Raw genomic sequence first — 72,089 nt, 5'->3', positions numbered from 1 at the left:
GATCGACATCCTTAACTAATAATTTTATTTTAAGGATAGAAGAAAATATCTCATTTCCTTCCCTAAAAATTTTAAAGTGACAATTATTTAGGAATAGAAAGAACCAATAAATTTGCAATTTCATTGGAATATAAATTGTGTGGGTGTTATCCCACTTTTTGGACTCACGACATAACTGCTTTGACGTTTGATCATGTCGTGTCTTCCAGGTATTGTCGTGTCACATGTAGCATCCTACCAAGCGAACGTGTCGAGTGTGACGACAGACGACAAGGTTCAGGCGACACAAGACTATGGACGAAGTATTGGCGACAAAGGAGTAACGACGATCGACAGGAGAATAAGCGAAGATAGGTCAAGATTTAAGCCCAAAGCCCAAAGATAGGCTGCGCCGTCACATAAGTAGAAGGAGTCCAGGAAATTACCAAGCAGCACGGAAGTTGTTGTAGACTGGAAAAGATCATGGGCAACGGTCAGTAGAAAATCCCTATCTTGCAGGGATTCTTCTAACCAACGAAGCCAGGGTTCTCTACGTATAAAAGCTCATCGGCAATATATCAGAAGACACAAGTTAACAAAAGCTCTCAATACTCAAGCATTATTTACATTCATACTTGAAAGGAATTCCTTGTATTAGTTATTTTGATTAGGCATAAACGTTCATAAAAATTACAGAAGATACTTAGTGGATTGATAGCCTCATAGTTATCCGCGGTTTTTTACCTTATTCATGGGTTTTCCGCGTCAACACTTCTCTGTGTCATGTCTCTTTTACTTGCTTTATTCGTTCATTGCTTAGTTAGTGTCGACCCTAGCCGAAAGTCGCCCCTAGACGAAATTTAGCATAAACAGTTTGGCGCCGTCTGTGGGGACATTAACTAGGTTTCACACAAAATCGCCCTTCACACCATGTCTACTGAAGAGATGACGCTCGGAGAGATGAAAGCAGCTTACGAAAAGGCCCAAGCAGAGCTGGCCCAAGAAAGGGCATCCATTGAAAACCTCCAGAAGGAGCTCGACTCTGTGAAAAGTACCAAGTACCAGTCACGTTACAAGCCAGGTGCAAAACCGAAGAAATTGATATTCGAAATGACTGATGACTCCGAAGATCTGTCCGACGGCGAAGAGCCACATGGAGAAGAAGATGAAGCAACACCGGACCCCGTAATCAAGCACCTGAACAAAATGGAAACCCACATGAAGAAGCAATGCTCGCTGATGCTGAAGCTGATGACCAAGCTGCCAGGGGCACCCACACCTGTGGAGACGGAACCGACCGACGGGTATGCCGCCATTCTGTGAGGCGATCGCCAGGGTGACGGTCCCACACCAGCTCCGACTCCCTACCCGGACCACCCTGTATGACGAAACGTCCGACCCATACAGACACGTCAACGTCTACAAACAGAGAATGTGGCAGATCGGCATCCCCTATGACCTGGTCGAACCCGTCATGTGCAAATCGTTCGGAGGAACCCTCGACGGAGCAGCTCTGGAATGGCTCATGAACATCACACCTGGATCCATCTACTGCCTGCCCGACCTCATCAACGCCTTCAACCAGCAATTCGCCAGCAGTCGCCAGTTGGAGAAACAAACGAGTGACCTCTATCGGTTGGTCCAAGGACCAACCGAGTCGGTACGCGATTACTTTAACCGTTTTAATTGTGAAAAAATTAGTATAAAAAACTGTGATGTCAGGACAGCCATTGAAGCATTCAAAAGAGGTCTCATCCCCAACTCAGAGTTGTACCGGGAGATAACCAAATATCCTTGCGCAACCTTCAAGGAGGTCAGATAGAGAGCCACTTCCCAGATGCGGATTGAAGACGAAGAGATTACGCGGATTGCTTCTCAGCGACCAGCAGGCGGCAGCAGCGACAGGTGGTTGTACACCCCAAGGAACAACAACTGGCGACACCAGCCGTACAACCGCCAGAACCAGGTACAAAATGTCAATCAATATGATGATACTAACAATGTTTACAGGAATGAACGGGCCGATCACCCCAACATCTCCGAATACGGCTTCAACGTCGACATCAGAGGCGTAGTGAACGCCCTTCAAAATGTAGGTGGAACAGTCAGGTGGCCCCGAAAAAGTGACAGACCAGATTCCATGAAAGACATGAGCAAATGGTGCGATTTCCACCGCGACAAAGGTCACAAAACCGAGGAGTGCATCTCCCTCAAAAAGGAGGTCGCATTCCTCCTAAAACGGGGGCATTTGAAGGAGCTGCTGAGCGACAAAGGGAAGGAGACATTCAACAAGGAACAGACCGCCCAACCCGACCAGACAACGAGCAGCGACCGACCGAACCCACCTACGTTCAACAAAGTGGTAAATGTTATTTCTGGTGGATCAGATATTTGTGGACTAACCTCTTCTGCAGCTAAAAAAATCAACAGAGGAGAATCAGGAGCCGTTGAAGAGGGGCAGACAGAGGATGAAATCGTATCAAACAAGTCCATGACAGCAATGGCTATCACCTTCGACGACTCAGATTCAATAGATACACAACGAGAGCACCACGACGGACTGGTAATATCACTCCAATAGGCAACGCCCTGATCAAAAGGATATTGGTCGACAACGGAAGTTCAGCAAACGTGCTATTCTTGGAGGCACTGCAGGAAAAGGGACTCGAGGAAAAGAACATCATTAAGAGATCAACAGTCTTGGTAGGGTTCAGCGGAGAATCATTGCGAACTGTTGGAGAAATATCATTGCCCACCTATGTAGAAGGAGTCAATGTAATGACGAAATTCAACGTCGTCGATTGCCCGTCAGCATACAATGTCATCTTGGGACGACCATGGATCCACATAATGAAAGTAGTACCCTCGACGTACCACCAGTCAATCAAATTCCCGACCAAATGGGGGGGTTATGGAAATCAAAGGGCAGCAAAGAGATGCAAAGAAATGCTACGAAACTGCACTGAAACCATCAAAATCCTCCATCTAGCAATTACAGCCCGGGTCGACCACATATGAGCCAGACGATCAACAGATCGACGAGGTAGCGTTAGACCCGACGAAACCAGACCAAGTCGTAAGGATCGGAGCATCACTGCCTGACAACATCAGAAGTCAGCTGGTGTCGTTCCTAAGAGAAAACTTGGACTGCTTCGCCTGGTCGCACGAAGACATGACAGGAATTAGCCCGGACGTCATCACCCATAAGCTCAACGTCGACCCCAACTTTAAACCAGTAAAACAGAAACGACGAAAATTCGCACCAGAAAGGAATAAAATCATAGATGAAGAAGTTCAAAAATTGATAGACTCGGGGAAGATCAGAGAGGTCAAATATCCAGATTGGTTAGCAAACGTCGTCGTCGTTGGGAAAAAGAACGGCAAATGGAGAGTGTGCATCGACTTCACCGACATCAACAAAGCATGCCCCAAGGATCCATTCCCACTACCACATATAGACGCCATGGTCGACGCCACCGCCGGTCACGAGTTACTCACCTTCATGGACGACTATTCAGGATACAACCAGATACTTATGCACCCAGAGGACCAAGAAAAAACTTCTTTTGTAACAGATAGAGGAATTTATTGCTATAAAGTTATGCCTTTTGGTCTTAAAAATGCAGGTGCGACGTACCAACGACTGGTCAATAGGATGTTCAAAGATCAGCTCGGAGACACGATGGAGGTGTACATCGACGACATGCTAGTGAAATCAAAGAAGGCGAACGACCACGTGGAACATCTGCGACAGTCGTTCAAAATTTTAAGGAAATACGGTATGAAACTTAACCCAACTAAATGTTCTTTTGGAGTGTCGGCAGGTAAATTTCTAGGCTACATCGTCACCCAACGAGGAATCGAGGCCAGCCCCGACCAGATACGAGCAATCATCAACATCCAATCCCCCAGGAACATAAAAGAGGTACAACGCTTGACAGGACGGGTGGCGGCATTAAATTGTTTTATATCTCGGTCGTCGGACAAATGCTGTCTATTCTATGACGTCCTACGCAAAAACAAAGGCTTCAGTTGGACCGACGACCATGAAACAGCTTTGCAAAACTTAAAGAAATATTTGATGACGCCACCCCTCCTATCCAAACCCAAAGAAGGCGAAGTCCTGCAACTCTACCTCGCCGTCAGCACGACAGCAGTCAGTGCGGTATTAGCCCGAGAAGACGAAAAACAACAACTACCCATTTACTACATTAGTAAGTCCTTATTGGAAGCAGAAACCAGGTATTCCTCCCTCGAAAAACTTGTTTTAGAACTAGTCACTGCCGCCAAAAAATTAAGGCATTACTTTGAAACTCACCAAATAGTGGTGATGACTAACTATCCAATCAAGTCTGTGATGCGTAGGCCAGAACTAACAGGTCGAATGGAGAAATGGACAATGGAACTCGGAGGATTCGACATCAAATACCAACCAAGGACAACTGTGAAGTCGCAAGCCCTTGCAGATTTTGTGGTAGACTTCAGCCCCGACTTGGAGAAGATAGCAGACGACGAAGTCAAACTCATCAACAACATAGAGGAAACATGGACACTCTTCGTCGACGGCTCGTCTAACTTTCGTGGTGGAGGTCTAGGTGTCGTGCTGAAATCACCACAAGGAGACATGATAGCACAAGCAATATGCTGCGACTTCAAAGCGACAAATAACGAAGTAGAATACGAGGCACTAATCGCCGGGATGACGTTAGTTGGGGAGTTGGGAGCAAGCGGACTCAACATCTTCAGCGACTCACAACTAATCGTCAACCAAATCAACGGCGACTACGAAGCCAAATACTTGAAAATGACCTTATATCTCGAGAAAGCAAAAAAGTTAACCTCCAAATTTAAAACCTTCTCCATCAAACAAGTACCAAGAGACCTAAACACACAAGCCGACGCCCTCGCTAACCTAGGATCCGCACTCAGAAAATCACCTTTCTCAACCATACCACTAGTCCACCTACTGTCGCCCGCCATCGAAAAATACATACCCCATAATGCTAGCCTCGTCATGTCAACCACAAACACGGATAGCTGGACCAAACCCATCCTTGATTACCTAACACACGAAACCCTACCCGACGACAAGCTCGAAGCCAGGAAGATACTTTTCAAAGCTTCACGATATATTATTTTGCAGTACGTGTTATTTAAACGACCGGCAAACGGAATGTTGATGCGATGCGCGGAAAAAGTCGAATGGGAAGGATTACTGAAACAATACCACGAAGGAGAATGCGCGGACACGAAGGAGGACGAAGCTTGTCAACCAGAATCAAAAGGAAGGGGTACTATTGGCCAGCTATGCTTAAAGACGCCATGAGGTACGTAACTAAGTGCGACAAGTGCCAACGACACGCAGGTATGACACATAAACCATCTGAATTCTTACATCCCACTTTGACTCCGTGGCCTTTCATGAAATGGGGAATGGACATCGTCGGTAAACTACTCGTCGCCCCAGGACAAAAGGTCTTCATGTTAGCACTAACAGATTACTTTTCTAAATGGATAGAAGCAGGCGCGTTCCAACAAGTAAGAGATAAAGAAGTATGTTCGTTTATATGGACTAACATAATATGCAGGTTCGGAATACCGCCAGAAATTATATGCGACAACGGGTCACAGTTCATCAGCGACAAGACCAGGGCTTTCTGCAAGACATGGAACATCGAGCTAAAGACGTCGACGCCAAGATACCCCCAAGCCAACGGACAGGCGGAATCCAGTAACAAGACAATCATCGCATCACGGAAAAAGCGCCTGGACGGCAAGAAAGGACGATGGGCAGAAGAGCTGACATCCATCCTATGGGCCAATAGGACGACGCCTAGGACGGAGACGGGACAGACTCCCTTCTCACTCGTCTACGGGTGCGAGGCAGTACTGCCCTCTGAAGTGACGTTGCCCAGTGCACGATATTGACTCATGACACCAGAGCAAAACGACGTGGAACTTGGCGAAAACCTCGACAACACCTAAGACTTCAGGGAAGCAGCGTTGATAAGGATGGCGTCGCAGCAACAGATCGTGGCAAAGTGTTTCAACAAAAATGTGAAAGTAAAAATGTTCAAGGAAGGTGACTGGGTGCTGCGCAAAGTATTTCAAAACACGAAGGAACTAAACGCAGGTAAACTCGCACCAGCTTGGGAAGGACCGTACTTGATCGATAAAATCGTTGGAAAGGGAGCATACATACTCGTCGTCAAAGACGGCAAGTCGGTCCCCCGAAGCTGGAACGCCACCCACCTTAAACTTTATCACTTTTGATCACTCGTCGTGCCCAATTTTATCAGTCGTCATCCTATCGTTTCTATCTTTTATTTATTTTTTATCGCTTTATTTTCATTCAGAATCATTACTGACTTAAGCATCGGAGGGCCGTTGGCATCCCCAACGGCCAATCTTCCTAGCAACCCATGTTTTCCTTTTGCAGAATGCACGACGAATAGCGAACTCCAACCAAAAGCGACGATATTGAACACAAAGTAAACCAGAAGCAACGACAAATAAACAAAGTAACACAACTACTGCTTTACATACACGCAATTCCGTCGATTCATTATCTACCATTTGTAAACGCCAGTTACGTCGCACGCAACAAAGAACCCAGAACACTATAAGAAAATCGCAAGAGAAAACACGATTGAAACACAAAACATACTTATCATACGATAAACAAACTGCGCAACCTCTAAGGCCACGACTTTCAAAGTACAAACCAAACACACACAAACACAAATTATCCAAAGCACCTCGTCGTCGCCATCGACGACGAGTAAAGACATTCAAAAACAAAACACAAAAACCAACAGAAAATATCCAAACTACTAACTATTACATGAAAGGTCCCAACCAACCAGCCATTACACTTGTTCTTCTTGGGCAGGAACCGGAATCTCTTGCTCCTGAAGTGGGGGCACGACGACGTCATCCGTAACCGTCGCATCTGCCAAAACCGCCCCTTGAGGAGCGACGACAGGAACATCCCCCTCGCATTGCTCCATAAGAACCTCCCTCCCTTGATCTGCAGAAGGAACGTCCTCAACCAGAGGAGTGACATCGACGTTGGCCACGCTTGTACCAGCAGTGTCAGCCTCCATCGCCAGCTTGTCCACATCCACCACCGGCACCGACAGCTCGTCGAGGGTACCACCGTTGGCCAAGTAGTCATCCACTTCCTTTTGGCATGGCCAAACACTGGTTTCCCCTTTAAGCATGAGAACATCATCTGTGCTCTCGTCCTCCACACGGCCAACGCCTCACAATCCTTGAACTCCTCTTGCAAAGAATCATATAAACTCCTTAGCCCTTCCATCTCCTCCACAGTCGAGGCCAATTCCCCCTTTACTTTCTCTAACTCCTTCGTTGCATCAGCAATCTGCGCGTCCTTGCCCTTCAGCTGTTCATTCTTTGACTTGACCACCATAGCGAGGTCGGTCGACTTCTTCTCGGAAGCCTACCACTTAGTTTCCCAAGAAGCCGCCGCCTTCTTCGCCACCGCCGCCTGATTCACAGAGTTGGTGAGCTCGTCACACAGCAGAAAACACTGCCTATGCACGGCTAGGGCAGCCTGAGACGCCTGCAAAAAGAAACATGTCACAAGGCAACAAATGACACACGACCAACGTACACATATCATGAACTAAATAAAATAACACACGACGACCCAAAGCAAAAAAACTTACCGGCAGACTAAGTGCAACAGCGTCCGACGCGACAGAGAGAGAGGCACGACCTCGTGATAGCGCTGATACGTCGAAGGCAAAATCAATCGATCCGCATACGGCCAAACGACGGCACCTTCGCCATCACCCAAGACGTTCGGGGGCAGAGTGACAACTGTATCCCCAACAAAGCTCTTGACAGCAGGACACTTCTTGGCCGACGCAGCAGGAGGCCTAGTAGCGGCGACAGCAGTCGACGACACCTTAAACGGCTTCGGAGGCGACGACGACGCAAGAGGATGAAAACCTTCACCCCCTATGACAACAGGCATCTCAGGCGACGCACCTATCTGAAAATAACGAGGCACAAGAGACATCGCCTGGCTACCAGACGCAGCCGACGAACCTTGCCCACCAACAGCATTGTTCGATCTCAACCGTTTCCTCGCCCGCTCCATCATCTCGCTTTGCGACATCCTCGCCACCGGCTTGGACGAAAGCGTATGTTCTTCGACAAACAAAAGATGAAACCATTAGGAACCTATCCCAAACACCGATACCAAAAATAAAACAAACAAAATACCTGAAGTGTCAGCCATGTCACCCTCTTCCTCCTCCACAGACGACGAATTCGCGACTACCTCCTTAAATAAATCCAACTTCCTTCGGCGACCAACTAAGCAAACTGTCTCTTCCTCAGCCCCTTCCTCGTCAACGTCACCAGCCTGACGCCCCTCCTGACTTTCCAAGCGACCTCCGTCACGACTAAACGACCTATCCTCGACAGGGCAACCCAAAAACCTCAAATACTTGTCGTGAGAATCCGAGTTCAAACCAGCCAACGATGTGTCAACAACTGCAAAACAAAGCCAAGTAAGACAACGTTCAGTAAAATATCAGGAGCCGAGAATAAGAAAACATAAATTACCTTCCGTCGTCCACCCTTCAACTAAGAAATTCCCTACTTCTCCCAAAGACGCCTTGCTAACATAAACAGAACGACTCTGCCAGCCTCTATCATTCACAGCCAACCCGATACCCAAGTTCTTTTTCCCTTTCTTTGTCACCAAAGTATAGCGACTACAATCCTTCAACGATAAATAGTAAGTATGCATCAGATCGGCCAAATCAAACGGCACTCGCCAACCCGAAGTAACCTTATGCACCACAGTGAAAATACGCCAGATCTGAGGCATCAATTGACCTGGACTCAAATGGAACACCTCGACAAAAGACCTAGCTAAAGGCGTAAAAGGAAACAAAAACCCCAGTGTAAACGGGTACTTGTACATAAGTACATAGCCTTTTGGGCAATTCAAGGCCTAGTCTTCCTGGCCGGGAACTCTTACTTCGGCCGACGGCGGCAGACCGGCAAGAGTGATGAAAGCCATCGGATCTTCAACAGTAGAGTAGATCGGGTTGAGCGATTTAACCCGACTAACTCCAGCATCTCCCTTATCTTTAACCGCAACTGACTTTGCTTTGACCATCGTTCTATTAATTTCTACAAGAAAATCAAAGAAAGTAATCGGAATTTACCTGGGTTCGGCTAACTCGAAGCAAAGGAAACGATTCCTCTCCTTTTTTCTCTCTCTTATGCTCTAGATCTGAAAATTTTCTTTTGAAAATTCTTATGGAAATTTATTGCATGTCTCTAACTTCTATTTATTGCCTTTAGATTCCGCAGCGGTTTCCCACGATCGAGGTGGTTGCAGTCAGTTTATGTTTTGAATTTAAATTGTTTCTTTTGCTCTGTGCCACTCCGCAAACTCACAATTGGGGGCAAACTATTATCCCACTTTTTGGACTCACGACATAACTACTTTGACGTTTGATCATGTCGTGTCTTCAAGGCATTGTCGTGTCACAGGTAGCATCGTGCCAAGCGAACGTGTCGAGTGTGACGACAGACGACAAGGTTCAGGCGACACAAGACTAGCGACGAAGTATTGGCGACAAAGGAGTAACGACGATCGACAGGAGGATAAGCGAAGATAGGTCAAGATTTAAGCCCAAAGCCCAAAGATAGGCTGCGCCATCACATAAGTAGAAGGAGTCCAGGAAATTACCAAGAAGCACGGAAGTTGTTGGAGACTGAAAAAGATCATGGGCAACGGTCAGTAGAAAATCCCTATCTTGTAGGGATTCTTCTAACCAACGAAGCCAGGGTTCTCTACGTATAAAAGCTCATCGGCAATATATCAGAAGACACAAGTTAACAAAATCTCTCAATACTCAGCATTATTTACTTTCATACTTGAAAGGAATTCCTTGTATTAGTTATTTTGATTAGGCATAAACGTTCATAAAAATTACAGAAGATACTTAGTGGATTGATAGCCTCATAGCTATCCGTGGTTTTTTACCTTATTCCTGGGTTATCCGCGTCAATACTTCTCTGTGTCGTGTCTCTTTTACTTGCTTTATTCGTTCATTGCTTAGTTAGTGTCGACCCTAGCCGAAAGTCGCCCCTAGACAAAGTATGGCATACACAGTGGGAAAAGAGTTGTTCCCACGTTTGGGGTTCCTACGTTGTTACACTACATGTTCTACTGGGAAGTGGGCTACAGTGTTGGGTCGTTTGGCAATGATCATTTGGGCACTTTGACTGTATAGCAGATTGAGATTCGAGAGTTTTACATATATGTCATACTTTCTCCATTCGTTTTTGGATGACATAATTATTTTAATCATGGTTGTTAATGTTATATTTCAATTATTAGTATCTTTTATTATTAATGGATAAAAATTATATAAAGTTCAAGTCGATTATAACAAGATTTCACATGACTATATTATAAATTTATATAATGAGTCGATTATAAAAAGACTTCACATGACTATATTTATTCTTAATCGGAGTATAAATTACAATTAATAGTTAAAATAAATTATATAAATAATTGCAAAAAGTCAAATTACGTCATCTAAAAATAACGGAAGAAGTATATTCATATGCCTTCTTGTACTATCCATGGGTTGTCCAGGTATTCTGCATGTAGACTTTAATACTTTATGCATGTGTGAAATGAAATATATTAACCAAATATTGTATTAATATTAATGTGAACAAAAAATTTACCTATTCTCCAATAGCCCAGTTAACAAGAGGTTGGATGTTGATTATACTCCCTGCGTTTCTTAATGCAAATATTGACGGTGAATTGGAAAATTTGAAATTAACAACATTGTAATAAGTAATACTGGTAAAAAGTAATACTGGTAAAAGTAAGCGTTCTGATCAAATCTTATTTGGTTTGGTCTTAGCTGAAATATATTTTTTTTTTCATCGGATTTGAACTTGTCTTTTCTAATCTGATTACATTTGAAATAAGTAATAAGGTCGTAATTGCTTTTGAATTAAAATGAACGAAACATAGTTTGAACCGTAGACGAAACTAGATGACACTACAGCTAACACAAAACGAAGTCGACTTGGCCCAACCTTAATCAAATTTATCTAAAATCGACTTGTTTTCCACAATAAGTTTATTTTCATTATTAGACGTAAAGTTTACCTGATTTAAATGGACGCGATTTTTTTATAAGGTAAGAAGAATGACCATATTGAACCATCATCTATCTCAAATTAGTCAGCCTGACTACGTAGGTAATGTTTGAACCACTCTGAAGCATAATGTAGTTGATAGACTCAAACTTGTTACCTCCAAATAACAAGGTGAGTATATCATAACCAAAACCAACCTTACTCCAATATGACTTGTATCTACATGGACTCGACCCAACTCCTACGTGAACCAAAACAAAGCTTACTCCAATATGACTTGTATCTTCATGGACTCGACCCAACTCCTACAAGAACGGAAAGTGATACGCTCGGCTCATCTATAACTTACCTAATACCATCCACGTGTTAAACTCAGGGGCTAAGCCATAAATTTTTTGCTAGGGGGACCAATCTTTATCTTAAGGAGTACTAAATTAAAATAGTAGACCTTTAATTTACGAGGTCTTAGTTATTTATAGTCTTTATATTGTTCGAATAATATCAAAATGTCTTATAATCATGAAAAATAAAATATTCTGAGCGAAATAAAATGTTTTTTTATAAAATACTTTGTAGAAAAGCAAGTGTTGGAGGCTCGAACCTTAGACTTCATGACATTACAAGTTACAACAAAAAACAAAGTGCTTGCTAACAACTCAGCTAGCTTAGTTTTATTTATTTATTTACAACATTAATTATATAACTAACTAGTATAATACCCGTGCAATTGCACGGTTAAAAAAAGTGATAAATATATGTTAGTATTTCAATCATATTCCTAATTATTCAATCTTCATTTAATACTCTTTGATGGTTTTATTATTGGTGTATGCTTTAAAACACTAAACTTATAGTTGTACCCTTTATTATTATTTTTTCTTTCATAAAGTAAATTATGTATTCCAAACATCAAAAATCACCAAATATAAAATCCTTGAGGTAACAGTTATACTGCATGGACCAAACTAACCTGACCAAACAACTTATTATATAGATTCTATCCTACATCCTTTCTACTTGCTTTCTTCCCTGTAACATGTACAATTCTGTTTTTACAAGAAATTTAATCTCTGATATAGGTTTACTGTTAATCAACTACGATATTTTTGTTTGAATTTTCCATACTCATTTTTTTAAAGTAAAATATGCATGTGGTCAATCTATATTATTTTTTGATTTTTAAGGTAACTTTACCTCTGAAATGGAACTAATTTTCTTTCATAATTAGTGTAAAAACATACAATTACAACCCCCTCTAAATAAGTGCCTATTTATTTTTTATATATATATAGAAGGACAATTTGGTAATATTAATCCAACCTTTGGCCGATTTTCTTTTATTAATCCCACCTACGACATATTTTTTTAATAATCTCATTTTTACTACCCTACAACTTTTATTGGACTTAAGTGACCGGTAATCGGTGAAAAGGTCAACGGGGTGGTGATGAATTGATGATGATGACTGAATATATCGAAGGAGAAGAGAGAGAGAGAGAGTACTGCCACGTAGAGAAATATTACCGCATACAACATGTTTATGACTTGTTGGGCCCAATAAAATTCGTTGGGTATTAAATGTGGGATTATTAAAAAATATATCGTAGGTGGTGTGAGGGGGTCGAAAAAGCACGAGGCTAATGCATGACCTCGTCCCTCGTGGGCGTGACGTCGTCAGATCAAGTGTAGTTAGATTTCCTGTGAGTTTACACCCAATCGACTAGTAATATAGGAGTCTCCATTCAGTTTTTAAGGACAATGAGAAAAACTGACAAAACCCGGTTATCGTGACATAAAGGGAGTGCAATTATGTTCGACCACGACGCCCATAGGTTCCCTTGTGATCCGTGGTGTGGGGATCGCTCAACGTACACCCGCAGGGCAGAGATTGAGAGTTCGGGGGACTGTAACTACCGAGAGGAGTGCTCATCGATAACTCCAGAGGCAGGTTATCCTTACTAGCTCAGCATAAATAATTGAAGGGACATGCGTTTAAACTATTAAACTATTCTGAATTGATTTTAGCAATATGCAACACATAATACTAAATCGATCGTGATTATCTTATTTAGATTGATTTAAGGTACCTAGCATGATAATTCAATTGTCCAAGGTATTATCTTATTAGGCGTGATAGATCAATCAAGTTAATAGTTTGACAATTTTCTAAAAGGGTGATGAAAGAGATTAAATCATATGAGGGACACATTACAACGCACCCTTGAGAGGTGCGTTACGGTTCTCAGAAAACTAACCACTTGGATTTGCTATTTCTCCTTTTATTTAACGGAAATTTCATGAAATGCCCTCGAGTTTTGCCATAATTCACCAAACGCCCATCAAGTTTCAATAATTCATAAAATACCCCTCACAATTCGTACAAATACCCAACATACCCTTACTAATAACGGGCCGTTAGTCCGCCGTTAGCCAAGTTTCCAATTCACTCAAATGCCTCTATTCTGAAACTTATTTCACCAAATGCCCCTATTATGAAACTTATTTCACCAAATGCCCCAAATTTAAATATAGTTATTCTGATGTTCCGACGGCTAGTTTTTGTGTTTGAAAAGTGGTTCTTGGTCATGGTTGGCTATAAAAACCCCTTTGCTGAATGGTTCTTGTATTTTAGATGTTATTTTTTGCTAATTTCATAAGATTTGTGTCATGAGTTTTCTTTCAAAATCATCTTCCACACCCAATGAGTCCACATATATTAGGGTACCTAACAAATTTTGTTATTGTGGTAGGAATGGAGGTTGAAGTGGTGTTCCACAAGCTCTTCTGGATAGCTGCTAATGCTTTTTGGGGTAGTTTTGTGCACATCTGTTTTGATCTTGCACATATTCATTGAGTAGAAAATAACATTAAATGTAGTTGGTGCAAAGATGTTTTGTAAGTGAAGCTAAAAACAGAAATGCTTCCCAGTTCGGTATTTTGTGTAGATTATGCAACATCAATTATTTATGAAATGTGAATTTACTTGTGTTTACAATAAATGCAACATTAATTATTTGTTTCTCATTACTTGTGTTTACTTCATGATTACAAACAGTAAAATTACAAACATCAATATCCCATTTGTATTACAAATTTGACTACTTTTTGTTGTTGTTTTAGCTTCTTCTTCATTTGCTTCAATTCTTCTTGCATCTTACTGTTTCGCCTGTTTTCAATACTTTCTCCTTCGTCTAAGCTTCCCCCGGATTGTCCTTCGTGTTGTTGCCCCTTTGTTTTCTTGCTCAACTACTACCTTGCACCATCTCAGATTGTTTCAAGGATCACACTTGTAGTACAACCTTTGTGGATTGAATGTTGTATCAGAGCTTCGAATGACAAATTTCCTACCACAATAACAAAATTTGGTAGGTACTCTAATATATGTGGACTCATTGGGTGTGGATGATGATTTTGAAAGAAAACTCATGACAAAAATCTTATGAAATTAGCAAAGCAAATCAAAATAACATCTAACTTACAAGAACCATTCAACAAAGGGGCTTTTATAGTCAACTGTGACCAACAGCTACCTTTCAAACACAAAAACTAGTCGTTGAAACATCAAAATAGCTATATTTAAGTTTGGGGCATTTGGTGAAATAAGTTTCAGAATAGGGGCATTTGGGTGAATTGGAAACTTGGCTAACGGCAGACTAACGGTCCGTTATTAGTAAGGGTATGTTGGGTATTTGTACGAATTGTGAGGGGTATTTTATGAATTATTGAAACTTGATGGGCGTTTGGTGAATTATGGAAAAACTCGGGGGTATTTCATGAAATATGAATCTCGGGTTTCTAAGCAGTGTTCAAGAAATTAGGCTTAATTCATCAGCTTCAAGGGGTAGGATGCGTTCTGTTTGACTTTTGGGTCGATTGCAACAGAACGCCAGATCAATTTCGCAGCGTGAGGCTAGGCTTAAGGCTAGAGTCAATACTCAGGTCAGGAATTGTGTGTTGTGTTCACGTCGGTTTTGAAGCTGTATTTATAGGAAAAGAGTTTGTGGAAAGATAGATTTTTAGAATACGAATCCAAAAAGAATTCGGAGACGACACGGCCCCAAGTATTTTCAGCGCCCAGGGCTGGGCGCCGAAGATTTCGGCGCCCAGACCCAGGCATTGAAAATAGGATCTGAGCCGAGCCTTTTTGTCAGATTTGGACTCTTAAACAAGGAGCTTTTGAGACTTATCCGAGTTTCTTAGTGCGTATTAACTTATGACGGAATGCGTCTGGGCCCGTTACGAACTCTAGGTTCGTTAGGAATTTAATTAATACATAACTCTTATTTCTGAATTATAGCAGGAATAGAATTCCTTTTGCCAATTCTATCTCTTTTAGGACTTATGTTGGAGTGCAACACCTAATTCTGACAGATTTCTATCTTTTATGACTTTGCCACTTTTAACAACTACTTCTTACGGCAGTTACTATTCTTAGCAGGTTTCTATAAATAGCAGTTTTGGCTGAAATGAAAGGGTGATTTGAGATTCGTTATTTTATAGGAGATGCGTTGCCAAGTGGAGATTTATGTTCTCATCATCGAACCTTCCCTTTGGGGAATGGGGACAAAAGTAGGTGTCTACAGGCGGGCTTAATAAAAGAAAATCGGTTAAAGGTTGGATTAATATTACAAAATTTCCCTATTTAGGAATAGCCAATATGACGTCTAGTACTATCCAATGAAAAAGCCTAAAAATGAATACTTCGTATTTTGTGATGGTATAGATGATTAATAATATTGTAAAACTATTTTGGAAATAAAACAATAATATAATCATAATGTTTGAAAATATCCTAAAAAATTCAAATTCACTAAAATAATAATAAAATATTAAAATAATTTTCTCATGTGACCACTTTGCTAAAAGTTTATCCCCGGTAGTGGCTATCGTAATGTTTGGAAAAATGTCCTCCTAAAATTTACCAATTATTTCGTGCTAAAAAATAGGTCTAAGATGCACTATGATAATTTTATTTCGATGATCACAAATTTAGATGTTTAACTCATTCAACACAAGTTTTAAAAAAATTACACTCTATATTCACAATCATTGAATATGCAAAGTTTCACATCAAACTTTGGATTTTAGGCTAGTAATGGAATGTTATCCATAATTATCAATACGCTAGTAATGGTAGGATTTGGTTTACCTGGAATCCTAGAGTGGTGAATGTTACTTTTATTGATAGTTGTGAGCAAGCAATATGTGTCAAGACTGAGATTATTGGCACTAATATTTCATTCATTATTATTGTTGTGTATGGCTGTAATAGTCAAATTTTACGGAAATCTTTGTGGGATTTTCTCTCTAAAATTGTACAACAGTGCAATGAGCCATTACTTATTAGTGGTGATTTCAATTCGGTCTTGCTTACTGATGATAGATTGAATGGAGGTGTTATTACTTCTACTAAGATTAGGGATTTTGAGCAGTGCATTCAGACTAACGAATTATTTCAAGTGAACACAGTTGGTGCTTATTATACTTGGTGTAATAATCAGCTTGGCTCTGACAGGATAGTTTCCAGAATTGATAGATGCTTGGCTAATCACCTCTAGTTAGACAAGTTTCACATGGTGACTGCTGAAGTCTTGGATAGGAATGTTTCCGACCATTGTCCTATTCTGATAAACTTTGACAACACTCAGGTGAAGGGGCATAATCTGTTCAGATTTCTTAATGTGTTTAATGAGGCAAAGGGGTTTATGAAATTGTTGATGCAAACTGGAAACTTCAGCAACATCGGCACCCTCTCCTGGACATTTGGTTTAAACTGAAGCACTTGAAACCTGATTTGCGGCAACTAAATGTCAAACACTTCAAGGGTGTGACTCACAAAGTTAAAAATCTGAGAGAAAAGTTAAAGCAGACCCAGTATTGATGAATCATATTTCTATAGGGTATTTTAGGCTCATTTAGGTTGCATTTTTAGGCATTTCTCTCATAGTAGTTGCATTTAGAGTCATTATTGCATAAGTCGTCGTTATCGTACTCTATTATGCTCCGTTTGTGTTTTCTTTGATATTTCAGGTCATTTTACAATCATTTGGATGTTTCAGGAGATTTAGAGGTGGGTCGAATGACTATCGGATGGTTCGTATTGAAAACGTCGTGTTTGATTGGAAAATGAAGTTTTCAGAAATGATTTGCGGAAGTTCCGGTTCACTTAGCTTGATTTATTCGGCCATCGAGGCAATTCGTTATTTTGGATGACACGGGGCTAGTTTCCGATGCTCGTCATAAAATCTCGGTAATGTGGGAAGCATCGTCACAACATCGTACCTGAATCGTGCAATGTGCCTACAACGAAGTGCTTTATGCCCACATCTAGCGTGTTGAGGCCACACCCAGCCCGCAGCCCCGTCGCCTCGCTAAACAAACTCTGCCATGCTCACAGCGATGTGCTGCGCCCACATCGCACACTTTCTTCTTCGATGCGCCCACAGCCCGCGCGCTGCGCCCACAGCAGGATCGTTGCGCCCACATCGCACTCACGCTTTGCATAAGCAACTGCTGGCCTGCCCACAACGCAAGGCTGCGCACAGAGCGCGCCCAAGCCGACGAAGTACCATATTGCATACGTCTCTCTCGCCGTCGGTTTTTCATCGCCACGTCATCACGCCATCGACCAATCATTGACGACTTATATTTTTATTTTCTCATTTATTTATTTATTATTATTTCAGAAAATAGGAAGCCTATAAATATTGAAGGGAATTATTTTCCTAGGGCTCTCTTGGATGTTATTTTCTTCCTTAGAATTCTTTTTCACGTTATTTTCTATTCTTTCTTTTCTATTGTTGAACGCTTTGTTTCTGATATCGTTCATTCATCAATCTAAGGTAATTTCATAGTTTCTCTTGCTTTAATTCAAATTTATTATTTTCGTTCTTTAGATTAATTCGTTCTTTGATATTATGAATTTCATTCTTATTATTTGTTCATGATTGTTAAATTAATTATGAGCGAGTAGTCATTTTCTAGGGCTAAGTAAGGGAAGCCATGTTTATACCATAATCGTTATGCATTAAAGTTTGTTAATTCATAGATTATGATTGAGTAATTCCAATTTATTTGTTCTTAATCGTTGATTCATGTTATCGGCCAATTTCATGGATTAATTATCTAGCTAATAGGAATTAGAATCGAAAGATCGTGTTTTTAGAGGCTTGGTACAATTGGAAATTCTGATTATGTTAGCGATCGTACTGCATATGTTGAGTTGAAAGTGTTAAGACCCGACCGTAGGATTAGCATGTACTTTAATTACTCGGCTTAGTTTATTCATTGTCGAATTGATTTGTGTTCTTGGATTGGTATAAGCATGGTAAACTGAACAGACGTCCTAGACCTTTAATTCATTGATAAATTCTCATTTACATTATTTCTTTAGCTTTATTAGTTGATAATATCCAAAATCAACTTTCGTTTACTGAAATAGTTTATTTAATTGGGCAAAAACTAATAGAACTTGTTTCCCTATGGGATCGACCCGTATTTGCTAAGTATCTGCTAACAACAGACACCGTGCATTTGCGGTATCACTTTTTAATCTATCAAGTTTTTGGCGCCGTTGCCGGGGAGACGGCTAGATTCTATTAGTTTTAGTTTGATTATTTGAACTGTTTCCATTGTCTCATTGGAACTCTCAGTTCCAATTGAGGCAAATCTCACTGCGTTTTCTTTCGTTGTTGTTTAAGCCCAGGTCTGCCAGAACGGGTACCTTGGTTCCTCCCGATCCCGATCTTGGAAAGACCCTTCGTCAACTAAAAAAGCACCAGAAGAAGAAGAAGCAGTCAGGGTCCCAAGACTCACAGACTCCACCGAGTCACACGATGTCTAAATCCCTGAAATCATATAGGGTTCCCTCCTCGAATAGTGTTCCTACTGGGCTTACAATGCCAACCATTGAGGCAATCAACTTTGAGATCAAGCCCGCTCTAATCTCCATGGTGTCACAAAATCAATATGGTGGCCATCCATCTGAGGAACCCACCAACCATTTGCAGAAGTTCAACCAACTGTGTGGTACTATCAAGCATCGATCAAGGGGTCACTCAAGACCAATTGAAAGTCATGTTGTTTGGTTTTAGCCTTCGTGATAAGGCTGAGGCTCAGACATGGTTGGATGATGTCAAGGAGACAGAGTGGAGTGCTATTTCACAGGCCTTTCTAGAAGAATTCTTTCCACCCACCAAAACTGCTGAAATAAGGCATAAGATGACTACATTCACTCAAGAACCTGGTGAATCACTTCGAGAAGCCTGGGATAGATTCAAGGCTTTGCAGCGGTCGTGTCCGCATCACAACATTGAAAAATTGTTCTTGGTTCAGATTTTCTACCATGGTTTGCAAGATGAATCAAAGAACACGGTTGATTCTGCTGCTGGGGGTGTTTTTCTTGACAAAGAAGTGGATGCAAGTTATGATTTTCTTGTCAATCTAGCTGCCAATCATTATAGCACTACCAGAACCACATCAAAGAGGGGACAGATGGACGTTGACGCCTACTCTCTATTGTCCTCACAAGTGGCAGCCTTGAACTTAAAGATTGATTCTTTGAAGGCTCCTCAGTCTGGTACTCCCCCAATGAGTATCAATGCTATGTCTAGTGTAACTCCAGTGACAACTTCTTACTACGAAGTATGTGGCATCCAAGGTCATTTTGGTCATGAGTGTCCTTATAGTCCGCATGATACCACGCAAATGGAGCAAGTGAATGCTTTTCAACAGAGGCAACCTAATGACCCATATTCCAATTCATGTAATCCGGGTTGGAGGAATCATCCAAATTTCTCATATCGGGGCAACAATGTTCAGAATCCTCAACCCCAGCAACAATGGTCACAACCACAGTTCCATCCACCTCAACCGCATGTTGCTAGGCCTCCAGTTCAACAAGGAGCCTCACATAATGCTCCCCCGGGATTTAATAGACCCCCGCACCAAGGATATCAGCAATAACCTCCGCAGAGCAATGCCACTCCTGAGCCTAACATGAGTGATTTGTATAAGCTCATAGCGAATATGCAAAAGACCTCAGAGATTGCTCAAAAGAACCACGATGAGAGCATAAAGGAGTTGAAAAATCAAAATAGAATGTTGGAGAACCAAGTTGCTCAACTCGCTGATACTTTGTGAAACTTCCAGGGCAATCTATGCCGTCTCAAGATCACACTAGAGAGAGTTCTTGTGCCATTGTTCTTCGGAGTAGTACTACATATGATGCCCCCTTGGTACCTACTGATTTTATAGATATTGAAAAGGGGAGATAGGAGGCTAGAAGAAAGAAGGAAGGATTCAAAGAGAAGGTTATTGATGATTCTCGCCCTTTTGTTCCTCGAGTGCCATTTCCTCATCGACAAAATAAGTCAAAGGGTGATCATCAGTCTGGTGAAGAGGCATATGTTGAAAGAAAGATTGTGGATGTAGAGGTCAAAACCCCGGGTGTTGAGGATGAAATAGAGGAGAAGGAGAGCGGCAAGGAGAAGGTTACTGATTCTCCCCCTTTTGCACCTACACTACCATTTCCTCACCGAATGCAGAAAACAAAGGTTGATCAGCAATTCGATAAGTTCTTGGCTATGGTCAAGAATCTCGAGGTAACGATTCCTTTCACTGATTTAATATCTTAGATTCCTATGTATGCAAAATATTTAAAGGAATTAATCACTAAGAAAAGGGATCTTGGTGGTGTAGAGAGAGTGGCTCTAACTGAGAAGTGTAGTACTATGTTACAAAATAAGTCTCCTCCTAAACTAAAGGACCCCGGTAGTTTCTCCATCCCTTGCCATATAGGTGCTTTATTCATTGATAAGGCTCTATGTGATTTAGGTGCTAGTGTGTTCGTCATTCCCCTCTCTATTTATAAAAAGTTGAACATGGGAGAATTAAAATGTACCACCATTACTCTTCAAATGGCTGACCATTCTATTAAATACCCCTTAGGTGTTCTAGAAGACCTCCCCGTGAGAGTAGGTAAATTCTATATTCCTGTAGACTTTGTTGTGCTTGACATAGTAGAGGACACCCAGATTCCAATAATCTTAGGAAGACCATTCCTTCATACTGCGGGGGCAGTTATTGATGTTAAGAAAGGGAAGCTAACCTTGACTGTAGGGGATGACAAGGTGGCCTTTAACCTGTCTCATGTGATGAAAAGTCCAATGCAAGAAGTGTCTTGTTCTTTGAATACCTCTATTGCTAAGTTTCCTCATTCCAGTTCTAGAAATCTTTCAAATAATGCACTTGGCTTGAAAGGGTTTGCAGGTGATGATGATCCTGGAGATGCAGTTGATGCTAGTCCAAAAGTTGGAACAAGAGGTTCGGTACTCGATGGCACCGGGTTTTGTGCCCCTGATCGGTGAAGTTGTAAGTTTTCTCTTCCCCTCACTTTGGTTTTAATGTCGTGTTTTGTGTAGTGGGGACACTGCATCATTCTAGCTTGGGGGAGGGATATTCTATCCTTTATTGCTTTCTTAGTGTAATTTTATCGCTTTTTGTCGGTGTTGTACGCTTTGTACCATCCATTAGGGGTGGGAATTTACGTTCAACGAAAAAAAATGTACTGCTTTCCTAGTGATATTGATTAATTTAGTTGTTTTTCTTTACTTGCATTCATATGTCTTTATACCCTGCATAGTGAATTTGACTTTCAAACCGTGTCCAGACTTTATTTGACTCTCGTGAACTTCTTTTGAACTTAGCTATGATTCTGAAATTCAATCGGTTGTGTTATACATTGATAACTGCTTGGCATTGTGTGAACCAATTGAATGGTATGCGGTAAGATGTTGGTCTCGTGTCAAGAATAGCTAGCCAATTATCTTGTAGGTCACCTTACTATGTGTTTGTGTAATTGATGTGACTTGTTATCGTATGATTTTGGCTTGAGATTCATTAGTAGCTTAGTTGCAACTCACGCATGCCACGTATGACAGAGGCCATTTTGTTAGGAAGCCTTCAGACGAATTTAGAAATATCAGTTCCTGCCTTTCATACCCATGTTGTAGCCTTGTCCGTTTATTCTTTGAACTCCACAAATTGAGCCCTATTAGCCCCGTTGGTTACTTGTCCCGAGTCTAGCTTGGGGAAGCTTCGGTGTTCGTAATGGTTTCATTGATGTTGATTGATTGGCACACTAAGCCAATAGATCGTGGTTCGAGGCTATGTTTGGATTTGTGGTTCGGAAATGGTGTATATTATTGTTGGCACCCAAGCTTGTAACAGTTAGCATTAGATTTATTTATGTACTTTCCATTTCATTATTTAGTTTCATTTTTCAAAAAAAAAAGTAGAAAAAAAAAGAGAATATATATATATATATATATTCGTTTTTCGTTTTTGTATATAGTTTGAAGGCAAGGAAAGGGGATTGAAGAAAGATCATTTGAAATTATATTATGTTCTTCCCCTTGTTTATAATTTAGTTGATTGTTCGGATTTCATGGTTCGATGGAGTTGGATTTTCGGCATTATCACGCCGACGCATATCGTTCACCTTACTCTCACTTTTTCCCAAATTATATCCTACCCTTCCTTTTTACCTAGCCCCATTACAAGCTTATTATAAAGACCTCTTGATCGGCATGTTTGTTTTGTGATTGAGAGAAAATTGTTTCTTGCTATTGTCATCTTACCCCACGTTGCTTCATATATTTATATTCTACAAGGTATGCGGGGACGACTAGCTTGATTGAGAACAGTTTGTGGCTAAGCTTGGTTGTTTCAATTGTGGATCATGATGCTTCGTGGTTCTATTTGTATCCGAGCTAAATTTCTGTCTCAATAACTTTGTTTGATTGTTTGCCCGAGAGTTAAGTAGGTTTGTTCAGGTTCAATGAAGGTCATGTGCGTCTCATTTCTCTGTCTTCAGTCCAGTGTTGCTTGGGGACAAGCAACAGTCTAGCTTGGGGGAATTTAATGAATCATATTTATATAGGGTATTTTAGGCTCATTTAGGTTGCATTTCTAGGCATTTCTCTCATATTAGTTGCATTTAGAGTCATTATTGCATAAGTCGTCGTTATCGTACTCTATTATGCTCCTTTTGTGTTTTCTTTGATATTTCAGGTGATTTTACAATCATTTGGATGTTTCAGGAGATTTAGAGGTGGGTCGAATGACTATCGGATGGTTCGTATTGAAAACGTCGTGTTTGATTGGAAAATGAATTTTTCATAAATGATTTGCGGAAGTTCCGGTTCACTTAGCTTGATTTATTCAGCCATCGAGGCAATTCGTTATTTTGGATGACACGGGGCTAATTTTCGATGCTCGTCATAAAATCTCGGTAATGTGGGAATCATCGTCACAACATCGTACCTAAATCGTGGAATGTGCCCACAGCGAAGCGCTTTATGCCCACATCTAGCGCGTTGTGGCCGCACCCAGCCCGTAGCACCCCGTCGCCTCGCTAAACAAAGTCTGCCATGCTCACAGCAATGTGTTGCGCCCACAACGCACACTTTCTTCTTCGATGCGCCTAGAGCCCGCGCGATGCGCCCACATCGCACTCACGCTTCGCATAAGCAACTGCTGGCCTGCCCAGAGCGCAAGGCTGCGCCCACAGCGCGCCCAAGCCGACGAAGTATCATATTGCATACGTCTCTCTCGTCGTCGGTTTTTCATCGCCACGTCATCACGCCATCGACCAATCATTGACGACTTCTATTTTTATTTTCTCATTTATTTATTATTATTTCAGAAAATAGGAAGCCTATAAATATTGAAGGTAATTATTTTCCTAGGGCTCTCTTGGATGTTATTTTCTTCCTTAGAATTCTTTTTCACGTTATTTTCTATTCTTTCTTTTCTATTGTTGAACGCTATGTTTCTGATTTCTTTCATTCATCAATCTAAGGTAATTTCATTGTTTCTCTTGCTTTAATTCGAATTTATTATTTTTGTTCCTTAGATTAATTCGTTCTTTGATATTATGAATTTCATTCTTATTATTTGTTTCATGATTGTTAAATTAATTATGAGCGAGTAGTCATTTTCTAGGGCTAAGTAAGGGAAGCCATGTTTATACCATAATCGTTATGCATTAAAGTTTGTTAATTGTTAGATTATGATTGAGTAATTCCAATTGATTTGTTCTTAATAGTTGATTCATGTTATCGGCCAATTTCATGGATTAATTATCTAGCTAATAGGAATTAGAATCGAAAGATCGTGTTTTTAGAGGCTTGGTACAATTGGCAATTCTGATTATGTTAGCGATCGTACTGCATATGTTGAATTGAAAGTGTTAAGACCCGACCGTAGGATTAGCATGTACTTTAATTAATCGGCTTAGTTTATTCATTGTCGAATTGATTTGTGTTCTTGGATTGGTATAAGCATGGTGAACTGAACAGACGTCCTAGACCTTTAATTCATTGATAAATTCTCATTTACATTATTGCTTTAGATTTATTAGTTGATAATATTCAAAATCAACTTTCGTTTACTGAAATAGTTTATTTAATTGGGCAAAAAATAATAGAACTTGTCTCCCTATGGGATCGACCCGTATTTGCTAGGTATCTGCTAACAACAGACACCGTGCACTTGCGGTATCACTTTTTAATCTATCAAGTATGTCTACAATTGGATAATTTCAGTGACCATCTCATTACTGAAGAGAAGGCAGTTTTAGAAAGTTTGGAGAAATGGAGTTTGATTGAGGAGAAAATCTGGCAGCAGAAGTCAAGAGTGGACTGGATTCAGCTCGGTGATTCCAACACCAAATAGTTTCATGCTTTTATGAAGGAGAGAAGAAACATGAATGCCATTAAGGTGCTATTGAGGGAAGATGGTAGTAGAGCTTGTTTGCAAAGTTCAATTAAAGAGGAAGTAGTAGGGTTCTATAGAAAGCTTATGGGTACGGCTGCTCTGAGTATACCTATGGTTGACAAAACTATTGTTGAGAAGGGGCCTTTGCTGCAGGCTCATCATCAGGCTGGTTTATGCGCTCCAGTTTCAATTTTGGAGGTTAAACAAGCGGTTTTTTTTATATGGATAAGTGTAAAGCCCCGGGGATTGATGGGTTCACTGCTCACTTTTACCAAAGTACATGGCACATCACTTGTGGTAGTGTTGTTGCAGCCGTTCAGGACTTCTTCACCTACTGTCAGATGCCAGCTCAGGTAAATGGTACATACCTTGGTCACTCTAGTTCCCAAAGTTGAAAATGCTATGCACGTGAGAGAGTTTAGGCCTATTGCTTGTTGTACCATTCTTTATAAAATCATCTCTAAAGTGCTAGCTAATAGGTTACAAAATATTTTTCCTAGTATTATTGATGGCAGCTAGTCAGCTTTTGTTAAGGGTAGAGTTATTTCAGATAACATTATCCTTAGCCATGAATTGGTGAAGGGGTACAATAGAAAACACAATACTCCTAGATGTATGATCAAGAATGATCTCCAAAAGGCGTATGACTCAATTGAGTGGCCTTTTGTAAAATATTTGCTTCTCTTTCTTGGTTTTCCTGGAAAATTTATTGACTGGATTATGGAATGTTTGAGCTCTGTTTCTTATATGTTTAATGTTAATGGTGAAGTCACAAAGCCTTTGAGAGCGAAGAAAGGGCTTAGAAAAGGGGATCCAATCTCTCCATATTTGTTTGTCATCTGTACGGAGTATTTAAACAGGTGTCTTTCTTTGTTGAAGGACAATGCTCTGTTTCAATATCATCCTCGATGTAAGAAATTGAACATCACTCATGTCTGTTTCGCTGACGATCTGCTTTTATTCTCGAAAGGTGATGTGAAGTCTGTGAGGGAACGTTATAAGGCCTTCCAGCTTTTCTCCGGTCCTTCTGGTTTGAAGGCTAATGTAACACCTCGTATTTTTCTAATAATTACAAATATATTTTATTATATTTATAAAACATTTCGTGTATTTTTATAAATTAATTTCATATAATGAAAATTAAATGCGCTTTTACTTTAATTAATTTAAATATTAATTATTTCGAAAACCGGATTTTATTAAATAAAATTTAATCGGAAATTGTTGGGTCGTATTTCAAAAACGAATTTAATAAACTTAAAGGCCCGATCATTTTGTTTTAATTAAACCCAACAAAGCTTGCAAGGGATTTAATGAATTGAGCTCGGTAATAAGCCCAACTCAAAGTACCATAACCTAGCCCACATGGGAGAGAAAAACTATAAATAGACCCCCTCATTAAACCCTCACAAGAATTTTCAGCACTCTCTCTCTCTCCTCACTTCCTCCCTCCTTGCGGCATACCCACACACCCCTCTTGTCCGACCCTTTCCTTGCAGCCCAAGGCACAAGTGAGCCGTGTGTGTGGTGCCCAACCCTCGCGTCGTGCCGTGCGTTCCCAGCCTCGCAGCCGCAGTGTAGCACACCAAGTGCCCGTGTGCTCGCGCCCTCACCCTCTTCTTGCCTCGTCCCTCAGCGCAGCCCACATTGCTGTGTGTGTCGCGCGTTGTGTGCCTCGCCCGCCCCGCAGCCTCGCCCTCTCGTCGCCTTGCGCGCGCTGTGTTGCGGTGCGTGCGGTGCTGTTGTGTGTCGTTGTTGTTGCGTTGATTGCTTGACGCACACACATACAACACAATTAATTGTTGTGTGTGTGTGTGTTGTTGAATTGGGATAATAAAAATTATGTTTTCAAGAATATTAATTTTCTGTTTTAAATTGATTTAATTATTGTGATTAAGTTTAATTATTGGATTGTTTAGATTAATTAAAACGGTTATGAACACCGTATTGGGTTAGTAGTATGTTTTAATTAAAGAAATTGGTTTTGATGATTGGTTTTGTAATTTTCAGATTTTATATGTGCATAAAGTATTGATTTTTGAAGTCAAAACACGTTTTCGGATTAAACCATTGTTAGGGTTTTGGTTTCAAATTGATTGAGCGATTGATTTACATAATTTAATGACAATTTAAATTATGGGAACCAGTCTAAATTTTCAGAATGTTTATAAGCTTTAAAAGGTTGGTTTTTAAGGGTTTTAAAGCGAAAAAGTCAATGTTTTTATGCTAGGACTTGAGTTGACTATTTGAGACTATTAAATTACCAATTAATGAATGATTTTAATTAAACTAAGGGTTTTGGTTTCATAAATAGTTGCTGGAAAATTAGTAAACATGGATAATAATTTAGTTCTCTTGTTTGTTTATAGGAGTTGATTTCTAGTGAGTCGTGATTCGCACAGTGGGCCCCGTACTTAGGTATTCCAGGTACGTACAAGACTAGGGTGACCACCCATCCCTTGAGGACTTTATGAAGTGTATTGAATGCGAATCATGTGAACTTATATGTTGTATGAATCCATGTTTGATGATTGGGAATGAATATGTTATTGTGAATTCATGGTTGATATTGAGAACGAGCATGTTATTATTATTGTTGAATCTATGTGGACGAGCATGTTATGAATTGAATTATGCTTTATATATTCTATTGAACTATCATGTTATGGACTTTTATAATCGATGAATTATGTCAAGCATGTTGTTCAAGTTGGTTTGCATGTATGAGTATTGCGCATGCAAGTTGTTATTATGCTATAGTACAGGATGTCTAGCATAATTATTGAGCCAGTCGAATATTGCCAGTAAGCAATATATATTCTACCAAAGGGGTAGAATATGTTAGAGAGTCTATGTGAATTGAATTAAGGACAATTCGTGCTAAGGGGACACCCCGCTTGTTAAAAGGCAATGTCGGGTTATCTCAAACAGTGTTTTTGAGAAGGAACAATGGGAGTAATTTCACTTGAGTCTTGTTTGATCACAAGTCCTAAAGAAGTAAAATATTAAAGAGTCATTGTGGAAGTGTTTAATTGTTCAATTGTTTTTATGTTGTGTCTTGAGTCGCCTTGAACATAATATACTAATTAACGTAAAGTGTAACCCAAAGAGCTTCAAAACTCTTGGAACGTATATACCTTGAGTATGAGCAATGGGGGGAGTCTTGCCGGAAAACTTGTACTCCTAGAATGATACAAGACGTTGTTTCATTCTTCTTTTATGCCGTTGTGCATTGGAATTCCTGTCGGTATGGCCCGACTGTCGGTAGTAGCCCGACTTATTTTGGTGTATGGTTGGCTCCCATCACCCTTTCTTTCCTTTTGAGGATACCTTACTTTACCCGTTCGAAGCTACTTTTTATTAAACTGTGAGTCAAGAGTCGTGTCTCGTGTTGAGTCTTGTCTCCATGTTTACTTGTTTATTATATGGCTTTTGCATGTGGATTATTTAATTGTCGAGTGAAGCATGTTAGGATAGAATGTTATTCTAGCTTGTTCGTACTTAGCTTTTGCTGACTTCGTGCTTCATGTCTTTTGGTCATGGCCTTTGCCTTAGTGACCCTATGATGATCCAGCAATTGCATTTGCGTTGTTGGGGAGTAGATTTTCAATAAAGCAGGTTTGTAGAGATAACTTGCGGGAGAAGTTATCATGGGATTCGAGTTGAGAGTTTATTCTTCCGTATTTTATAAACTCTATTTCTATTTTTAGTCATGACTACTACTATTACTATTTCAGTTAATGGATTTCAAATGGTTTGTTTTAGTTTGGGCCTCAACGGTTCCAACTTGTTTTAATGACCATTAACTATTTATTTAATATGTTTGAAAGTTAGTTAATTTCGCTGCGTAATTCTGGTAAATAGCCTTAGCCGTTATCACGGTGGCGGTAATATCTTGGTAATTCCTGTGTTTTAAGTTGGAAAATGTTTTATAAAAAGCAAGGAATTATTAGGGTGTTACAAAGTGGTATACTAAGAGCTTAGTTTCAATCCTTCTTTGTAGTAAGTAATACTACAAAGTGGTATTTGCAGAGCTCTAGTTTGAGAGCTGCTTTGCATTAATTAATAGTGCAAAGTTGTAAATCCTTAAACTACGATTGCGGAACTTTAGGATTTTCAAAAACTATTTTCCTAAAGTCAAAATGTTGTTTTGAGTACTCAAAATTTTGGAAAACAAAATACCAATTATTTCAAGCATTTGAGAATTATTTTAAATTTCGAATTTTTTTTTGAAATTCTGAAATATTTTCGGACTTTTTTTCAAAAAAAAAAATTATAAATTAATTTAATTTTAGGATTTTTTCCGAAATTTTTTTAAAAATATATAATTAAATAAATTTAATTTTTTTTTGTATTTCCGAATTAATTAATTTTTTTTATTAATTATTTATTTTCGCAAAATGATCGATTTAATTAATTAAATTATTCGATTAATTATTTTAATTTTCGATTTTAATTTTAATAATTTCGTGTGTATTTGAAGTTATTTATTTAAATTAATTTCGAAAATTTTTCTATTCTTTTCTAAGTGAGGAATGGGTAGAATAAGAAGGGTATAATTAGTCTAGGTATATATTGTTTAAGTGTGCCTTTCTAATCAAGTGTTTATGTGATTATGCCTTGACTCTTGTAATCTTTTAATTAAAGTTGATCATGTTTTGTTTTGCTTTATGTGATTAATTGTATCACGATTCATGATTAAGCATGTACTTGTGCATTGAAATTGTATGGCTCAACGAACTTACTTTTTTTTTGGAACACTTTAGTAAGACTTTGTAGTTGTTAACTTTCAGGGTTAAGATATTGATTTCAAAGTACGCAAATCTAGGAAACCTAGAGAAGCTAGACTGTGAGACCCTACACATTTATGTCAAGAAGATTGAGTTTGCCTGCAATTACTTTGCTACAGTGAAGAACCTACCTGAACGAAGAAAGAAAGATGTTATGGCAGAGATGGTTATTCATTGCTTACCTTCTAGGAACCCATACATAGAGCTCAAGAACCGATTTCGGGATATGCATATGGAAAATGGTATTCCTAACTACTACAAGTATGGTACTCCAGATGGTAGATGGAGGTACGATTTGGAGATTATGACTACAATTATAGAACTTGCGGAGGAATTCTTTGATGATGGTAAGACTGTAGAGAACATCAACCATACAGGATTAGATCATGATACAGAGACTCGGATGGATGAGAAGAGTGACGATGATGTTGTTGATATTGAGAACCCTAATCCTATCATTCCTGAACCCACTATTGAGATCTCCAGTGACACAGAAATTGAGCCTGAAATCAACAATGATGAAGTGAATAGTGTGCTACAGCAAAACAATGAGGATATGGAGTATGAGTCTGATCCAGAGGAAGACTTTGATGACTTTGAAGACCATGAGCACTCTTCACCAGTTTGTAGAGGTGGTTGGAAAGTAGAGTAGCATTTTAAGCTTTTGTAATAGCTAGTACTAAGATTTATTGAAGCAATAAAGTAGTACACTACTATTTATGGTTTTAGTAGTTCAGTTTTGTGGTTTTCCGAATAAAGTACGATACAAAGGATGTATTATTTTTTCCATTGAAGTAATAAAATCTAGAATTCCTTCTTATATCCTTAATTCTAAGTTTATGCTATCTTTGAGCGATTATCGCGAAAGGAATTTTATGCTTTTGTTTAATGAAATTGTACTTACAAGGTGGTCCAATCTTTCACCACTTGAACTTTGTGATGCGGACTAAGGGGAAAAGCGGCCCATAAACAGGCGCCTATCCTGCTTAGGGTGCGAATTTTTTGTGTGTTTATGCACCAATTGAATGACTAGCTAGTGCAATGTGATAGTAAGGCAGTATCCAACCTCAGTTGTTAAAGTTAGTCTTTTGTTTTATTCAGGAGAATGGAAATGACTACCCAAGGAATTGCCGACGTGATCAGGCAACTAGCTGAAGTAGTGCAGAACTTAGCACAGAATAGGAATAACCAGGGAGTTGATCCAGCTGGTGAGATGTTTAAGAAGGTGGCCCAAAGTAAGCCTCCTTTGTACCAAGGGGAGATAGACCCAACTGTACTTGAGAACTGGCTAAGGGAGTTCGATAAGCTTATCGTAGCTGTCAATTGCCCAGAGAACCTTAGGGTTAATAGTGTTGTTTATTACCTTAGGGGAGAAGCCGGCTTATGGTGGCAAAGATGTGAGAATGCTTTGAGAGCTACACCTGGATTTGGATGGGAATCATTCAAGGTAGCCTTAAGGAACAAGTTTTACCCGCCATACCTGAAGAAGCAGAAAGCTCAAGAGTTCATCGAGTTGAAAATGGATGGTATGTCTGTGACAGAGTATTATTCGAAGTTCATCGAGTTGTCTAGGTTTGCACCGGAAGTGGTGGCAATGGAGGAGATTAGAGCCCAAAGATTTGAGAGTGGATTGACTATGGACTTACAGCTAATGCTTGCTGGAGAGACCTTTACATCTCTTGACACCCTATATGGAAAAGGTGCCCATGTGTATGGTCTGCAGCAAAGAAAGAATGGGATTGGTGAAAAGAGAAAGGATGTTGGTAACCATAACCAAGGTGGTGGCCAGCAGAATCAGGGGAATTTTAAGAAAAACAAAGGAAACAACCCTTTTCAGTTCAAGGGAAACCAGGGTAGAAACAGAAACAATTTCCACAGTAACAATGGAGATAAGAATCAGTCTGCAGGGAATGGAACGAGAGTCTATGAGTGTAGACGTTGCCATACTAATCACCCAGGTCGAGACTGTAATGGAAACCAAGTTGTCTGTAGGTTTTGTGAGAAGTTAGGCCATAGGGAATTTGAGTGTTAGGCCAAGAATGGGAAACCCAACCAAGTCAACCAAGGCAACCTCCAGAACAACAACCGGAATAACCAAAACCGGAATAGAGGGAATAATGGTGGAAACCAAAGAGGTAACCAGAGTGGAGATAATGGCAACAGTGGCCAGGGTAATGGAAAGCCCGGAGGGAACTATCAGCAAAATGGGAACCGAAGTGCCAATGGAAATACCAATGGAGGTGGCTATAACAAGGGAGTTGCCCAAGGGAAGTTGAATGTGATCACTAGGCAGGAAGCCGAAAACTCGTCTGACGTCATAGCTGGTACTTTTTCTATTAACTCCGTTTTAGTTAAAGTACTATTTGATTCTGGTGCGACTTATTCATTTATATCAAAGGGTATCTTAGAGAAGTTAGGATTGGAAGAACCTGAAGAGATAGAAGTACCCATAGTGATACCAACAGGTGAGATCGTGAAATGCACTAAGATCCATAGAAACGTACCTTTAACCATAGCCAAGACCATATTCTTGTCTAGCCTAATTGAGTTTGAGTTAGGAGATTTAGATGTGATTTTGGGAATGGACTGGTTGGCCATGTTCAAAGCTAAGATTGACTGTGAGAAGCAGAAGATTCACTTGAAGTCTAGTCTAGGAAAGGTTGTATCGTATCGCCGTTTTTGGGAAGCCTAGGAGTGTAGGAATCGTCACGGCAATGGAACTCGTGAAACTAATACACAAAGGGAACCCTGTCTTCTTATGCAATGTAAGAGACCTAGACCATGTAATGAAAGAGCAACCAGGGGATATTGCAGTGGTGAGTGAATTCCTGGACGTGTTTCCGGAAGAGATCCCGGGAATGCCGCCCAATCGACCAATCGATTTTACCATAGATTTAGCACCCGGAACTGCACCCATCTCGAAAGCCCTATACCAGATGGCTCCAGCAGAAATGAGTGAGTTAAAAGGTCAGCTTGAGGAATTGCTAGAAAAAGGTTATATTAGACCAAGTGCATCGCCTTGGGGAGCGCCAGTCTTGTTTGTGAAGAAGAATGACGGTAGTATGAGACTCTGTATAGACTACAGGGAGCTCAATAAGGTCACAATCAAGAATAAGTATCCTTTCCCTAGGATAGATGATCTATTTGACCAGTTGAAAGGAGAAGGAATGTTTTCGAAGATTGACTTGAGGTCAGGTTATCATCAGTTGAGGATCGCAGAGCACGATATACCAAAGACTTCATTTAGGACTACATACGGTCATTATGAGTTCACAGTTATGCCATTTGGGTTAACCAATGCACCTGCAATCTTTATGGACTTAATGAACCAAGTATTCCATGCATTCTTGGACAAGTTTGTAGTGGTTTTCATAGATGATATTCTGGTCTACTCCAAGAATGAGAAGGATCATGCGGAACACTTAAGGTCAGTGTTGAGTACCCTAAGAGACAATCAGTTGTATGCCAAATTCTCGAAGTGCGAATTCTGGCTGGAAAGAGTTGCGTTCTTAGGACATTTTGTATCCAAAGAAGGAGTTGCAGTGGATCCTACAAAGATAAAACCTATTAGTGAGTGGCCTACACCTAAGAGTGTCACCGATATTTGAAGTTTTCTTGGTTTAGCAGGTTATTATAGACTCTTTGTGCAAGATTTTTCTAGAATCGCCAAACCATTGACAACCTTGATGAAGAAAGAAGCAAAGTTCGAATGGAATGACCAGTGTGAGGAAGCGTTCCAAGCCTGAAAGACGCGATTGACAACTGCGCCAGTGTTAACTTTGCCAGATGAGAGCGGTTTTTTATGATGTGTATAGTGATGCCTCTAAGAGTGATTTAGGGTGTGTGTTGATGCAGAACGGGAAGGTGATTGCGTACGCATCGAGTCAGTTGAAGCCATATGAATCCAATTACCCTACCCATGATTTAGAGTTAGCCGCCATAGTGTTTGCATTGAAGATATGGAGACACTATCTGTATGGTGTGAAATGTAGGATATTTACGGATCATAAGAGTTTGAAGTACATTTTCACACAGAAGGACCTAAATATGCGCCAACGAAGGTGGTTGGAGTTAATCAAGGACTATGATCTTGATATTCAGTACCATGAGGGAAAAGCCAATGTAGTTGCAGATGCCTTGAGTAGGAAATTAAGTCATGGTGTGAATGCGTTAGTAGTTGCTAACGAGCTGTGTAAGGACATGCAGCGACTGAATATAGAAATAGTGAGTGGAGAATGCCTTGAGAATATGATGAATGCCTTAACCATCCAGTCGTCAGAATTTGATGAAATCAGGGAGAATCAGGCTGGTGATGTTAAGTTAGAGCGGATCAAGGAAAAGATTTTGCAAGGAAAGGAGATTGATTTTAAGATCCACGAGGATGGAAGTTTGAGGTATAAAGGACGATGGTGCGTACCTCAAAAGTGTGGTGAACTAAAGAGAAGTTGATGAGAGAAGGTCACAATACACCATATTCTGTTCACCTGGGAGGTGACAAGCTGTATAAGGATTTGAAGAAGGTCTATTGGTGGCCAAGGATGAAAAACGAAGTGGCTAAATTCGTGGCAAGGTGTTTGACTTGTCAGAAGGTTAAGATTGAGCATAGAAAGCCTCAGGGAAAGGTCCAACCCTTAGAAATTCCGAGTTGGAAGTGGGACTGTATCTCAATGGACTTTGTCACTTGCTTACCCAAGTCGAAAAGTGGAAATGACACCATTTCGGTAGTGGTTGATAGGTTGACTAAGTCAGCAGTGTTCATACCAATGAACGAAACCTGGAAAATGGAACAACTTGCCAAAGCTTACATCAAACATGTACTGAGATTACATGGAGTTCCTAAGAATATCGTATCAGATAGAGATTCTAGGTTCCTTTCGAATTTCTGGAAAAGTGTGCAGAAGAACTTTGGTACCACATTGAAAATGAGTACAGCGTTCAATCCAGCCACAGATGGACAAACCGAAAGAACTATTCAAACCTTAGAAGATATGCTAATTGCTTGTGTGATTGATTTCCAAGGTGGATGGGAAGATAGCCTAGATCTAATTGAGTTTTCATACAACAATAGCTATCATGCCAATATTGGAATGACACCATTCGAAGCCCTGTATGAACGAAAATGCAGAAGTCCGCTATGTTGGAGTGACATTAGTGAAACCGTTGTACTAGGTCCCCAATTGATAGAGGACACTATGAATCAGGTTAGGACTATTCAATCCAAAATCCAAGCCGCGCAAGATCGCCAAAGAGCTACGCAGATTTAAACCGTAGGGATGAAGAGTTCCAAATAGGTGACAAAGTGTTGCTAAAGGTTTCACCAATGAAAGGTGTAATGAGATTTGGGAAGAAGGAAAAGCTTAGCCCAAAGTATATAGGCCCATATGAGATCTTAGAACAGATAGGGAAGGTAGCGTATAGACTAGCCTTGCCCATGGACTTGCATAGAGTGCATAATGTGTTTCATATATCCCAGTTGAGGAAGTATGTCCCGGATAAGTCTCATGTACTACAACCAGAGACCATAGAGTTAGACCAAAGTTTGACCTTTGAGGAAAGACCTGTCAAGATACTTGATAGCAAAGTGCGTAGCACTCGAACTAAGGATGTTAAGATCGTAAAAGTGTTGTGGTCTAACCAAGAGTTTGAGGAAGCTACCTGGGAAGCGGAGGAGGAAATGAGAAAGAAATATCCCGAGTTTTTTCCCGAGGTTAGTTGCGGGGCCGTAACTCGTTTTCTTTAAGGGGGGTAGAGTGCGGTAGAATTTCGCGATTTTTACCTTATTTACCCAATTTATCCTTTAGGATATGCTTGAATCGTTGTTTCTAGTGAAGTTTCACTGTTTATTGTCATGTTGAATTACTTAAAGAGTACAGCAACTAAAACTTTTTGCAAAGAAAACGCACTAAAGTCTCAAAATAGTCTCAAGTTTAGTTTTAAAATTGTGATTTCCGTGCCCAAGTTTCGGGACGAAACTTCTTTTAAGGAGGGTAGACTGTAATACCTCGTATTTTTCTAATAATTATAAATATATTTTATTATATTTATAAAACATTTCTTGTATTTTTATAAATTAATTTTATTTAATGAGAATTAAATGCGCTTTTACTTTAGTTAATTTAAATATTAATTATTTCGAAAACCGGATTTTATTAAATAAATTCAAGGAATTTGTTGAATCGGAAATTGTTGGGTCGTATTTCAAAAACGAATTTAATAAACTTAAAGGTCCGGTCATTTTGTTTTAATTAAACCCAACAAAGCTTGCAAGGGATTTAATGAATTGAGCCCAGTAATAAGCCCAACTCAAACTACCATAACCTAGCCCACATAGGAGAGAAAAACTATAAATAGACCCCCTCATTAAACCCTCACAAGAATTTTCAGCACTCTCTCTCTCTCCTCACTTCCTCCCTCCTTGCGGCACACCGACACACCCCTCTCGTCCGACCCTTTCCTTGCAGCCCAAGGCACGAGTGTGCCGTGTGTGTGGTACCTAGCCATCGCGTCGTGCCGTGCGCGCCCAGCCTTGCAGCCGCAGCATAGCACACCAAGTGCCTGCGTGCTCGCGCCCTCGCCCTCTCCTTGCCTCGTCCCTCAGCGCAGCCCACGCTGCTGTGTGTGTCGCGCGTTGTGTGCCTCGCCCGCCCCGCAGCCTCGCCCTCTCATCGCCTTGCACGCGATGTGTTGCGGTGCGTGCGGTGTTGTTGTGTGTCGTTGTTGTTGCGTTGATTGCTCGACGCACACACACACAACACAATTAATTGTTGTGTGTGTGTGTTGTTGAATTGGGATAATAAAAATTATGTTTTCAAAAATATTAATTTTCAGTTTTAAATTGATTTAATTATTGTGATTAAGTTTAAATATTGGATTGTTTAGATTAATTAAAACGGTTATGAACACCGTATTGGGTTAGTAGTATGTTTTAATTAAAGAAATTGGTTTTGATGATTGGTTTTGTAATTTTCAGATTTTTTATGATCATAAAGTATTGATTTTTGAAGTCAAAACACGTTTTCGGATTAAACCATTGTTAGGGTTTTGTTTCAAATTGATTGAGCGATTGATTTACATAATTTAATGACAATTTAAATTATGGGAACCAATCTAAATTTTCAGAATGTTTATAAGCTTTAAAATATTGGTTTTTAAGGGTTTTAAAGCGAAAAAGTCAATGTTTTTATGCTAGGACTTGAGTTGACTATTTGAGACTATTAAATTACCAATTAATGAATGATTTTAATTAAACTAAGGGTTTTAGTTTCTTAAATAGTTGCTGGAAATTTAGTAAACATGGATAATAATTTAGTTCTCTTGTTTGTTTATAGAAGTTGATTTCTAGTGAGTCGTGATTCGCACAGTGGCTCCCGTACTTAGGTATTCCAGGTGCGTACAAGGCTAGGGTGACCACCCATCCCTTGAGGACTTTTTGAAGTGTATTGAATGCGAATCATGTGAACTTATATGTTGTATGAATTCATGTTTGATGATTGGGAATGAATATGTTATTGTGAATTCATGGTTGATATTGAGAACGAGCATGTTATTATTATTATTGAATCTATGTGGACGAGCATGTTATGAATTGAATTATGCTTTATAGATTCTATTGAACTATCATGTTATGGACTTTTATAATCGTTGAATTATGTCAAGCATGTTGTTCAAGTTGGTTTGCATGTATGAGTATTGCGCATGCAAGTTGTTATTATGCTATAGTACAGGATGTCTAGCATAATTATTGAGCCAGACGAATATTGCCAGTGAGCAATATATATTCTACCAAAGGGGTAGAATATGTTAGAGAGTCTATGTGAATTGAATTAAGGACAATTCGTGCTAAGGGTACACCCCGCTTGTTAATAGGCAATGTCGGGTTATCTCAAACAGTGTTTTTGAGAAGGAACAATGGGAGTAATTTCACTTGAGTCTTGTTTGATCACAAGTCCTAAAGAAGTAAAATATTAAAGAGTCATTGTGGAAGTGTTTAATTGTTCAATTATTTGTATGTTGTGTCTTGAGTCGCCTTGAACATAATATACTAATTAACGTAAAGTGTAACCCAAAGAGCTTCAAAACTCTTGGAACGTATATACCTTGAGTATGAACAATGGGGGGAGTCTTGCCGGAAAACTTGTACTCCTAGAATGATACAAGACGTTGTTTCATTCTTCTTTTATGCCGTTGTGCATTGGAATTCCTGTCGGTATGGCCCGACTGTCGGTAGTAGCCCAACTTATTTTGGTGTATGTTTGGCTCCCATCACCCTTTCTTTCCTTTTGAGGATACCTTACTTTACCCGTTCGAAGCTACTTTTTATTAAACTGTGAGTCAAGAGTCGTGTCTCGTGTCGAGTCTTGTCTCCATGTTTACTTGTTTATTATATGGCTTTTGCATGTAGATTATTTAATTGTCGAGTGAAGCATATTAGGATAGAATGTTATTCTAGCTTGTTCGTACTCAGCTTTTGCTGACTTCGTGCTTCATGTCTTTTGGTCATGGCCTTTGCCTTAATGACCCTATGATGATCCATCAATTGCATTTGCGTTGTTGGGGAGTAGATTTTCAATAAAGCAGGTTTGTAGAGATAACTTGCGGGAGAAGTTATCATGGGATTCGAGTTGAGAGTTTATTCTTCCGTATTTTATACACTCTATTTCTATTTTTAGTCATGACTATTACTATTACTATTTCAGTTAATGGATTTCAAATGGTTTGTTTTAGTTTGGGCCTCAACGGTTCCAACTTGTTTTAATGACCATTAACTATTTATTTAATATGTTTGAAAGTTAGTTAATTCCGCTGCGTAATTCTAGTAAATAGCCTTAGCCGTTATCACGGTGGCGGTAATATCTTGGTAATTCCGGTGTTTTAAGTTGGAAAATGTTTTATAAAAAGCAAGGAATTATTAGGGTGTTACAGCTAATCTCGACAAGAGTTCAATTTATTTTGGTGGAGTTTGTCCAGAGATGCAGAACCATATTCTTGAGGAGTTCCAATTTTTGAGAGGAGACTTCCCTTTCAAATATCTAGGAGTCCCTCTTTCTACAAAGAAGCTTTCAATACTGCAGTTTCAACCTTTGATTCTTAAAGTTCTGCATCGAATCAATTCTTGGACTGCAAAACTGCTCAGTTACGCTGGAAGACTACAATTGATTAAGGATGTTCTGCTGAATATTCAAAGTTATTGGAGCCAGGTATTTCTCATCCCTATAAAGGTTCTTCATATTATTCAGAGTGCTTGCTGTTGCTACCTTTGGTCTGGTTCTGCAGATGTCACAAAAAGGGCTTTGGTTGCTTGGGATAAAATATGTCTCCCTAAGGTGGTTGGGGGGTTGAATATTACTGATTTAGTTGACTGGAATAAGGCATGCTTGTGCAAATTATTATGGAATTTGCATAACAAAAAGGATAAGATGTGGATAAAGTGGATTCATTGTTATTATGTGAAAGGTCGAAATGTTTTGCAGATTGATACACCAAAGCAGGCTTCTTGGATGGTGAAGAAAATTGTTGGAGCTTCACGTTATCTTAATACTGTTAATCTGAGTGTTTTTTATCTTGCTCACTTTTCAACTAGGAAAACTTATAATTTGTTGCGAGGTAGCTTTGAGGATGTTAGTTGAAAACGGCTGATTTGTAATAACCCTTGCCCTCCCAAATGTCTTTTTATTGGGTGGTTAGCGGTGCTGCGAGGGCTGACTACTTGTGACAGATTATTGAAGATTGGAGTCCAGTGTGATACTTTGTGTTGTTTATGTAAACAAGAGCAAGAAGACATTGATCATCTGTTCTTCTTGTGTTCTTGGTCCACTGCTCTTTGGAGTAGGGTTTTACATTGGATTGGTTGTGATAAACAGGCTGGTAGTTGGACGTCTGAGATTGATTTTGTGTCTGCCCATGTTGCTGGGAATGTGGCTAAACACCAGATTTATAGGATGGCTTTATTCACTTCTGTCTACTTTGTGTGGAGGGAGAGGAATCAACGGTGATTTCAGAACATCGAAGGTGATTTAGATAAAGTGTTTAAGGAGATTCAAATAATATATTGTTTATAGCAGATGTTTTTTGTTTAAAAAGCTCAGAAAGGTTGGGCAAGAGTTGTAAGTGGTTTGTGGTCTTAGCAAAGGGAGGCAATCCTAGATTAGTTGTCTTTGCTCCCTCTTAGTTTATTGGTGTTTTTGTGTTTCCTTTTGCTGTTTAGCTTGTATTAAGCTTCTGATTGATCAATGAAATTAAATAGTTTCAAAAAAAAAAAAAAGTTTCACATCAAACTTAATTTATGCTACTACATTAGGAGATTAATCATAAATTTGTTATAATTTGATAAATTACCAGATTGAATTTTCTCAAGATGCGTGATGCATGATGAAATTGAATAAATTTTCAATTACTTGTTTTGTTTGATTCATCATATTTGTCTCTTTCTTGATATTTTATTTAACAACTTTTAAATTTTTTAAATGACAATATAATTAGACTTTAATATATTTGATGAGTGAAAAAATAAAATATATTGATAACAATATATTGAAAATATATAGCAAATCTATAAGAATAAGTCATTGAGTATCAAGCATGTTTCTAATTGATAGACATTATTTTCATAACAAATGCCGCCAAAATTAAATACCTTGGTGCCTAACTTAAATAATTACATTGACGTTACTTTTTACTATTTTAAAATAGTTGGCAAACACGCTATTTGAAATTTGAGGCATGCATCACGAGCATTTAGATCTAATCTTAAGCATGTTTGTAGCACATTTGCACTTGTACCCGTGCAACAGTTTACAAATCCAAATACATAATTTATACAAAATCAAATAAGTCGAATAAAATGAGAATTGTTGTATTCCTTTCGTTATTTTTGTTGGTTACACTTTTTATTTTCATTATTTTTTGTTAGTTACATTTCTAGTTCATTCTTATTTTGTAAAAGATTTGTCCCATAATCCCACATTAACCGTAAATAAAATTAACGTAGAGAGTGTTATTTCATAGTTAGCAATTTAGCATATTATTTACTTATTCATATAATATTGATTACCACGATTTTAGTAATTCATAAAATGATTAATAGATGTATTATTAAATTGTTCCATCGAGTAATTCATAAATTTAATTGTGGGATTGAATAAAATTTCATATCCTCCATATCTCTCCTAATTTAATCATTTTCCCGTTGGAGGGAATAAGTCCTAAAGAATATATAGTTGCATTTATAGGTTAACACTATATCGAAACATTAACGTTATGATCCTAAATGGATCAAAATGAAGTATCCTATGTGTTTGTACTTTATTTCGTATATTTTAAATGTTACATCTCTTTATTTTTTGGTTTTACTGTGATAATACTAATTACTTAAATTTTTTGGTAATCAAGAGTAGAATATTTAGCGCAAAATATTTAGATTGTAAGATATTTTAAAGATCGAGGAACATTAGCAAAGTCAAGATGTTTCTTACTCCATATTAGATAAAATTAGCTTGTTTGTGTTATGCACTGTATTCACTTTCTCAAGGGATCTACCTTCTTATTCACCAATACTCTTTCGAGTGAGAAAATTTCCCGTGGGTTGTAATTCGGTATTTTAAAGATTGAGGAAGGTACATTAGCAAAGTCAAGAGGTTTCTTACTCCATATTGGTTAAAATTAGCTAGATTGTACATTTTCATTCTTTTTTGTTAGTTACATTTCTAGTTCATTCTTATTTTGTAAAAGCTTTGTCCCACAATCCCACATTAACCGTAAATAAAATTAACGTAGAGAGTGCTATTTCATAGTTAGCAATTTAGCATATTATTCACTTATTCATATTATATAGATTACCACGATTTTAGTAATTCAGAAAATGATTAATAGATGTATTATTAAATTGTTCCATCGAGTAATTCATAAATTTAGTTGTGGGATTGAATAAAATTTCATATCCTCCATATCTCTCCTAATTTAATCATTTTCCTGTTGGAGGGAATAAGTCTTAAAGAATAGTTGAGTTTATAGGTTAACACTATATCAAAACATTAACGTTATGATCCTAAATGGATCAAAATGAAGTATCCTATGTGTTTGTACTTTATTTTGTATATTTTAAATGTTACATCTCTTTATTTTTTGGTTTTAATGTGATAATACTAATTACTTAAAATCTTTGGTAATCAAGAGTAGAATATTTAGCGCAAAATATTTAGATTGTAAGATATTTTAAAGATCGAGGAACATTAGCAAAGTCAAGATGTCTCTTACTCCATATTAGATAAAATTAGCTAGTTTGTGTTATGCACTGTATTCACTTTCTCAAGGGATCTACCTTCTTGTTCACCAATACTCTTTCGAGTGAGAAAATTTTCCGTGGGTTGTAATTCGGTATTTTAAAGATTGAGGAAGGTACATTAGCAAAGTCAAGAGGTTTCTTACTCCATATTGGTTAAAATTAGCTAGATTGTACTATGTACTTTATTTACTTTTTTAAGGGGTCTACCTTCTTATTCACCAATACTCTTTCGAGTGAGCAAATTTCCCGTGGGTTGTAATTCGGCATTTTTCAAAGTATTAGTATTCTCACTTTTCTTTTTGAATTCTCTTGGCTACCACTAATCATAGCCTCAACCATAATTAAAGTACTAAATTTAATTTAAAAAATTAGATTATATTTGAACAAAATTTATTCAAACAAAAGAAAAGATTGTGAAGTTAAAAATATGCACAAATCCTTTATCCTTAAATATATTATCCTATCCAAACCCTTCTTTATAACGGGTATTCAGAAAAAAATTTCGCCCCTTAAATTAGTTACATACTCTTAGGCTCTTAGCTAACATTCTTATTAGTCGTATAATGCAATTAAACATTTTAAATAAATTTTTTTTGTTAGAAGAGTAAATAAGAATTTATAGAGATATACGCCGTATATTAGGAAGTGGGGGGAATAACTTAATTTTATACCTATTTAGGTGTAGTAACTTTTAGGAGATAATTTTTCTACAACATAGCACTATTATTTTGATTCACTTTTTTTTAATATATATTCTTTGTTTATATTTTTTTAGTACGGAGTACTCTTATTCGCTAATAAAGTTCCAATACTATAGTATAGCTTCCATGATATAATAAATAATTCTTAAAAAATAACAAAAGTAACAAAAAAATTTATATGACATATTTCTACCAAAACTGACAAAATATGTTTGTGATTAAACAATACATTTTTTATTTTTATGTCCAACATGTATTTAAAAAAAAAACTCATATTTAGTACTATACAAAATAGTAAAATCTTTTGAAAATTCGTAAAAATTTCCCATATCCAGAATATAAATAATACAATTAAAAGATTTTTTTTAGTTAACAATCTATATTTTCTTTTTTTTGATAATTGAGGTTTGTATTATAAATTAGAAATGGAGGAGACCATGAGTGGGCGGATCTCCAGCCATTGTGGGAGCCCAACATATATACAATTCAGTCTTAGGACTTACAAACCTACATAATCAAAAAAGAAAATTGCTACTGGCTCTTGATTATAGCCAGGCTACGAACTCATCTGCCTTGTTGAGACCTTGTTTAGCCATTGAATCAGCCACAAAGTTTGTTTTCCTGGATTTGTAAATGATTTCAACACCATCTCCATCTTTCATTGCGGCCCGAATATAGTTGGTAATGAAGTTGAGATTCGACGGTCCACCATTAATCTCGTTACACCATTTTACAGCATTTGCGGAGTCCGATTCGATTATGAGTTTTGTGTAGGAGATACGGTCACAGCTTTTTGGGAGTTTGATTGCACGATGAATTGCCAGTATTTCTGCATTGTTTATATCCATGATTGGGATGGGTGAGGAGAAAAGGCAGAGGAAGTTTCCATTAGAGTTTCTAAGGACACCCCCTATGGCAGCTTTCCTTTTGTCTTCCTTACCAGATGCATCAACGTTCCATTTGAGGACGTTTGTGGGAGGAGGGGACCAGCTTCTTGGAGATGAGACCTTAGCTCGAGAGAGGCACGTCATGCTGATGTTATCTTGCCATTGGAGGCATGAGGGATTGCGAAGTATGTCAGTTGAGCTATATGGGAAGGGGTCCCCCCATCCCTTAATCCACCACCTTATCCTCAGTAGGATAAGGTTGTGAATTTCATCTATTGAACTGAATTTTTGCTCAAAGATTCTCATGTTCCGCTCCTTCCAGATCGACCACATGATGATTATGAAGCTTGCTTTCCAAACCTTTTTGAAGAATGCTCCCCTATTAGGGAATTTCCATTGCTCGTATGATTAGCGAATTGTGCTGGGGAAAACCCAAGTCAGGTTCCAAATATCAGTCCATCATTGCCAAAGGCTCCATGAGAATCTGCAGTGTAGGAGTAGGTGATTGCCACATTCATGCGAGGTGACGCAGAGTATACACGTAGCCTCGGATACGGGTATGATACCCATGTTTGCGAGTCTCAATTTTGTGTTTAGTCTGCCAAGGAGGGAAAACCAGGAGCATAGTTCAATTCGATAAGGGATGAGTCCACTCCATAAACCTTGAATCGCATCGAGGTTGTTTGGTGCCGAGTTTTTTGCAAGTTCCAGCCTGTAGCTTTTGAATGAGTACATTCCCAGTTTATTGGGGGTCCATATGAGATGGTCAACTCCTTCTGATGAGAGAACAGCACGATTAATTATTAAGAATAGATCCTCCCTTTCCTGTATGTCTTGGGGTCGGAGTGTTCGTTTCCAATCGAGGCTCCAACACCATTGTCTGCCGTCCCAGAAACCACAGGAGGATACATATGCGTTTGGAGTGGTGCTGATGCGAAATAGGCGAGGGCATACATTCTTCAGGGGGGATGAGCCAACCCATAAGTCATGCCAAAAAAAGGTTTGCACTCCATTACCTATTCTTTTCCGAGCACAGCTAGTAAGCAGGGATTTTGAGGGCTCGTGACTGAGGATTGTATTACAGATATTGCGCCAAGTACCTCCTAGACTAGGAGGCGAGAGGTCATGAATTGTCAGAGTTGGGGTGTACCCATACTTTTGCGGTATTATTGATCTCCATAGGGCTTTTTCCTCAGTGAAGTACCGCCTTATCCACTTGAACAAGAGGCCCATGTTTATATGCAGGATGTTTCCCATATTGATTCCACCAAATTTCATAGGGAGTTGGATTGTATCCCAAGCCACCAGAGGTATGAATTTCGATCCCACTTTTCCTTTCCAAAAGAAATTCCTTTGCAGCTTCTTGATTTTTTCGATTACTCACTACTACAAAAAAGGGCATAGAGTACTGTTGAAATACACTTTATAGGACGCCTTAGAGGCGTTCTCCAACTCAGCGCACTATAAAGTTTATAAAACGTATAAAAGAAGCGTTTTATATACCTAGTTATAAAGTACAGTGATAAGAGGCAAGCGTCCTCTATTCCCTTCCTAAAATCAGAAAATAAAGAAGGAATATAGAACGGTTAATGTACTTAACCGTCTCCTATACTCTATAATAAAGCGCGTCTTCCGTACATAACCGTCCTCTATTCTTCCTGTTAAATATTGAAATACAAAACATCTTCCGTACATAGGCGTACTATATACTTCGTGTTTAATATTAAGATAAAAAGCGGTTTCCTTACACAACCGTTCTATATTCTCCCCCTTTTTTTTATTATTATAAAATAGCAGCACACATGTCCCTAAAATATGATATTACCATCCTAGCTCATGTATATAAACCAAATCTAAATAGATAAAATTAAAATGATATCCAAACAATCTTTCCAAAAATACTTTTATTCAATAGCAAAATACTATTGTTCATTCAATAAAAAAAATCACATTATTCATCGACAAAATGATCCATACAAGGTACGACAAAAAAAAAACGATTCCATTGTCAATAAAAACAAAATCAAAGAGCCTCTGCAGCCTCTGCAGCAGCACCGCTGGAGCTTCTGTAGGGGATTCTGTAGCAGCAGCATAACCAGAGCTTCTGCACCCAAATTTGTCAACCATTACAACATAATTTGCAGCAACCTGCAGTCAAATAAGCCACACGAAAACATTAAGAAAAGGAGTCTGTAAAAGCAAGCTAATTTGTCACATACAACAACAATAAAATTCTTTAGTTTTGATAGATACAGAATGTTGGCTTAGTTCAACATTTCTGCGCGACACTTCTATTTAGGACAATACATTACAAGTATACTTATATAGAACTTTGCAGGCAAAATCCATTATAGTAACAAAAATCGGTATGGAAGGGCTAAATGCTGTGGTGAACACCGGGCCGTTCTGCTCAACACACCATGACATCCCAACATAGCACATTCGAGATCCCAGAATACCCTGCAAATTTGAACAATTTAATTTCTTCATGTTCAAAAAGCACAATCTCATTTAGCACTCAGTACAAGTTTTTAGTCTAGTTATTTGAAAGAATATCTTGGAAATTGATGGTCTTTCTAGTGCATAAAGGTAGATTATGAAATTCCTTCTAAGTAATCCATGTAGAAATATTTAGTGGGGCCTTTAAAATCTCTGTTAAAGGTTCATATTAGCATACTAACTACGATTACAAGAATTAAACACTATAATTAGAAGCAAATAATAAATCATCACCCTAGTCCTATAACCAAATAAAAGAGAATACCCAAGGCCTACACTCCTACAGATACAGCCTACAAGCAAAAATCACCACAATAATAATAATACCATGACGTACAAATAACACAGAGCAGTATATCATTAATATAGAATCTCATCAAAACCACTAACACATGGCCAGTGGAGCAGAGGATATGCAAAACGAGGAACTCCCAAGGTCATCCAACAAGTACACCAAATGTCAAGCTTGCGTATAAAAGAAGGATCACATGATATTATTACCTGTGCAAACAAAATTCCTGCAGGCACCATTGCGGAAATCATGAAATACTCTGTTTCGATGGTCCTGGATCATCTTCGCATGGATGTAAAAGGAAGAATAACCAAGCTCTGTAATTTTCTTGGCTAACAATTCCACTCGATTCACAGAATTGCAAAAATAATGGATTGCTTTATTTGCAGCTGGAAAACCAACCCCATAACAAGGTCAGAAAGCCATCAGATACATGCAAAAAAGGCGAAAACATACAACACATAAGATGACTGCAAACCTTTGAGAAAAGTGTGCTCAGGCAATGGAGCTTCTGTCTTTCTTCAACTAAAGCATAAAACTGGGTAATACCTTCGAGAGTAAGTTCATCCATAAGGTTGATGACGTAAGGCTTTTGCAAATATATATCTTTGAAATCTTTGACAGTTACAGGAGAAGTAGCTGAAAACATCAATATCTGCCTGTTTTCAGGAAGAAAACTAATCGACTGCTCCAAAGAAGGTTGGAATTCAGGGGACAAAAGTTTGTCAGCCTGAAGATAAAATAGGTATTGAGCATCAGATACATACCCACTCACCGCCATCCATGTTTCCATTCTCACAAGTTAACTCATCATTGTAAATCAGATAAATAAATCTATTGATTATATAGTAGAAATTGGAGAAGATGAAGCATATGAAGGAGAGGAAGAAAAAGATGGGTGAAGGAACAAGATGGATGAAGGGAGTGGGTTAATTGAATATGTTTAACATATCAAAAAAAATATTTCATGGAAGGGTGGAAGTGAAACCAACTAACCATAAATACTAATGACAACTGATCCTATAATTTTTTTTATTTTCCGAAAAAAGATAAAGAATACTCCGTACATATTGATTTAGCAGTGGTTTGAACGTTGATTGAACATTTATTCTTATATATAATGATAATGGTTTTTCTTTTATTTTTCTCCTAAGAAACCAGCTATTTCTCGTACAAGGTTTCTTGATTTAAGAAACCTGATTATAAAGATAAATGGTTTCTTATTTTTCTTTCAAGGAACCAGATATCTCCTAGCTTGTCAAACTAGATAAAAATTCACACAAAAGGGAAGAACTTGTAGAATAGAAGAAGTGGAAGAATTCAGATCAAGCTGCATGTACCTCGTCCATAACAAGCATGGAGCAGTCCTTCAGAACACATATACCCCTTTTGCAAGATCTAGTATTCTTCCTGGTGTTTCGACTAGCAAATGTACTGGTTGGTACAAACGCATTATATCATCCTTCAATCTAGTCCCTCCTGTCGTTACCATGACCTGGACCTTTAAATGCTTGCCAAGTTCTTTACATACTTGTGATGTTTGAAGGGCTAACTCTCTAGTAGGAACAAGTGTAACAGCTGTAGTGAACAACCAGGACACCTATTAAGCTACTAGACAAGCTATTATAAATAGATTGTGCAGCTGAGGCAGTGGTGCTTAAATTGCTTGAATAACTAACATATCAGATCATCACCTTGAGTTACATTGTTGTCTTGGTCAATTTTTTCCAGCACAGGGATGCAAAATGCAGCTATGTTTTACTAGTTCCATTTTCAGCTCTTGCAAGAATATCACTTCCTGTTAAAGCAATTGGTATACTTTCCTCCTGGATTGGAGAAGGACGTTCGAATCCCTTCTCATATATTCCCATAAGTAGTTCACGTCACAAGAAATAATCCTCAAATTCATTTCCTTTTGTAGCAGTGACATCCTAATACAGGATGAAGAGTAGATCAGCTTAAAATCATTCGAAAATAGCATGTTAATGAGAATTTCTGAAAATAAAACTACAAACTTCAGTCATGATCAAGAAAGCTTCAATAAAAATTGAAATTCATGATTTTGTTTTCATTCTAATTGGACTTTTGATTATTCTCGCAACATTAAGTAAATAAACACGAAACAGATACACCAGTCTTTAATCTCTTGACTTGTCCCACAAATCCATGGGTAAATCAAGCAGCCGAGCGAAGACTAACATTTGGACAACATACACCATATATTATATTCTCACAACATTAAGTAAATATACACCAAACAGATACACCAGTCTTTAATCTCCTGATGACGCTATCGATTTTCTGCAAGGGTGAAGCAGCATGCACTAATTCTAACAACTACACATTGAATCTACATATAGAACTCCATAGACAACAAATCAGTACTAAAAGCAGAAAATTCAAGGATAATCCAGATCCTTGAAGAGTTCAATTTTTCATTATCCCCATTCTTTCTCTAACTGCAAATTTCAATTTAATAAGACTTAAATGATATTATCTAAAAAATCAGTTTAATTGGACTAAATTCACCAGATTTTTTCGACAATAATCCTACTACATTAAATGTAATTCGATTTAATTATTATACCCTCCTCTATGATTTGACCTAAACCTTCAATTATGAAAGTCTCTTCCACACAAGTATCAACAAGAATTCGACATTAAAATTTCATAATTAAGAACATTATTAGTTGAAGGGTAAACATGTAGAACAAAATGAAGAATACCAACCTCGAAATTCGGAGTGTGGAGAGTCGATGTTCACCAGAGGTTGCAAAGAAGCAGTGATACAGTAGTGCGGCAGTGATCTGGTGGAGCAGCGGTGATCTGGTGGTCGCGCGATTATGGTCTAGGTTTTGCGGGAGATTGAATTTGGGGGTTTTGAACGATTATGGTTAAGGTTTTGCAGAAGATAGAGTTGTTTAGGTTTGCGGGAGGTTTTGGTTTGGGGGAGGTTTTTTATTTTATTGTTTGATTAATTTAAAACACCGCTTTGTATGTTTTTTATTCATAATTCTACTATACATGTATATATTAAATATAATTATTTTTTATTATGGTAAAAAATATGAAACGGTTAAGTGACATAACCGTTCTATATTCTTTCTCCCATAGAACTGTTATTAGAGAAAACCGTACTCTAATATCCTATGAAACGCTTATCACACTTAACCGTACTCTATTTAACGTTACTTATTCCAACTTTTGTAGTAGTGACTCCTTTTAGTACTGAGAAGATTGACATGTAATAGAGAGGGAGGATGGACAGAGAAGCTTTGATGAGGGTGGCTCTACCGCCAATGGATAGGAGCTCCCCCTTCCATGAGGCCATTTTCTTTTCCATTCTAGCAATGATGGGATCCCATAGGTCAATTCGTGATGAGTTGCCTCCCATAGGGAGGCCAAGATATGTTATTGGCAGCTTGTCTACTTTACACATGAGGCAGGCTGCTGTGGTTTCAATCCACGCATCATCTACATTAACTCCAATAATCGAGCTCTTGTGAAAGTTAACCTGGAGACCCAATGCTAGCTGGAATGCTATAAGGGCTTTCTTTATGTTCAGCAAATATTCTCTGTTTGGAGGGCAGAAAATCATAGTGTCATCAGCATATTGTAAGTGTGTAATTTTTGGTCCCCCTCTACTGGTTTCGATCCCTTCCCACAGTTCTATATTCACTGCTTTCTTGATAATTAGGTTCAAAGACTCTACCACAATATTGAATAAGAATGGAGAGAGAGGGTCGCCTTGTCTCAATCCTCGTTGTAATTTGAATGGGACAGTAGGAGAATCGTTGACGAGGATTGAGGCGGAGGCTGTCATGATACATGTTTGGATCTAGTTTCTCCAACGCATGGGGAAGTGCAATTTTTCCAAGGACCAGTCTAGGAAGCTCCACGACACACTGTCGAAAGCTTTATGAAAATCTAGTTTTAGTATTGTGGCTGCCGTTTTGCTTCTCCTGCAAGAGTCAATGAATTCGTTAGCTATAAGGGGGCCGTCGAGGATTTGCCTGCCTTTTATGAAACATGATTGGTGTGGGCTAACGAGAGATCCTATAACTCGTTGGAGTCTTTTAGCCAGGAGTTTTGAAACTATTTTATAAGCACATCCCACCATACTAATGGGTCTGTAGTCCTTAAAACCAGATGGAGAGTCGGTTTTAGGGATCAAAGTGATGAAGGTGTTGTTGCTTCCGCGAGGTAGGCGAGAGGTGGCCCAGAATCCATTCACCATGTCACGAATATCGTCTTTTATGATTTCCCATGAGCTCTTCACAAACCTGAAATTAAAACCATCTGGACCTGGACTTTTCATCCCATCACACGAGTCCACTGCTTCTTTAATTTCCTCCATACTGAAAGGGTCAACGAGGGAGTTGCGATTCTCTGGGCTTAGATGCCGAAAATCCAGGAGATTGAAAGTTGGTCTAAGGGTATACGGCTCTCTGGAGATATCTTTGTAGAAGGTGACTGCTTCTCTTTTTATGTCCTCTGGTAAGACATATGTTTGTCCATTGCTATTGAGTTGTTCAATACTTTTTTTCCGCCTTCAAATTGAAGCCATTGTGTGGAAAAACCTTGTGTTCCTGTCCCCTTCCTTCAACCATTTGGTCCGAGACGACTGAGCCCAATATGCTTCCTTTCTTTTTAGCCATCTCCATAACTCCTGCTGTGCTTGTTTTCGGTCCAGGAGCTCTTGGGCCGACAGTTCTCTGTCATTTGCATTTTGATCCAGTTCATGAATTTTTGATTCGAGTTTAGAGATATTTTCTTCAATGAGGCCAAATTCAGCTATGTTCCAAGTTTTCAGATTTTGTTTCACTGCCTTCAATTTTTCCATGAGGGGTAAGTTGGTCGATTGGGCCTAGGATGCTTTTATTGTTTTGAGACAGCCTGGGTGTGTGAGCCAGCAGTTTATGAATCGAAAAGGGCGTGGGCCCCAATTCTTCTGATGGGTCTGAATGAGCAGTGGGCAGTGATCCGACAAAGACCTTTTCAGAATCGATGCCTTGATAGATGGGTAGTGTTCGATCCATTCTGGGCTGGTGAAGGTTCTGTCCAATTTGCTTTTGGAGTTTCCTCTGAACCAAGTATATTTGTCATTTGCGAAGGGAATTTCCATGAGGCCGAGGTCCTGCGAAAAAGATTTGAAACTATTGGAGCCGTTAGTACATATACGTTGGCTGCCTCTCTCATTTGGGTCAAGAGTCTCGTTGAAATCCCCGATAAGTAGACATGGTAGTTGAGAGGAAGCCCAACAGAGGCTAAGTTTGTCCCAGGCTTGAGCTCTGAGGTTTACATCACATGGGTTGTAAATGTTTATGATATGGTAGTTTAAGCCAAATGATGGAACTAGTCAAGTGAGGATGATCAAGTTACGGTCAACGTGGCTGGAGGTTAGGGTGAAGAAGCCTTTTTTCCAAACTGAGATAATACCGCCCGAGTTACCAAGGGATGGGCAATCTAACCATTCGAAATCACTGTCTTTCCATAGGTGATTGATGATTTTTGGGTTTATGGTTTCGAGCTTGGTTTCCTGGATGAAGACCATACTTGGGTCGTGGCGGGTTATGAGTTTACGGAGAGAGCTGAGTTTGATTTTGGCACCCATGCCTCGAATATTCCAAGATATCAAAATCATTGGGCTAATGGGGTTGATGAGGGGAGTTGGTTTATCATTTTTCATTTGCCTCCCAGTTTGACTGTTGGTTGGATAGAATTTCTTCAACTCTAGAGTACAGGTTTGAGGTAGGCCCATCGAAGTCCAGGCCCAATTTTAAGCCAAGTTCAATGGTGGATGAGGGGTTGATGTCAACTTGACTTTTGTTATGGGTTGGGCTTTGGGCGGGGAGAGGGAGAGGATTGATTCTCCTCTTTCTCTTCCTAAGTAATTTACGAGCTCTTTTGGTTTCATGGGTTTTTTTGATATCCATGGGGATTTCTCTTTCGAATCCAGGTGGGAACATTGGGCCTGAGAGGGAGGATGATGATGTTGACGAAGACGCTGGTCTGTGCAGGGGTTTGAAGCGATTGGCAAGAGAGATTGATTTCACTGTGTGTGATTCGTTTGGGCTTGGGGGGGGGGGGGTTAAGGTGATCTGGTTGGGACAACTGGTTGGGTTGTTGTATTGGGCTCAGTAGGGTAACTTTTGTTTGGGCTTGTAGGTTGGGTTGATCGGTTTCATCCCTTTTGTTGATAAGGGGGGAGTGAGGTGGTTTGGATCTGGAAGGGGAAGGGAGATGGATTGGAGTTATGATGGAGAATTTATTGTTTATAGTTTCGAGGTTCAGATTGGGGGTTGGGTCCGAGGAGTTTTGGGATGGGGAATGTTTTGTTGTCATGGGCGGGGTTGACTGGATTTCGAGGTTCTCGAAATTTGTGGAGACTTTCTGTGTATCATATTCATTGTATGGGAACCCGCCGGATTCCTCTGGGTTTATTTGTGGTGGTGGTGGGTTTTGGTGGCAGTCGCCATCGCCTGTGGCTGGGCACCAACTTTCTTCTGATATGAAAATTTTCTCCTTTGATCCTTCAATGTCGATTAACATCTGGCAATTGATGTAAAACAAACAATCAGTTATTACCAAAATTCTTGCGCAATCGTAGTTCCCGTAATCTACTGATTGCACCTTTCCGAATACACAACCAATTTTATAGAAATTGGAATATCCCCATCCTTTAAGCGGGACTGCATAGATTTAATCCAGGTTCTCTTCCATTTGGAAGCTGATATTTCATTAACATTCCGAAGGTCATCGAACCATCTTTCTAACCAAAGGCTTTCCTTCATTGCTTTTTTGTCATCAATTGTGTCAAAGGTGATTAGGTGGGGGAGGCCACCCATTGGCTTCACTGTGAGGCAGTTCACTCCCTCAGCGAGGATGTGGGTCAGGATTTGGGTGGATGTTAATTGAGGGTGATAGGGATGTTCCAATTAGGCTGCGATTGAATATTTCTTCGGATTAATGGGTTTTTTCTCCTTTGATTGTTATCAGATCTTCCTCTTCGAACATCTCCACTGTTAGATCGTCTCTAGTTTGTTCAATGTCCTCCCCCCAATTTCGGGAACTCATTCTCCTTATAGGGCATGGCGAGAATTTAAAACAATCGGGTTGGGGGTCAGGTTCATTTGGGGGGATGGATTGGTTCTGGGTTGAGTGGGGTGGGTTTTGGTTGGGATTTGGATTTGGGGTGCATGCTTCCTTGTAAGATCGGTTGTCCTTGATGGTGCCTGTAATACCTCGTATTTTTGTAATATTTATAAGTATATTTTATTATATTTGTAAAACATTTTACGATTTATTAACATTTAAATAATATTTAAATGCATTTTATTTAATGTATTTTAATTAATTAGAATATTTATTATTTTAATTAATTACGAAACGAATTTAATTCTTGAGTCGGGAAATTAAATGAGTTGCAAATGATTTTTAAAGCTTCGGGTTTTAAATAAAAAGTCCAATTCGTTTTATTAAACGAGCCCAATCAAAAGAGTTTAGTTTAAATCCTAAGCTAGCCCAAATCATTTATTTTCTAAGCCCAACTCAAATCCCCAAAGCCTAACCCATCAAGGGATTAGGGAGCCTATAAATAGGACTCCCCCATCATTAAATGAGCCCCTAAAATTCATAAACCCTATTTTTGCTTTACTTGCCCAACACTCCTCTTTCCCTCTCCTCTTTTGCTCAGCTCATCGCACGCACGCAGCCCCGTGCTCGCGCTGCTGTGCTCTCGTGCTGCTCGGCCTCACGCCCAGCGCTGCACTCCCTCGCTCTCTCGCTCGTGCCCTCGCGCACAGCGCCCAACACCTCCCTCGCTCTCTCTCTCTCTCTCGTGCCCTCGCGCACAGCGCTGCACTCCCTCTCGCTCTCGCCCAGCACCCTCGCCTTCACTCGCCCAGCATCCCCCGCGCACAGCGCCCAGCCCGCGCGCGGCTGCTGCTGCCTCGTCCCCTCGTCGCTGCGCGCGCACCCGCACACGAATTGTGTGTGTGTGTGTGTGTGTGTGTTGTTCGTGTTTGTTCTTGTTCAATTTTCGCCCAATCACTTTAAATTCGTGGTTGTTCCGTGCTATAGGCCGGATTGGTATAATTCTCTTCTTTCTTACTTATTCTATTTAAATTCCGTATTTTAAATTATTATATTAATATTGTTTTGAGTAATTAAAATGCTGGGAACCGGTTATGAATACCGTGGTTTGAGGATTTGTGTGTTGTGATTAATTAGGTTTGTTTTAATTATTAAAGGATGAATTTTCAGATTTGTTTATTGAATAAAGCATTGATTTTTATGATAATAAACTAGTGTTATTGGGATTTTCAAGTTAGGGTTTTAACCTAGACCTAATGAGTCAATTGATTAGCATAATTAGGCGATGATTTTAATTATGATAATCAATTATATTTTCAGATTTGAATAAAGGTTTAAAGTGTCGATTTTTATTGATTTTAAAGGCGGAAAAAGTATGTTTTGTATTAAGGATTGATTTTGCAAATTGAGACGATTTTATTATTGAAAACGATTGAATTCTAAAGTTTAAAGGAGGTTTTAAATTTTATAAAGTTGCTGGAAATTTAATGAACATGGAAATAATTTGAGTTTCATTATTTTGATGATAGGAGGTGATTTCTAGTTGAGTGCTCGTTATTGCAAAGTGGCCCCTACGCTTAGGTATTCAAGGTACGTACAAGTCTAGGGCGACCAGACCTTTTGTCAATGACATTACATGATTGTTGATGATGTGAATTACATTTTGTGGAATCATGTTTATTTTGGTGAACGAGCATGTGATTTGTGATGTGGGATTTATTGGATTAATTGTTGAACAAGCATGTTGGAATTATTATGAGTATGGATTTCATTGTCAATCATGTTGTTCAATATTTATGCATGTATGGTTTATTTCACATGCAAGGGATGGGTTATTTATTTGTATGCTATTGTACGGGATGTGTCTAGCATACTTTGAGCCAATTATTCGTACTTCGTTGTACTACTTATATTACCACATGTGAAGGGTTAGCTCACGTACGCCACCGCACATGTAGGGTTCAGTTGGGAATATTATGTATGAAATGAATGAGGATTTGTCGTGCAAGGGCACAACCCTCATGTTAATGTGCATGATGTGGAGTCTCACCTTGGTGAGGAGGAACATGGTAGTAATATCACAAGTGTCTTGCCTTGTTGATCACAAGTCCTAAAGCATTTAAAATAAGATTGTTTTGGTTGTTGTTTATTAATTGTATGTGTGCATGTTGGTGAGTCTTGAGTTCGCCTTTAATAAAACATTAATAAACGTAAAGTGCAACCAGAACAAGCTTCAAAACTCTTGGAACGTATATACCTTGAGTATGAACAATGGGGGGAGTCTTGCCGGAAAGCTCGTACTCCTACTAATGATACAAGACGTTGTTTCATTTATATTATGCGCAGGAATTCCGTCGGTATGGCCCGACACTCGGTATGGCCCGATTTTATTATTATATATTTGTTTTATGGTTGGCTCCCATCACCTTTTCCCTTTGTGGATTATTCTTTTGGCCCGTTCGAAGCTTATTCTAATTAAATTGTGAGTCAAGTGTCGAGTCTTGTATTCATGATTGGTTGTCAATTATTATATGGCTTTTGCATGTTGATTAGTACTTAGTGAGTGATGCATGTTTTAGATTCATTTCACTCTATTTTGTAATTACTCAGCTTTTGCTAACTACGTGCTTTGTGTGTTTTGGTCATGGCCTTTGCCTTAATGACCCTATGATTATCTATCATTTGCACTTGCATTGATGGGGAGTAGAATAAAATAGCAGGTTGGTAGATCGGAATCATGTGGCTTGGGATGATCGAGAGAGTTACATGTTTTCGTATTTTGAACTATTTAACTTTACTTTATTTATGTTTGAAATGTTTGAATTATTTATACTTTGGGTTTTGGGCCATTATGGTTCCAAATTGTAGGAGGCCTCAATATTTCATTAATTATGTTTTTAAAAGTTAGTTGACATTTAATTCCGCTGCGTAACTCTGGTAATAGCCTTAACCGTTACCACGGTGGCGGTAATACTTTAGTAATTCCTTTATTTTAAGTCGGAAAATGGTTTTATAAAAGCAAGGAATTATTAGGGTGTTACAAAGTGGTATTCAGGAGCTTAAGGCTACTTTGTAGTAAGTCATACTACAAAGTGGTATACGTCATACTACAAAGTGGTATACTAGAGCTTAGTTTCATTCCTTCTTTGTAGTAAACAATACTACAAAAAGGTAATCGGAGACTAATGCGTTAGGATTTTTAAGTATCATTTTCCTAAAGTCAAAACGTATTATTTTGAGTACTCAATATTTTAAAGGTCAAATATCAATTATTTTGGGTCGTTTGAAATGAGTTGAAAAGTTGGATTATTACATAAAATTAATTAATTTTTCCGAATTTTTTTTTATTCGAAAATTTCGAAAATAATTCGAATTTATTTTAAAATTTTGGGAAATTATTTTATTTAATTATCCGGATTATTTTAATTATTTATATATCGAATTTTTTTTTTTTGGAATTTATATTTTAATTTTTCGTATTTCCTTTATTTTTTTAAATTATCCGAAATTTATTTATTTATTTATTTAATTAATTAATAATTCTTATTAATTTTCAATTTTAATTTAAATAATTTCAACTAAGTTAGGAGTTATTTCTTAATTAATTTCGAAAATTAATATTATTTTCAAGTGAGGAATGGGTAGACTAAGAAGGGCATATTAGTCTAAGAATGCATATTATGTGACAATGTGATTTATTAAGTGCCATGTATATGTTCTAACCATGTTTTATCTTGCTTTATGTGATTAATTGCATCATATTTCATGTTGAGCATATATTTGTGCATTGAAATTGTATGGCTCCACGAACTATTTATTGTATCCTTTTGGGGTTGGAATTTCTATGGAAACGCGTTAGTAAGACTTTTGAGTTGTGAATTTTCAGGAATTAAGGATGCTACCTTCTAAGTTCACCAGTCTAGGATACTTAGAGAAGATGGATAATGAGACTCCTCGCACGTATGTTCAGAAGATCGTGTTTGCTTGTGACTATTTGGCTTCGACCAAGAATATGCCCCACCTTAGGCACAAAGATATGATGGCTAGCATGGTTATACATTGTTTACCCCATAAGAACCCTTACATAGACCTCAAGAACAAGTTCAGTGACATGCATTTTGGTGATGGTACCCCTAATTGGTACAAATATGGGACTAGTGATGGTAGGTGGAAGTATGATTCTGAGGTTCTTGCTACTATCTTAGAGGTTGCGGAAAATAGCTATGAGGATGGGAAGTACTCTACGGGTCTAGGTATGGGCTATGGAGGAATAGAAAGTGATGGTGAGGATGGCATGATCCATGATGAGCAAGCTAGTGAGGTTGAGGAGGATAGTGATGATGATGTGGTAGAGATTGAAAATCCTAACCCTATAGTTCCTGAACCCACCATTGACATATCCAGTGGATCTGAAGATGAGTTTGAAGAGAATAATGTGGTTGATAGTGAGCCACAGCAAAATGATGAGGCTATGGATGAAGACTCGGATCCGGAAGAAGACTTGGATGATCCCAATAATCAAGACTTTACTTCAGAGCAATACAAGGAAAGAAATGATCGTCGTGATGACATTAGTCTCTAGAGAAATGTAATCCTTAGTTTTATTTTTCGTTGATTAATAAAGTGGCAAAGCTACTATTTATGGTTTTAGTTTTATCATAGTTGGAGAATAAATGCTATGGCATTAGTGGATGTAAGACTTATTCATTGGAGTTTTAATAAAAGAAAAGAATTTCCATTTTCGTTATCCTTTAAGTTCAATTCTCAATCCTAAGTCTTGTGGGTATCGCAAAGGGATTACTTGTTATTTCTTCAACAAAATTTTATGTGCAAGGTGGTTTAGTAGCAACCATCTAAATTTACTTGCATCGAATAGTGGGGTGAGAAGGCCCAAGAATGGCGCCAACTCTTCCCCTAGGTTGCGCCTAAATGTGTTCTTGTTGTGAGTAGGTTCGTTGTTGAACTAGTGCCTTAGTAATGTCATGTCCAACCAATATTAAAGTTAGCCTTTTTATTTATTCAGGAGAAGGGATATGGCTAACCAAGAGATTTCTGAAGTGGTTAGACAACTAGCTGAGGTAGTTCGAGACCTAGCTCAAACTAGATCCAACCTAGTGCATGATCCGGCTGGGAAAATGTTTAAGAAAATAGCTCAAAGCAAGCCTCCACTCTATAGCGGAGAGATTGAACCTAGTGTGCTTGAGAACTGGTTGAGAGAGTTTGATAAGCTCATTGTAGCTGTGAATTGCCGCGAAAACCTTAGGGTGAATAGTGTTGTGTACTACCTGAGAGGTGAAGCTGATTTATGGTGGAAACGATGTGAAAATACCCTCAAAGCCACACCTAACTTTGGATGGGAAGCATTCAAAACCGCACTAAGGAACAAGTTTTACCCACCTAATCTGAAGAAGCAAAAGGCGCAGGAGTTCATTGAACTCAAAATGGGAGGTCTGTCTGTGACGGAATACTATTCTAAGTTTATAGAGCTGTCTAGGTTTGCACCTGAAGTGGTGGCAACGGAAGAGCTCAGGGCTCAAAGATTTGAGAATGGTTCGACCATGTGATATGTGCATTTTATATAGTATTTTTACCCCCGTCCCTTAGTATTTTTATGTGTCAAACGTGCTCTTAGGAGCCGTTTCTAGTACTAATGTGTGTTATTGAGTGTGCCTCGAGTTTCAGGTTTGATTATGAGAAATTGGTCTTTTTAGACCCGTTTCATGTTGATCTAGGCCACTATATGAGCCCGAGGAAGTTCGGGACCTCCATCGTCGACTTTCGGGAGCCTTGGATGCTTATGGTTGAGCCCCGAGAGTTAGACTCAGTGATATGGGCGAGTTATATTGAAGATTGCAAATCGCCCTGGAAGCTGAGGGCGAAATGCAACCATCGGGGGGAATTGAAGTAAATTGGACTCATCAACGCGCGCCCGATCGGGCGCAGCTCGCCCGATCCGGATCGGGCAGTCATCCGGAAGCTTATGTGGAGAGTTCGCAATCCGCCCGATCGGGCGGATTTTGGCCCGATCGGGCCGACTATCGAGTGCATCGCCCGATCGGGCGAAGCGACGCCCGATCGGGCGACGCCAACCTCCTGCACTTTTGCGCGTGTTTTCTTTCCGGTTTTTGGCTTGTATTTTGGGCAAACTATAAATACTAGCCCCTTATATTTTTAGAGACATCTTATTTTCTAGTTTGGAAACACTTAGTTTATTTTCCTAAGCTTAGTTTTCTCTCCAATTGTTCCAACACTTAGTTTTATTTCCAATTAAAAGTTCAAACTTTAGTATTCCATTGTTCTTCAATTAGGTATTATTTTCTTACTTTGATTTATTACTTTTTTTCAACTATGCTTTCAATTAATATGCTTTCTTTGTTTATTGATAATATGTGTGAGTAGTTTAATTTCTAGGGTTTGGGGATCCATGAATTAGTATGATGGGATTTTGAATAACTGCGATTATTGACATTGTGATTAATTCCTATTAATTGGTTTATTCCACTATTCAATTAGATTTGTGCAGGTTTAATTGTGTAGTTATGAAATATCAAGTTAAAATTCGAGAGATGCAATTTGATGTTTAGGCTTGTGTCAATAGGTAGAATTGGGATTAATAAGTAGCGAGAGCCCGTTAATTCTAAGTCTATGACTAGTATCGATTTGAGAGAGCATGCTAGTCTAATTAATTACTTTGTTGATTATCGTGATTGTTCATTGTCCTGGATTGTAAATCGCTGGTGAACCTATTCCCTAGATTCCCTTAATATCTTGATTCATACTTATTTAATTATCGTTCGTAGTATTAGTTTACAAACAATCAACCAAATCTTGTTCCCAATAGTTTAGTTTAATTAATTAATAGTAGAAAGAACGTTTGTCTCCCTGTGGATTCGATCTTGACTTCCCTTGCTACCTAGCTAGTGGACCTTAGGTTATTTTTTATTAGGTGATACGACTTTAGCCTGTCAAATTTTGGCGTCGTTGCCGGGGAGACGGTTTTATTTTCTGTTATTAATTGCTTTTCTAGATTATTGTTTGTTACTTCTCAAGGGACTCCCGTTCCTTGAGACGGGATCTCACGACTATCTTCTAGTTTTTGCTTGTTTATGCCCAGGACTGTCCATACCAGCGATCTGACTTCGTTCGATCCTGAACCTGAATGGACCTTTCGTAGACGGCGTAGATTCGTTGAACAGTTGAGAGACTATTCTGACTCTGTATCCGACTATCTGATTAGCAATCTATTCCATACAGATTCAGAAATGGGTGACCAAGCACCACCACCGCCACCCCCACTTGTGCCAAGGCTTACAGACTAGTCTAAACCAAGTCTGTCTATGCTTCCCAAGGCAATCATGCCTTCCATTGCGGTCGAGAATTTCAAGATCGAACCCCAGCTGATAAACATGATCGAGAGACACCAATTCGGTGGGGAAAAGGGTGAAGATCCTAATCTCCATATTCAGTCTTTGATTCAGTATTGTGCCACCATTAAGCAGAAGAATTTAACACCAGATCATACTATGGAGATACTCTTTCCATTTTCATTGAGTGGGAAGGCAAAGCTATGGATTAATAGTCTCAACCGCGCAGCTATGAAAATCACCGATTGGAATTCTTTGGCCCTTGCGTTCTATGTTAAATATTTCCCACCTGAGAAGACAGCTCGTCTAAGGGGACAGATATTAGGTATCTCTCAACAAGCAGATGAGAGTTTGTTCGAGGTTTGGGAAAGATTCAAGGACTTGCAAAGAGAGTGCCCACACCATGGTCTGGAGGACTGGTTCCTGGTTCAGCAGTTCTATAATGGTCTGGGTAATGAGTCTAGGTGTCTTTTGGATTCAGCTGCCAGTGGGAGATTTATGCAACTGGAGGTTCCCAGAGCTTTAGAGGTGATTGAGGAGATAGCCATCCATAGTGCCCAATATGGGAATCCTAGAGGTTTTGCCGATCGTGGTGTTAAGCATGAGATGAACTCTATTGAACAGCTTACTGCTCAGCTAACTGCCCTACATCACAAGCTGGATAATATGCAAAACGCATCTTCCCAAGTCACCCAACAAGCTAGTGTCGCCGCAATGAGTGCTCAGTTGGCCAATGTCTGTAATAGTTGTGGGATGCAAGGTCATTATGCACCGGAATGTAGGAGCTCTATTGAACAATGCAATGCATTCCAGGCCTACAAGCAGAACAATCCGTACTCCAACTCATACAATGAGGGGTATAAAAACAACCCCCTATTATCATATAGGAGTACTAATGTTCAGAACCCCCACCAGATTCAACACCCTCCACCACCACAGCAGCCCTACCAACCGCGAAGTAACTACAACCCGCAACCTAGTGGACCACCTGGCTTTCGCTCCACAGCCTCAACCCACACAGCCTGATCCCATGCTTGTTGAGATGCGGAATATGATGTTAGAATTGCAGAAGTCTCTGAGCGAAAAGGATGCCAAAATCGATGCCCTCACTGCTCATAACAAGATCATGGATAAATAGTTGGCACAAATGGCTACTACTCTCGCAGAGAGACCCAAGGGTCAACTCCCTTCACAGCCTGTGACCAGAGAGTCTGTAAATGCTGTCACTTTGCGGAGTGGATATGAGTATGATGGGCCACCTATGACTATAGAGGAAGGGGTTGAAGTATCTGTAAGTGGTGTTGTGCCAAGAGAAAGTGAGAGTGTGGTCAAAGAGAAGGAAGCTGACACAAGGGTTGAGAAGAAAGTTGAGATACAAGTTCCACCTATCAAACTTCCCTTCTCTCATCGTCAGCTAAAGAACAAGCTAGACAAGCAGTTTGGTAAGTTCCTAGAAGTGGTAAAGAATCTGCAGGTAACGGTCCCTTTCACTGAATTAATTACTCAAGTACCTGCATATGCTAAATACATGAAAGACATCTTGACTAGGAAGAGAGCATTTAGTGAGGTGGAGACTGTTGCATTTACTTAAGAGTGCAGTGCCTTACTAAAAAGTAAGTCTCCACCCAAGTTGAAGGACCCCGGGAGTTTCTCTATCCCGTGCAATATTGGCAACCTTTTTATTGACAAAGCCTTATGTGATTTAGGTGCCAGTGTTAGTGTCATGCCCCTGTCTGTATGTACTAAGTTGAACATGGGTGATTTAAAAGTTACCAACATAACTCTGCAAATGGCTGATAGATCTGTAAAATACCCCCTAGGTGTTTTAGAAGATGTGCCTGTTAGAGTAGGTAAATTTTTTATTCCTGTTGATTTTATTGTGTTGGACATGGAAGATTCCTATTATTTTAGGTCGACCTTTCCTACACACTGCGGGGGCAATCATAGATGTCAAGAATGGCAAGCTGACCTTAAATGTGGGGGATGATAAGGTTACTTTCAATTTAACCCATGTTGCTAAGAGCCCTATGGTAGAGGAGTCATGTTTTGGAGTCAATGTTTCTAATGATTATTTTAATACTGAATTGACTCATACTACCTCTAATAACTCCTCGGAAAAAGCACATGTTTCAAATTGTTTTGCAGGTGGAGGTGATCGGAGTATGAACTCTTCGGCATGGGTTCGTAAGAAGGCATGGGTTGATGATGATGCAACCCAAAAGGCCGAAAGTTCTGTAAACGGTGGACACCGTATTCATGATCGGGGTCGTGGTCTATCACTCCCCGCACCACATAGCTCATCCAAGGCAATCGATGTGACACCAGATGGCACCATCTTTGGTGCCCCCATTCGATGAGCTGTCGTGGCTCTCATCCCTTTCATGTCGATTGTCTGCGCATAAACGGAGATTGTGTAATGGGGATATTGCATCAATCTAATAGGGGATGAGTATTTCATTATCCAATTATTTCTTTCCTTAGTATACTTTTTGATTTCATTTTGTGTGTTTTAGTATACCTTTTGAGCAAGTGTGTGATTCAGTGTAGCCTTTGGTATTGGAGAGGCGAGATGAGGGTATTTTACGGTTTTGGTGTTTAATGTTATGCAGGTCTAAGGCTCAAAGTTCGAAAAAAGTTGAATCAAAGCAAACCGGAGCAGCCTGCATATCGCCCGACCCGGATCGGGCGAGGAGCGCCCGATCGGGCGCGTGTCGATGCAAAGAAAAGTTTGACAAATCGCCCGACCGGGCGACGGAGGCCCGATCGACACAAATGGCGAGTGGAATGGTCAAGGAAGGGTCTGGGCTGAGAAAAGTCAACAAAAAAGGGCATTGCATTTCGCCCGATCCGGATCGGGCGAGGAGCGCCCGATCGGGCGCGCACAGATCAAAAGAAAAGGTTCAAAATCCGCCCGATCGGGCGAGCTGCTGCCCGATCGGGCGAAATTCGATTTCAGCGTTAGAGGAGCACGGGACCTTCTTTTTCATTCACTTCCTCTTCATCTTCAACCTCACTTTCTCTCTCTTCCTCCATTAAACCCCAACCTCCAAAAACTTCCAACCACCATATCTCCCTCAAATCTCCACCAAATTCAACAATCTTTTCACCAAAATCATCCTCACACTATCCTCTACAACCTATACCCAACTGATTTCAGTTTGCTCCAATCTCCCCAAAACCCCCCAAATTCACCCAAAAAGCTTAAAAACCTCAAAAAATTCAGATTTTCATCCATGGCAACCCGACCAAAGAGGAATTGCACAAGGGTACCAAGGAATCAGCATGAAGCTTCGACGAGCCGAGCTCGGGAACCGACACCACCACCTCCGCCACCGCAATTGAGCCCGACACGGATTTTCCGGATGTCATTTTCGTTTCGGAGGGGCAACGAGCACGTTTCATCCACCTCAAATTGAGGGAGGTAACCCCTACTCGCTTTATTTGCCAAAAATCTTTACATGAAATGGTTATTGAAAGTGATGTCAAGCGTGTCTTTGTTGGTGTTGGAATGAGAAATATGTATAGCATGCTCCGTCTTACATTTAGACGGTTAACTCTGGAATTTTTGAGCAGTTTCAATGTGCGTAGAGATGGTTATCGAACTGTGTCGTCGGTTCAATTTCGTTTGATGAACCGAACTTTCACCATGAGTTCAGCTGATTTTGGTAGGATTTTTGGGTTGTCTACCACCTATAGTAGGAAACCTAAGGAAACCCATAATAACTGTGAAATGTGGGGAAAGCTTACGGGTAATGCCAATCCCGGGAGTATGCAACATTTGCATGCTTCCAAGATACAACACCCGGTCCCTATTGTCTTCTACAGGTTTCTGGGATTTACGATCTTTGGTAGGGAGGAGAACCAAAATATTAGAAGTACGGAGCTTGAGATTCTAGGTGGATACGTTTCAGAAGGGGAGGATAGCTACAAAATGAACCTTGCACACCATATGGCCTCTCAATTCTATTCCATAGCCACATCCACCCATACTACTCGCATTACCATTGGTGGGTTGATCACCCACATAGCCATGGCCACGGTCAACTTTACTGAGGCTAACCAGACTCCAGTTCTGGGTAGCAACCACTTGACTTGGCTTACTTTGCTGGACTCCGTCGGCTACAGGGGAGCATGGGTTGTTTAGGCCGGGAGCCATGTATTGGATGTTTGAGGGAAACAGGCTTTTCACATTGCCTAACCCTCAAGGCCGCACTAGTTTCAGACCCGGTCAGGCTCATTACTTATATGTTGGATTTGAGCAAGAGCCTCAGCCTGACCCCCAGCCTCAGCCTGGCCCACAGCCAGAGCCCCACCAGTACCAGCCAGAGCCTCGCACCTACTTTAGGAGGAGGCGTCGAGGGGACGCGGGGAGGCCCCAGGGTGGCTCGGTAGTAGATGAGGATTCCATTCATGAGCGGTTGAGCAGACTTGAGCTCGGTTTCCATGAGTTCGCAGCTGATCACCAGAGGACCATGTTCCCGTTCTACGATCAGTATGCCAGGCAGGGCTACATTGCCCCAGATTATGAGCACCCTACCTGGTATACCTATCCCGCGGAGGGATATGGAGCTCCGGGTTCTATGGGCACCTTCACACCTACCCAGTACGGAGGGTTTGGAGCGAGTCCTAGCGGGCATGGTGGCAGAGATGATGGTGATGATGTTGATGATGATGGCGGCCAAGGCCGTCACTGATGATGAGGATCGAGTTGGTTCGATACCCCTTGAGCCAATGAGGACATTGTCTGATTTGGTTTGGGGGGGTTTCACATTACTTGTACATTGTAGGTATGTTTTTCTTTTCTTTTTGCATTTCTTTATTTTGGTGTGTTTCTTTGGTGTGTTTATTGCTTTGTAGAGTAGTTTATTGCTTTGAAAAAAAAAATACAAAAATACGTTCCGATGAATACAATATCATGCTTCCCTGTGCCCCTTGAGCGGAAATTGTTTTGATTCTTGGTATTTGATGATGGGCAATATAGATGTGTTAGCCATGATTTGATATTCGATTGCTTTGATGCCTTAACATGAGTCAACTCCGACTAACTACTTGTGGACTTGGTGCTTGACTAGTTGACTTGGTTAGGATGTGTGATAGCTTCCTGGTGTGTCATTGATTTTGAGTATTGGTTTGCAACTATTAGTAGTGTTTTATGACTCATATACATGCACATTGTGGAGGACGAAGGCATTTTTCTATTTAGGTAGCCTTCAGATGAATTTAGATATATTTATTCCCTCTTTTTTACCCATGTTGTGCTTGTGCCCTTTATTCGGTGACTAAGCATATTACAAGCCCATGAAAGCCCCATTGGTTACTAGTCTCAAGCCTAGCTTGGGGGAGCTAATAGTAGTGAGGTGAGGGAGTTGTAGTGTGGTACATTTTGGGCATATTGAGTATTGAAAAAGGGAGTTTCTCTCATCATGGTAGTTGTTGAAAAGAAAAATTAAATGAGTTGAAAAATGAAAGAGATGAGAAGATGTGAAGGTTTTCCAAAAAAAAAAAAAAAAGAAAAAAAGAAAAAAAAAAAGAGAAAGAAATTGAGCAAAAAGAGAAAAAAAAATAAAAGTTTATTATTTTCAGAAAAAAAAAAAAAAAAATTCAAAGCATTGTGTCATTCAAGTATTACAATTCCTTATCATTATGAGTGATTGGTTTTATAGATGAAAAAGGGCAAGAAAGTATGGTGTAGTTCATTTGATTGTTCATGTGTTGAGTGGGAGAGTTGTGGTCATCACTTGTGATTGATCATGGTTGTATTTAGGATTTATGCTCCCCAAAGCCAAGGCTTTAAGCTCACATTATATCCAAATTTACCGCACCCTTACCTAAGCCTAACATTACAAGCTTTGAAGACCTTCCTACCTTTGTGCATAGAGTCGTACTTATGTGAAAATAGTTGTTTATCAATGCAAGTTATGACATGACACATTCCGAGTCGACTACTAGGTTGAGTGTATGTTTTTCTAGACTCACGAGTGTTGTGAGTTTGGGAGGGCATTGTTCACTTATATGCTGGGAGGGGAGCGAACGGGTACATCTTTTATCCGCCACATAAATGAGTGACGAGTGTGTGAGCACTAGTCTTGAATTCCAATGTGCATTTGTGGTTCGTTTTGCGTGACGATTGTTAAGAAGGATTAGCGATTGAATGGATTTGATTGGTTGACATTGATGCATGCTTGTTGGTTTTCATTTTGAAATATGTTGGGGGTGAAGTTGGTCTTGTGTTCATCGATGATTTCCTTGCTTAGGGACAAGAGGGGATCTAGCTTGGGGAGGTTTGATATGTGCATTTTATATAGTATTTTTACCCCCGTCCCTTAGTATTTTTATGTGTCAAACGTGCTCTTAGGAGCCGTTTCTAGTACTAATGTGTGTTATTGAGTGTGCCTTGAGTTTCAGGTTTGATTATGAGAAATTGGTCTTTTTAGACCCGTTTCATGTTGATCTAGGCCACTATATGAGCCCGAGGAAGTTCGGGACCTCCATCGTCGACTTTCGGGACCCTGGGATGCTTATGGTAGAGCCCCGAGAGTTAGACTCAGTGATATGGGCGAGTTATATTGAAGATTGCAAATCGCCCTGGAAGCTGAGGGCGAAATGCAACCCTCGTGCGGAATTGAAGTAAATTGGACTCATCAACGCGCGCCCGATTAGAGGATAGCTCAGAAAGAAACAGAAATACTTCTTCTCTCTTCTCTCTCATGGTGTGGTGTACGTTAAGGTTTCTTACTAACGTGCGCCAATCTTGAAAATGGCGAGGAAGAAGAAAACACAGAAGCTTGAGATTGCTCAAGTGAATGAGGAAGCCTCTTCTCTTCTTCATCAAGAAGTTTCGAGGCCTAAGAACCAGAACCAACTCAGAAAACAAATACCCATTCCTGATGAACCTCGGGTTAGTGCGGGTTTGGTGACACCAGTTACGCTGCCTCATTCTGACCATATGCTGCCGTCGATAGAACGTCTAGACAACTCTCAAGCTTACCAGGACTCGGCTGGTTGGTCGCGGTCAGTGCGTACTGATGTAAATCGACCGCCATCGCTGGTTGAAGCCCTGGAAGAGTTTTACGAAGATAGCCATCGAATGGTGGTGGGAAAGGATAGGGTGGACCTCCTGGTGAGAAGTGTTAATGCTGCACTCAAGGAAATGCACCGCCAGAGTGTGAGGAAGGAGAACCCAGGTGTAGATCCAGCCCAGAAAACAGAGGATGTCCGTACAGAAACAGAGTGTGAGATGAATGGTGCGCAGCCAGCTCAAAGGCGATTGGATATGGAACCAAAACCATGGGTGAGTCTATTTAAAGGTAGTTCACTCCCTTCTAAAGGTTTTGCGTTGAATTTTATTGCTCCCACAGTCTGTGATGGTAAACCCATAGCTGTACTTGATAAGCATGAGATACAAAAAATGAATGATCTATGGGGAAATGCAGTTGTCATGTATGTAGTTGGGGAAAAACCGTCGATTGGGTCTATTTTGAGATTCATTGCAAAAGAATGGCACCAAGTGGATAAACCTCAGATTTTCCTCCATGATGAGGGCTATTTTGTAATCAGATTCCAGTCAAAGAAGGATAAGGAATCAGTTCTGGTGGCTGGTCCTCATATGTTCTTTGGCAAACCTATGATTGTTAAACCTTGGACAGCAAGTTTTAATTTCCAGGAGGAAATATTGAGGGTAGTACCAGTGTGGATTAGGTTGCCTAACTTACCATTGAGCTGTTGGGGGGGTGATTCATTGAGCAGAATAGGGAGTTTGCTTGGAGATCCTCTATATGCTGATGAATGTACTTCTAAACAGCAAAGAATTTCATTTGCTCGAATTCTTATTGAGGTGGATGTAACTGGTGACTTGCCTAAATCTGTGCAGATTCAGGACCCTATGGGTAACATTGTTAAACAGGTGGTTGAGTTTGAATGGCTACCTCCTTATTGCCAGAAGTGTAAGATTGTGGGGCATGACTGTACTCAGACAAGAGTCAATACCACAAGATTTAGGCCAGCTGATGTTCAGAGAAAGAAGGTTGTGAAGGTGTGGAAACCTAAAGCAGTGCAACCAAATGTTGAACCACAAACTATTGATGAGTTGACTGCTAATGATGTTATACAAGAGGATGATGGGGAGAATGGAGAGTTATCTGTTTATGATAAGCCTTTTACTCCAATTGCTCCAGTGCTTGATGAAGGGTGGAGAGTTGTTTCAAGGAGAAGAAGAGATATTAGAACTCCAGCTCAGACTGTGGAGCTTGCTGAAGTCCATTTGAATGGGGAGGAATTGGTTGCTGGTAGTGATGGAGTGGAATTCCCAATTGATCCACCATGAATATTAGTACCTGGAATGTGAGGGGATTGAATGATCCCATTAAAGTAGTTGAAATAAAAAAGTTTTTAGCTAGTAATAACATTAGTGTTGTAGCTTTGTTAGAAACTAAAGTCCAGGAGAAGAATAGTTGTAAAATTCAGAAGAAAATAGGGGTTGGGTGGCAGTGGATTATGAATTATGAGCACTCTCCTAGGGGAAGGATATGGATTGGTTGGAAGCATGCATTGGTGTCAGTTCAGCTTATCCAAAAAACTGAATTTTGTGTTCACTGTCATGTTGCTACTAAGAATGGATTGTTTGATGCTTTATTTTCAGCTGTGTATGGTTTGCACTCTGTTGATACTAGAAGACCAATGTGGAGAGAGATCACTGCTTTCAGTAGTACTGTTAATTGTCCTTGGCTTGTCATGGGGGATTTCAATGCAGTTTTATTAGTTGCTGATAGAGTAAATGGCAATGCAGTTACAGAAGGGGAAACTAAGGATTTTGATAGTTGTATGGATGCTGCAGGGTTGGCTGAGCTTAAGAGTTGTGGGAGTTGCTATTCTTGGAGAAATAAGGGGCAAGGTAACTTGAGAATCTGTTCCAGAATAGATAGGGCCATTGCTAATGCTTTGTGGCATTCTAAGTTTGTTGATGCTGTGGTGGATTATTTGCCTCCAGGAATATCTGATCACTCACCTCTGGTTATGTCTTGCAATATTCATATGGGAGGGGGGAGTAGACCCTTTAAATTTTTTAACTATATGGCTGATCATGTTCTGTTCCTTGATGTAGTTAAAAAGGGATGGGATGTGTCCTGTCCAAGGGGTGGAGCCATGTTCAAGGTGTGGACTAAGCTGAAAGCAGTAAAGCAAGGATTGAAGGAGTTACATCATAAAGATTTTGCTAAGCTTGATGAGAGAATTGAGGGGTTAAGGGCTGATTTGGGTCAAATTCAGATCCAGTTAGCTTCTTGCCCTACTGATAGTAATGTGCAACAAAGTGAGAGGGATTGTAGTGAGACTCTTAAGAAGTTTTTGCATATTCAGGAGAGTGCATATAGACAGAAAGCAAGAATTCAGTGGTTGCAAGTAGGAGATTCTAACTCTAAATTCTTTTTCAGTGCAATGAAGGAGAGGATAGCTAGGAATAGCATTGATATTTTGTATGATGATTCTGGGAAGAAGCTTAGCACTACTCAGGAAATTCAGGAAGAAGTTAGCTCTTTCTATAAGAAGTTGATTGGTACTGCAGCTAGCTCATTGATGGGTGTGGATGTTGGAGTGGTTAGGAAAGGGAAGCAGCTATCTGCTGCTGATGCAGAAATGTTGGTGGTTCCTGTTTCAGATGCAGAAATTGATGCAGCTATCAAAGGTATTGATATCAATAAAGCCCCTGGGCTTGATGGTTTCAATAGTTTGTTCTTTCTTAAAGCTTGGGAGATTGTGAAAGCAGATGTTTATGAAGCAGTAAGAGAGTTTTTCAGAACTGGGGTGATGTTAAAGCAAGTGAACAACACTTCAGTTACTTTGGTTCCTAAGATTCAGAATGCCTCTTGTGTGAAGGATTTTAGGCCAATTGCTTGCTGCTCAGTTGTTTACAAAATTATCTCCAAAATTCTTACTGCTAGAATGCAAGGTGTTATTGGTACAGTGGTAAATTGTTCTCAATCTGGTTTCATCCCTGGTAGATCCATTTCTGATAATATTTTGCTGGCTTGTGAGTTGGTGAAGTGCTATTCTAGAAAACATGTTTCTCCTAGGTGTATGATCAAGGTGGATCTGAAAAAAGCCTATGATTCTTTAGAGTGGCCTTTCTTGAAAACCATGCTTTCAGAGCTAGGATTCCCTATGAAGTTTGTGAATTGGGTGATGCAGTGCCTCTATTCTGTTTCTTATTCCATTCTGATAAATGGTTGTCCCACTAAACCAATTCCTGCAAAGAAAGGGTTGAGACAAGGTGATCCCATTTCACCTTATTTGTTTGCTTTGGGTATGGAATATCTGTCAAGGTGTCTTGCTGCTCTTGCTGAAGATACTAACTTCTCTTATCATCCTAGATGCAAAAAGTTGGATCTCACCCATATGATGTTTGCTGATGATTTGTTGATGTTCTCCAGAGCTGATGAGGGTGCTGTGAAAGCTCTTTTTGATGCTTTTACCAAGTTTTCTTTGGCTTCTGGTTTGGAAGCTAATTTGCACAAAAGTGAAGTTTATTTGGCAGGTGTTTCTGATCAAGTTGCTTCCAGTATTGTTAGCTCAATTGGGGTTCCTAAGGGTTCTTTCCCTTTCAGATACTTGGGTGTCCCTCTTACAACTAGGAAGCTCTCCTTCACAGACTGCAAGCCTCTCATTGATAGAACTGTTGCTAGAATCAAGAGCTGGACTTCTAAGTTCTTTTCCTATGTAGGTAGGCTGCAACTGGTGAAATCTGTACTTTTTGGTATTCAGCTCTACTGGTGTCAGATTTTTTTTATGCCTAAAAAGGTGATGAAGGAGATTCAGAGAATTTGTAGATGTTTCTTGTGGACTGGTGCTGATGCAGATTCTAGGAAAGCTTCTATCTCTTGGGAGCAATTGTGTTTCCCTAAGAGTTGTGGAGGGTGGAATCTTAAGGATCTAACTGTGTGGAATAAAGCAGCAGTTTTGAAACACTGTTGGGCTTTAGCTTTGAAGCAGGATAGGCTTTGGGTGAGGTGGATTCATGCTTATTACATTCAGCATAGAGACTTCTGGACTATGCCAATTCCTAATGGTTTAACTTGGTCATTAAGGAAAATTTGGCATAATAGAGAAGTATTTCTGCAGGCAAATGGAGTGGATCAGTTTGTGCAAGCTGGTAAATTCAGAATTCAGAAAATGTACAAGTTTCTTCATTCAGTTGGAGCTCAGGTGGGATGGAAGAGATTGATTTGTAATAGCCATGCTAGTCCAAAGAGCA

General features: G+C 39.5%; 3 protein-coding genes and 2 non-coding genes across 5 annotated transcripts; 1 reads left to right on the top strand and 4 right to left on the bottom strand.

The window, feature by feature from the left end:
* Positions 1 to 19,363: 19,363 nt before the first annotated feature.
* On the bottom strand, positions 19,364 to 19,469 carry LOC130464618 (small nucleolar RNA R71). Its single transcript, XR_008924996.1, has one exon. It is a non-coding gene; the product is annotated as a small nucleolar RNA R71 (small nucleolar RNA).
* Positions 19,470 to 24,924: 5,455 nt separating this feature from the next.
* LOC130463207 (uncharacterized) lies at positions 24,925 to 39,718 on the top strand. Its single transcript, XM_056832266.1, has 5 exons — positions 24,925 to 25,289; positions 25,503 to 25,980; positions 38,639 to 39,094; positions 39,197 to 39,343; positions 39,464 to 39,718. Exons 1-5 carry the CDS (start codon positions 24,925 to 24,927, stop codon positions 39,716 to 39,718), a joined length of 1,701 nt encoding a protein of 566 aa, XP_056688244.1.
* A 3,534-nt stretch (positions 39,719 to 43,252) lies between these two features.
* Positions 43,253 to 43,900, bottom strand: LOC130463206 (uncharacterized). The gene has a single exon (XM_056832265.1). It carries the CDS (start codon positions 43,898 to 43,900, stop codon positions 43,253 to 43,255), a length of 648 nt encoding a protein of 215 aa, XP_056688243.1.
* Positions 43,901 to 45,602: 1,702 nt separating this feature from the next.
* Positions 45,603 to 51,228, bottom strand: LOC110776682 (ATP-dependent RNA helicase DBP2-like). The gene is given in 12 exon segments (XM_056832264.1): positions 45,603 to 45,742; positions 46,595 to 46,753; positions 46,756 to 46,774; positions 46,864 to 47,115; positions 47,726 to 47,772; positions 47,775 to 47,963; positions 48,080 to 48,137; positions 48,140 to 48,316; positions 48,645 to 48,722; positions 49,615 to 49,960; positions 50,669 to 50,905; positions 50,966 to 51,228. Coding segments are annotated over 12 exon segments (1,854 nt in total). The 3' UTR covers positions 45,603 to 45,713.
* A 9,919-nt stretch (positions 51,229 to 61,147) lies between these two features.
* Positions 61,148 to 61,254, bottom strand: LOC130464597 (small nucleolar RNA R71). Its single transcript, XR_008924978.1, has one exon. It is a non-coding gene; the product is annotated as a small nucleolar RNA R71 (small nucleolar RNA).
* Positions 61,255 to 72,089: the final 10,835 nt, after the last annotated feature.

The sequence above is a fragment of the Spinacia oleracea genome, chromosome 6, assembly GCF_020520425.1.
Source record: "Spinacia oleracea cultivar Varoflay chromosome 6, BTI_SOV_V1, whole genome shotgun sequence".
Taxonomy (NCBI): domain Eukaryota; kingdom Viridiplantae; phylum Streptophyta; class Magnoliopsida; order Caryophyllales; family Amaranthaceae; genus Spinacia; species Spinacia oleracea.
The sequence above is the reverse complement of the archived record's forward strand: the minus strand, read 5'-3'. Positions and strand labels throughout refer to the sequence as shown.

Coding starts and splice junctions, on each gene's coding strand:
- LOC130463206 (XM_056832265.1), bottom strand. CDS start 43,900: ATGAGAATCTTTGAGCAAAAATTCAGTTCAATAGATGAAATTCACAAC.
- LOC130463207 (XM_056832266.1), top strand. CDS start 24,925: ATGAATGCCATTAAGGTGCTATTGAGGGAAGATGGTAGTAGAGCTTGT. Junction 25,290..25,502: donor ACTGTCAGATGCCAGCTCAG/GTAAATGGTACA, acceptor CATTATCCTTAG/CCATGAATTGGTGAAGGGGT. Junction 25,981..38,638: donor CTTCTGGTTTGAAGGCTAAT/GTAACACCTCGT, acceptor AGGAATTATTAG/GGTGTTACAGCTAATCTCGA.